The sequence below is a fragment of the Akebia trifoliata genome, chromosome 8, assembly GCF_017979445.1.
Source record: "Akebia trifoliata isolate Shusen 1 chromosome 8, ASM1797944v1, whole genome shotgun sequence".
Taxonomy (NCBI): domain Eukaryota; kingdom Viridiplantae; phylum Streptophyta; class Magnoliopsida; order Ranunculales; family Lardizabalaceae; genus Akebia; species Akebia trifoliata.
In genome coordinates this window covers 27,615,985-27,688,073 of record NC_141382.1, presented here as the reverse complement: position 1 = coordinate 27,688,073, position 72,089 = coordinate 27,615,985, and the positions used below count along the sequence as shown (strand labels likewise).

General features: G+C 35.5%; 1 non-coding gene and 1 pseudogene across 1 annotated transcript; one reads left to right on the top strand and one right to left on the bottom strand.

The window, feature by feature from the left end:
- The first annotated feature begins 17,081 nt into the window (after positions 1-17,081).
- Positions 17,082-17,157, top strand: LOC147396451 (small nucleolar RNA snoR122). The gene has a single exon (XR_015181230.1). It is a non-coding gene; the product is annotated as a small nucleolar RNA snoR122 (small nucleolar RNA).
- A 24,441-nt stretch (positions 17,158-41,598) lies between these two features.
- LOC147396450 (CAAX prenyl protease 1 homolog) lies at positions 41,599-49,865 on the bottom strand (annotated as a pseudogene).
- Between the last annotated feature and the right edge of the window lie 22,224 nt (positions 49,866-72,089).

The following is a 72,089-nucleotide window of genomic DNA, read 5'->3' as shown; positions in this document are numbered from 1 at the left end:
TGCTACTGTCTTGCCCTCTAGCCACGTATACAAATTTATACTTTGGCCTTATATATAAGTCAAGATTGTGAAGCATAGCTAACTAGAAAGTTTTCACTCGGTCAATACTCGGCTGACGTGTTACGGACACGGAACCATAGATCTATTTCTTTGGGAAACACAAACACAAATCCCCATAAAAGATATGTCTTTGTGTATCTTGAGGAAACATATCTATGGTTCCATGTTCATAACACATCAGCTGCGTATTGATCGAGTGAAGACTTTTTAGTTAGAATATCAAGACTCATCGTGCAATTTTGACACCACAAACGTGGTTGCTGGATTCTTCATGTTTAAATATGTTGATGATGAAGAGTGGACAATGGATCTCCTTGGCTAATTCCTCCCGCTATTCTAAAGAATAATGCTGAAGTGACCTCAGGCTGAAATCTCATATGACACTTTTTGACGTGAAAGTGTATAGTAACCATAGATGCATCGAGATACGAGTGAAAAGGGATCTATGGTTCCTATCCAATTTCACGTCAAGAAGTGCGATATGAGGTTCCAGCTTGAGGTCACTCCAGCACGACTCTATTCTAAATATACCATAACGAAATCCATTTAAGAAGATCGAGAATAATGGCTCAAAGTTTCACAAAGCCTCATTGCTTTGAAGGCTCAACTCAAAGGAAAAAACTTTGAAAAAGTAGGGATGTGTATTAAATACGAAAAGCAACGTGTCAAAGTGAGGAGAGGGTCGATCAAATTTGCTCGCTTCAACCTTCAAAGTTGGACTCCAACCCAAAAGAGGTGCCATTTTTTTTTTTACAACTCAAAAACCTCAACCCAAACCCAACTTGAGCTTTAATATTAGCCTAAATCCTACCAAAGGTTAGATGAACTTGTTGGGCTCGGATCGGTCCTGTCCAAATTGCACTCCTAACTATGAACATTCGTGATTGACCCACACATGGAAATTGAGTTTTAGAGATTATCCCTATGGAGGTAAAATCTTGGTTGCCGCCGATTTCTTGAGATTTACCCTTAACAATCAACCGTCATTGTTCTTAATGCAAACAAATGATCAAAAATCACATAGAAAAATAATCAAAGAAAAGGGAAAGAGGGAGAGAAAACAAGCACAAGATTTATTCTTGGGGTTCGTCCCAAAATCAGACTATGTCCCCAAGTTCTGAAGAGCCATTACACTATTCTTGAAACCAATACAAGATCTACAAAAACTAGCCCCCTTTTCCTTATTTATTCCTCCCAAGAGTCTCTTTCTATTTCTTGATAAGCTTATATTTTTAGTTGAATAAAATATAATTCAAAATATACAAATTGACTCTCAAGATACGTATTAAATTTATCATGGGACTAATATTTGTTTTATTTATGCCACATGTCTAATATCAATTTTACCCCTTTATAATTAGCCACCTCTCGTAGGTGGAGATTGGTGAGGTCGAGATCTACCTATGAGAATGTTATGTTACTCTTTTATTATCAATTTAATTTATGAAAATCTTGATCCCTTATTTTCTTCAGTTGAGATGGTGGTTACTCAGGATCGAGCTAAGCTGATTTTGGGCTCAATTGATATGGTTTCTAGTAGAGCTGAGCAAAACTTCTGGCAAAGCTAAGTAGACTTTGGGCAAAGCTGAGCTAGTTTGGGCCTAAACTAGTCTAGTTTCGGCCTAAACTAGTCTAGTTTCGAGTAGAGTTGAGCAAACTTCAGGTAGGGTTGAGCAGATTTTGAGTAGAGCTGAGCTGGTTTGGGCCTAAGCTGGTCTAGCTTCGAGTAGAGTTGAGAAAACTTCAAGCTAAATTGAGCATACTTTGGGCAGAGTTGAGCTGGTTTGGGCCCGAACTAGTCTGGTTTCAAGTAGAATTGAGCAAGCTTCGGGCAGAGCTGAGTAGACTTTGGGGTGAGTTGAGTTGTTTTTTTGGCCAAACTGTTCTGTTTCTTGGGACCTTAGGGCTTATCATCCATATGGTCATTTGGGACCATCTAATTCACTTAGGGTTGCACTGCCACTCAAGACAGCAAATGTCACTCGGGACCTTGAGCCACACAGGATTGAATTACATAATAGCCATTAGAACTGCACTACCACTCAGGATAGCAGAGCTCATTCAGGACCCTTTAATCACTTAGGATATCTTGGTTATTCATAACCTTTATCTACCCAGGATATCTTGGCTACTCATGACCCTTTTCCACTAAGGATATTTTGGTCACTCATGACCCTTATTCATTCGAGGTTGATTTGCCACTTCAGGTGTGTTCGCAACTCATAACCATTATCCATTCGAGACAGAAACTTAATCGCTTGGGATCCTTTTAGAATGTAGATCGAACTTCCTCAATGAGTTTATTTTACTAAGTGTTTTCCCTTCAACATGTAGCTCTTAAGCAAAACTAACAAAAAACAATAACATATGCACATAATATAACGTGGTCATTAGCCTCTAATTAAGTCATGTGATTCTATGTAGTCTCTTAACTTGATTGAATTCTTGAACTATAGACTTGACTCAGAGGAGTTTTGTGACTCGATGAAATTCATGACTTTAAATAAAAACATACTTTATTTTATGCCTCAATGTTGTGCACGAACCAATCATCCTAAGCAAAAAATCGAACAGAGCTGGGTAGACCGAGCAGGTCTGGGTTTCGAGTAGAGCTGGTAGGCTGAACACAATTGGTTTTTGAGTAGGGTTGGGTAGACCTAATGGAGTAGGATTCCAAGGGTTGATCCAATTTTCCGTAGTTAGTGAATAGAACAAGCAACTTGAGCAGCAAAATCGCCTTACTTGCACAAAGATAGTAAAAAATCATTATTTAACTCTTTCTTGCAACTTGATAAAAAAAAGATCCGATCACGATTACAATAAAGATTCACACACCATGATCAAAAGTTCCAATCGAGAAACTAGGATCTGTTCCTCGTTAAGATCAAATTGTAAACTTTAACTTGCAAGGGTTGACTTTGGGGGCATTCCCAATCATTTTACGCGGTGTCTTGACCTAAATCTCACAATTGTGATTTCCGTTGATTTCTTCAAAATCGATTCCCATGAATGGCACCAATTTGTAGAGGTAAAATCTTGGTTGCCGTTGATTTCTCGAGATTTATCCCTAACAATCAATTTTCATTGTTTTTAATGTAAATGAATGATAAAAAATCACATAAAAAATAATCAAAGAAAAGGGAAAAAGGGAGAGAAGACAAACACAAGATTTGTTCCCGGGGTTTGTCTCAATATTGAACTACGTACCCAGGCTCTGAAGAGCCATTCCACTATTTTTGAAGTCAATACAAGATCTACAAAAACTAGCATCCTCTTCCTTATTTTCTCCCTCTAAGAGCCCCTCTCTTTTACATAGTAGTTATCTTTATATCGATACAAAATATTGAACTAAACCTTAATGGAATGAGTCAATCTCCCTCCAATCAAGGGATTCTCCATTCAATATTCAAATCTATAATTCTCCTAAAATAGAGATTTCCTAGGAAACTTTCTACTTCTAGATAAACTTACATTTTTAACTAGGGCTGTAACTTGGGTGGGTTGGAGGGTCAACCCAAGTTGTGGAACCCTCAACTCGAACTCAACTTAACTTGACCATCAAGTTAGAGCTCATTAATCAAAGCTTAACCCAAGATTGAACTTCTAAAATCGGGTTGAGCTCGAGTTAGCCCATTTGGGTGGGTTGGGCTCAATGAGTAAATCTAATTTCATTTTGATCTACACATAAATTCTATTTTATATATATATATATATATATATATATATATATCACTAGTAAATAAATTTGCACATAACCTCCAAATCCATTCATTTTATATTATAATTTTGTCCCCATAATTTTACAAATATATTTAGGAAGAGACAATTAATATTTTTTTTTTAAAATAAGTAAAAAGATTTATATGTAAATATATAGCATCAGGTTCGGGTTGACCAAAGTTTCAACCCGAATTCAATTCGGGTTGAGATTTCCTAGCCTCAGCTCAACTCGTTTTCCATATAACCCAACCCAGGCTCACCCATTAAATCGGGTTGAGTTTGGGTTAGTTTGCCCAAGTTGCAGCCCTATTTTTAACTAAATAAAATATAATTCAAAATATACTAATTGGCCCTCGAGATGCGTATTAAATCTATCATATGACCAATATTCGCTTTATTTACACATGTATAATACCAATTTTACCTTCTACAATCCTTAAATATTGGATTTGAACATTTCTCATGCAGACTTCGATTCGATGGTTTTCACTTATGGGCCTTTACATGAAGCCTGTCACTAATTAACGCTCAATCAGGCTGATTTGGTGTGTAGGTTCACCAAGGGATTAGCCCAACATTGTTAGGTCAGTGGGCTTGATAATATTGCCACATGTCAGTATTTTTAACAACCAGATGTGGGGCATATTAATGTTAAAAAGGCATGGTTTGCATTTGACTCTTTTAATCAAAATTGGGCTTTGGAGGCTTCTCTCCCAATGGCTTTGTGGCTGTGAAATAAAAACACCCCCAGGGCCCGCCCACTCGTTGATCTCACGTGTAGTAAGTACTTGGTTCAGTCTTTGGTGAATCTATAAGTGAAAAATAATAATAATGAAAAAGGATCGAATCCAATGATATAACCCTATGACTGAATATATATATATATATATATATATATATATATATATATATATATATATATGGGGAGCATTGGGAGGCCCTAAAGAGAACCAAACATTGTGCCAAACGTTTTTTCAATGTATGGGTTAGTAGTTTTGAAATGGGCTGGACGGTCCACGATTCTTCAACTTGTAAACTAGGGTTAGAAGTTTCGGAATGAGCTAATTTTTGGTGAGGATGATCTCTTCACCATAGAGATTATCTTCACAAAACATCAGCCCATTATGAAACTTCCCCTATTTTGAAAAATGTTTGGCTCTAGTTAAGGCCTCCGAATGCTTCCCTATATATATATTGGATTTCATCAACTAGACATCATCGATCAAGGCAACAATATTTTGGAATCTAAGTCAACGAAGGGATGTGATAAATTAGTTGATGGGCCCAGAAGAACGTGGCACAACAATGAGATATGCTTTTTAAATAAACCATCTAGATGGGCCTCCCTATGACGATCAGAGTGTCTCTTTCTGTGTATGGACCTCATTGTCATTAATGTCATCATCATCTTCATTAGGTCACATGCATAAACCCTCTTTTTTCCATCCAACTTTATTTTCTTTCTTTCTTTCTTTATCAATTAAGGCTGCTAGAGGAGTTATGTTGTAATACAACGCAAGACATACACTAGCTTATCATTTGCATGTCTCTTCCTAATGATAAGTTTTTATTTACGATTCCCATTTCTAACAATTCTCCAAATCTTATAATTAAATAGATATCAGTGGTTGGATATAGCTGTTCATCTTGTTTTGGCTTTCACCATCAACCTATGACTTTTTCTTCAAGCGGAATATCAGTGAAAGGGGAAAAGTGGGGGACAATACAAAGAAGAAAAAATTAGAGTTTTTTCTTCTTCTTCTTTCATTTTTTATTTTTTATTTTAAATTTTAAGAAGAATAAACCTAGAAGAAGACTTTGGGAAAGAGAAAGAGAGGGATAGCTTGCATGGAGAATGGACCTTCTTCTTGGTAGAATAAATCTTAAGAGAGAGAAAGAAAGAGAGCATATAGACGATTTTCTTTAAAAAATAAAATAATAAACTCATTCAAGTGCTTTAAGAAGGATAAAAAGGGATGATTGAGAAATGCTCTCTGATTGGATTGAGGTGAATCGATTTTGTGAAAAAATCGCAATAGTAAAGATAACATAATTGCACAGAACACAAGGATTTACATGGTTCAACAATGTGCCTATGTCCACGAAACAAAACAAGAACAATCACTATTTTCTCTCTTCATTTTTTACAGCCCTAGAGATCTCTATTTATACAACCAAGAGTTACCAAAACAAGTAAAACTCCTGAAAACAGAAACCCCCTTCACCCCCACTAGTTGACTAGGCAAAGGGACCCTTTTAGTTCTGCGTAGCACAACAGAATACAAAACATTTACACAACAAATTCTAAATTATTGATTAAGAAGTGGCATTTATCTCATTTAAGATTTCTCTCATTTTTTTTCTCCATAATTCTTGAAGAAAAATAAAAGATATTCAAAATAAATAAATAAATCATAGAAGAAAAAGATTAGATAGAGTAAGAGAGATTTGATGTTCATTTATTCTTATTTCGTGTGCTATGATAATAAGCTAGTATGGCAACAAAAAATCTCCATTTCTACAATGATTTAAAATAATTAATATTTTATAAACTAATAAAGATATCTATTTTCAAATAAAATCTATTAATATTTTCTAAAGTAGAAAAGATCTAGCTAGGTTAAGAACGCTTTTCTTCTATAGTTTATAAATATGGAATGGTTGTGAACCGTTTAATATTGAGAACTTTGGAACGCCATAAAAAATTTACAAATTAAGAAATGACTATTGATGCAGGTGTCAACTAACTTAGTTAGTAAAGTCTTTGGGTGATAATATGAGAACTTGGGTTCATATCCCGTCAGCACCAAGTTACTGAACTCATTAAAAACAGGCTTATTGATAAATTAAAAAAGAAAAAGAAAAAGGAACGACTGTTGATTGTTTATGCCTCCATAATTTGAAAGGGTTTATGGCCCTTTCAACACTTTAGTGATGCTTCCATTAGAAATGGCTCAAAAGTTGTTTCAAACCTATTAAAGAATGGCTCAAAGCCATTTTTGGTGTAGTGTTAGTTCTTGTAATTTTGTTTATGAATCAGATAAGGTGCCTTCTCATTGAACCCCCCCCCCCCCCAACTCTCGATCTCTGTTCTTGTCATGGGGCCAAAACAAACTACTTGAAGAGAAAACTAGTTTTTATGTTTTAATTTAATGTTAATTTGCTGGACAATAATTCTTGCTATAGAGCCCAAACCATGGTTTCAAAACTCGAAGAGTTAGAACAAGATTGAAGGAGTACTTACGGCAAATCGACCACGTAAAACTAGAACTCCACTGTCCATGTAATCCCTGATTTGACTCGAACAATCTTTGATAAAACTTGATTGATTTACCTTATTCAGATTGGTTTCTAGATTTTTTTTAAATATATTTAATTTATTTAAATATAAATGTTTGTTATGTGAACTTTGAAGATAACAATAGTAATGTCTTAATTGACGTCAAGTAAGGTAAAGGATAAAGTTTAGTAGGTGGTAGATTGGGTAAGATGATTATGATTTTTTTCCTAAACTAAGGTATTGTTTGTTAAACTGAAAAAAATAAGTGCTGAATAACATTAAGCGCTGAAACTTATAAGCGTTGAATTTAAGTGTTGAAAAAGTTGTTTGTTTAGATGCTGAATCATATTTGTTACACATTGTTGAAGCTGGTAAATTGTCTTTGTTACCCTTACAATCATATTATACATTGTTTGCATGTTTCAAATGCCTATTTCTTATCAAACACAATAAAATATATTATTTCTTATAAAATTAAAATACAATTCATTTTTAAATAATAAATAATACTCAAATCTTCAATTTATAAATAATAATTTTTATTTATAAAAGTCTAAAAATTTCAAATTAAAAATAATAACGTCGTACAAGTCACCAAAATTTGAAATCAACATTAAAATAACTTAATTTTGGATGAAGAATTTTTGATGGAAATGAAGGATGTGTAATTATAAAAGCACCATATGAATTAATAAGGGCATCCCACACCATATGCAATTTTTTTGTTTTGTTTTATATGGGTTAAAGTTTTTGGAATGAGCAAAGTTTTTGTGAGGATGGTCTATATGGTCTAGAGATCATCCTCACCAAAAATCAGTCCATTTTAAAATTTCTAACTCATCAAAAATAGTTTTTTTTTATTTAAAAAAAGGGACGATTTACGGTTCTTGAACTTGTTTTGATAGGGTTAGAAGTTTCAGGATGTGCTGATATTTGGTGCGGATGATTTCCTTATTGTAGAGATCATTCTCATCAAAAACCAACTTATTCCAAAAATTTTAACCCATATAAGACAAAATAATTTAGCCATGGTGTGGATTTATTAATTTGTGGGGTGCTTATATATTAATGAGGAGATCATCCTCACCAAAAATCAACTCATTCCAAAACTTTTAACCCATATAAGACAAAATAATTAGTCATGGTGTGGGTTTATTAATTTATGGGGTGCTTATATACTTATCCATGGGATATAAGAGCTAATATCCTTTTAAGAATAAGGGCATACTTGTCCATGCTCAAAAAAATGAAGGGCATACTTGTCCGTATCGAAAAAAGCGAAGTGCTTACCGCTTCAGCACTTTTTTTCAGCATCAAAATAGTGCTGAATTTTTTTCACTTATTTTTAGTAATAAGCGCTAAAAATATAAAGTAAATAAACGCGCTGTTTTGACAAAAAGTGCTGAATTTAATTTTTTTCAACAATAAACGTTGAAAAATAGCGCAAATAAACACTGCCTAAGTTAATGACTATTTTACCGTCATTACAAGTAAAGTAAAAAAAAGAAAGAAATTATCCTACCTTGGTCTTCTTGTTCTTTGGATTGTCCAATGCTTAACTGTTAAAATACTTGAGATAGGAGTTGAATAAAATTTTGGGGTCTTAGAAGATCTTAAGAGGAGAATTAGACAGAATTGTGGAGAAGGAAAGAAGTTCTCTCTCTCTTAGCCTTATCTATTTATAGGCCTTTGGAGACCTTTGTGGATATAATAGTCCACACATCACAAGTTCAACTTTATTGCACTAAAAACATATAGAATGACCTTAAATACCCTTGAGAAAAGAGTCCTTGATGGTCATTTACACTGTAACGTGTCTTACTAATCATGATGATCAACTGTTAAGAATGTAAATATCCTCTAGGTCTCTAGAAAATTCGTTGATTGGTGAAGGGTCTAAGTCCTTTGAACTTGGTCAAATTATATTAAATTCTTGGTGTATGGTCTAAAATTATCTATAAGAGGAAAGTCTCAAGGGTTAATTATCCCTTCTTGGATCTCAACAAACTAAGGTTAGAGAGGTAATTGACTCTTAAGAGAGCCAAGGTTGCAAAAGAACCAAGTATAAAACCTTACTAGGGGTCAAGTGCGTAACTCACCTTGAGTGTCTCTTGGTAAGGGAGTGATTAGTGAGGGTTAAAGTGTAAAACCACCTTAATAAAATCTTTAACACATGAGAGTGAGAATCAAAAAAATTAGAGAAAATAGTCTAGTCCTTTTACCTAGGTAAGGACCTATGCAAATTTGCATTGGTTCTTGCCTAAGGTATGGACCAAGAAATGCTTGAGGCACCGACTTAGTCAATATTTAAGTCTTTTGGGCCAAGCCCCACTCCCATGGGCTTCTGGTGGGTTGGGTCAGACTAATTGAGGTGTCTACAAATACCATGTCTCGTTATGGTTATATTGTGATGATAATGTTATTGTGGCATGAAAATTCCATGATGTCCCTCAAGACCACTTTCAAGTATTCTGGTCAAATAAGTATATAGAAAATGGGAAAAAGAATGATACATTTTGAACAATACATGTTTTGTACATCAAATGTAACAATGAGGAACCTCATTAGTTTTGAATAACAGTTCCAAAGAAACATATTTCTATGTAGAAATTTCTTTAAAATTGTACTTGTATATTCATAGATATGTGCTTGCCTTCTTACAACTTGATGAAAAATTATTTTATTTTTAAAATAGGGATTAAATTATTAGTGGATCCTTGTTGTTGTGGATTAAAAAATGGACTCATGATCGAATTGATTAACAATTGGTGAATCATTTTACCCTAAAGATATGGTTTTAATTTCTATATATCTCACAAGATAGATAGGATGAAACAAAGAGATAAAAAAAATAACACAAAAAAAGATGGAATTCAACAATTATATGGGCATTGCATATGACTCCATCGAAGAAAGAAGAAAATCAAACATGTCATTTTGGCACCAACTACAGTTATTTGATATGAAAGTGAGATTTCGTGATTGTAGCATCTAAAAAGTCCAAGTTTTAACAAAAAAATCAATTATTTGCAATAGCAATGCTTGTAGGGGTAAGAAAAAAAACCCCTCTAATACGAACACGCGTGTGTCACCTCATTGTACAAGTTAAGTCCCAACTTAATTATTATAATCCAAACTGAGGTATCGAAGGTAGGATGGCCCATCCAATTTTGGAAACTTAGAGTCATCTCATTAATTGAGAGCTCCTCTACTATCGTGAACCTACTCTACAAATCGGCTCCACTCGTTCGAGTTGGGATGCTATATGCATTAATATGAGAAACAACACATATTCAAAATGGGCAAATATTTGAAAAGAAGATCATTCATACATGGAGTAGTTAAAAAAATTTAATAAGGAAAAAAGGAATAACTTGCAAAAAACAAAATAGGCCAACATGATTCAAAGAAGAAGAAAAATTACTTAATAGTCCCAGATGCTAACTTTTATGTCATTTTAGTCCTTGACCTTATAGGTTGTCAAAATCGTCAAATTTGTAAATCTCTCTTTTCAAAATAGTCCTTGAACCTCACTTTAGACATTTCAAAACAGTCCCTCACGCTAGGCCAACATGATTCAAAGAATATGAGAAAGAAAAAATGACATAACGTGCCATGCCTTATCAACGAAGCTATGGCTCTTAAAGGACTTAATAGCATGGGTTCCAGACAAAATGACAGGATGGAAAGTACCACCCCATTCGTCTTCCATGTTATAAATGATCAATCATTGAATGCCATGATATGTAATCTTCACAAATGAACCTTTAAACCCTGTCAAACTTTTCACTAACTTAATCGTTGGAGTGGAATCCTAAACTCAGCGCTAGTAATTAAAATAAAAGAGATTTACCTTATTATTCAACAATACAAATCTCGAGAAGTGGGCTAGAAAAATCTATATATTCACAATGCCAATAGACAATTTCGGACTAGCATTCAAAGGATTGACTTAGCCATTCCGAGATGGGATCAGAATCTGCTGAGTCCATCAAAAAAAAAAACAGGTTCTTTAAAGCAGGTGCAATTTCAAAATTGTTAAGATGTCATTCTGGCCTCATAGTAGGTACTTCCAAACAGACCCCAGAACGACAAGACCACACTGATAATTCCTTTATTAATTTTTTAGAATGACTAAACACCAAACAATCCTTATATCAAAAAGTTTAAGATCCATTTGTCGATCTTATTTTGGGAGCTCCATCACCTCTTTATATGCCTCCACCAACGATTAGATTCGTCTTGATGGATTGATGGATCATGAGTTTACTGTGTGGTGAAAGTAACTTCCATTCATGGCATGGGCCCTCTAGTCTTTTTTCTCATTTTCTAGTTGATATAAATGTGGAGTAAACCAAGAAATAAGAGACACATAGGATTGTCTTGTATTCTATATCCCATCAAATTATCCTTTTTTGGATTAGTTTTATTTTTTGGGCCAACAGTTTTTTATTCTAATTCCTTGAGATATGTGTATACACTATTTTTGGAGCTATAAGTCGCCACTTAGAATCTTAGAGAACCCATAGGATACAATCATGATTCAACATAATTGAGAAATCTTCAATATAGCAATACTCAATTTAGCTAAAAATCCAACAATTCAATTCATTTTTTTCCAATTGAATACTGTAGAAGATAATAATGGTACGTTATCTAGATCGTACACGTGTCTAAGCCGATTAAGTGGTACCTTGAGTGAGCCAATAAATCCCATCTTGCCAATCAGCAGGGTAAACCAAGATAGTGGTGTCTAGCCTGGTTGGTAAGGCAGGAAAACATAGATGGAAACTTGGTTTGCTCAGTAGGACAAGCTTGATCCAAAGATCTGCATAATTTTAGATTACGTAGAATTGAGTCCCGAGATCTCCCAAGGATCTTGGACTCAATCTCAGAGATTCAATTCCGTTTAGGATCCTTGGAATCAGGAGATTCACCATAATCAAATTTCGATTAAGGGGGAAACCCTGATTCGAAGGAAGGATCTACAAATAGGGAAATCATTGAAGGAAAAAAGGGTTAGAATTTTCTACTTCTTGACAATTATTTTCTCTACAACTCTAACTTGAGCATTAGAGGATTATTGGCAGGTATCACACTGGTGCTTATAGGAAGGACATGGGAGCTACTTTAGTTCAGTAGAGAAGAGTCAATCGAGGCATCACTAGATTTACCTCTACAAATTCAACGTCGTTTGTGGGAACGCTACTACAAATTGATTTATGTTAAAACAATGTTGAGAGCTACAAGATCAACTGAGGTAAACGCTCCTTTGCCCTGTTGCGCCTAATGCGGAGGCTAATCTCTTAACTCTATTAGAAGAGATGAGAAAGTAACAAGAAGATATGCAAAAAAAAAATGGATAACTTAGCCACATAGAATGAGAACTGAATCGGTACATGTAGAACCAACAAAAAAAAAGTCAAGATCTCCTACTTCCTGTTGGAGACGATCGCATTTCAAACGTAGAAGACAATTCTCAATCTTGAGACCCAACTGAGAAGGAAGATATTGAAGTCGTGATCACCACAACAACTCAAGTTGATGGGTTTGACCCAAGAAGAGGTTAAAAATATGATCCGGAAGGAGAAGGAGATAGTAAAAAATACAGATATTGGCTTGGTGGCTACTCAAGCCATAAGGAGAATTCATAAATCACCCTTTACTAGGTAGAGAGAATATGATGCTTAACACCTTCCCCATTCTCTAATCGAATCCCCTTACGTTATCCACAACTTAAGTTTGACTATTTTGAATAGTTAACAAAACAACAAAAATGCATGAGATGCATGAAATGGGTGTGTGCACATGGTGGGTATGTACCTCTTTGAAAAATAATATAATGTTAGTGTTGACATAGAAAATATCCTATGAAAAAGGATATCCTATGGAGTTATCACATTTTACATGAGTTGAAATGTTGGTTTATGATTTTAGAGAAATTTCATGGATGGAATTCCCTTAAATCCATAACCTTGATGCATACATACTTAATTAGAAACTTACTATTTTAACCCTATCAAGAGAGTTACACATTTTTTCATCATGGTCAAGCATGTGTGGTATGTATGCATAATGTACATTTTGATGTATTAGAGGAAAATGGGTTAAAAATGGACTTTAACCTCCATCCTTTCGACCAAACTACCTCAAGCATTCTTTACCCACGGTTGAGATTCAATCTACTTGGGATGAAGTAGGGTTCTATATTACATCCTAAAGGCTTCTAAAAAAAAGAGAAAAAAAAGAAGAATATGCAAACTTAAAAATAAATTAGATCCTAACCCATCTTGTATTTTGATAGTAATGAGCTTGAGCTTTGAGATGTGAACTTGAGGGTTGATTAATGTAGTTAAGGGTAAATAGTTAGAGAAGATGAGAGTTGTTGAGTTGAAGGTTGGGAGATGAGAGATGGCGTAGAGATTTTGATAGAGTTTTAGGTTGAGAGATGTGGGCTTGAGAGCATGAATTGCTCATAGAAAATGAAACTATTTATAGAGTTTTTTGAGAACTTTTGAGGATAAAGTGGTCTAACCCTAAAAATAAAGAGAATGTACATAAGGTTTAAGTTATTTCTTTTTGAATTTTTTATTTTTATTAGGGTGAAGGTGAAATTTGTGAGATGAAACCCTAAAAGCATATTTGATTTTTGATTTTTTAGAATATAGAGGTGAGAGAACAAAAGTACTTTTGGGAGGATGAGTAGGGGAGTGACATGTGTAAAGGTGAAGTAGTTGGTAAAAAGTAGACCTTGGTTCATTTGTAAATAACTCATAAAGGAATGGTGAATGTATGTATTTAAAGATTCTCAACTTGTAATACCCCGAATTTTTAATTCGTATCTCAAGGAAAATTAATAGTAAAATTTTAAAAAAAATTTAAAAGAAAAACTTAGGGTATAATACTCAGATTTTGTTATGTTCATTTTCAATGAGAACCGACTTTGCCATTGGGTTCAAAAAGGTCAAATTCGAGTTTGGATGAAAATGTTATAAAATCCTCGAATTTCGTGTTGAGTGGGACCTAAAAGAATAAATTTTTCTTTAGAGAGAGAATCAAGAACATTCAACCACAACATTAGGTCTGAAACAAAAAAATATTCAAAATAGAATACTCATTTGTCATTTTTCAAGTCTAAATAGTCAAGTTACCACTAAAAATAGAAACACAGGAAAAATTACAAAAGATGTCCTCAGTCCTTTTGTATATAAAAGAAATGTGACTTTTTTTTTTTTTTTTTCTTTTTCTTCTTCTCCAAAGAACTAAACACTAACTTATTCTCAACCCAAGGGTTTCGACCTATTCTCATCAAAATCTAACGCAAACGAGTTCGAGTTGATCGTCGACGAAGAAGAAAAAGTCGTCGGCATTGACGAGCTTCACATTTTCATCAGCTTGGATCTTCACTTTCTTTTCTTTCTCTCCATATCTCATCAAAATTAGTGAGTGAGTTTAGATATCACCAATTTGGAGTTTCATCTCGTTAGTAGAAGACTCATTGTCTATTGTAAAAAAAAGAGAGTGCCGTCGTCGAAAACTTTGCAAACCCTCGTTTGTTTTGCACTCAAGTCAACCCAACCTCGATTCTCGTGCCATCCAACTTTGATTTTTATACTAGCTCATCACCTTTGCCGATTATGAACTTTGGTAGGAGACTTGCAATTCCTAGTGGTAACCGTAGATTTTGAAGCATGCATTTAAGAATTTTTATCGAACATATGTCATATTTGTAAATCATAGAAATCCTTTGTTTGATTTTCATTTCAGGTTAGAATTAGAGATTTGATATGTTTTTATCAAGTGTTAACATCAAATTCATGGGTGAGTCAATTGATTCGAAGAACGGAAGAGAAACCCAAAAAATTGTTCAAAAAACCAAAAAGTTTGAGCAAGTTGGAGCTTGCTGACAGTGCCGCCGTTAGAAATGTTTTTGATAAAAAATGAATTCTGGCTTCTAGGTTGCTCACCTCATAGTTCCTAAGTAAATGTCCTCTTTAATTTTTTATTTTAAGTTCTTTTCATTTACTTTAAGCTCTTTAATGAAATTATGGTTTTACCCCCCATTTTGGAATACTGGGAATGATTTCAAAATCCAAATCTCAAAGGATCAAAATCCAAATTTTGATTTCAAGAATAAAACGTAAATTTCAACGTTTTTGTCAGATTTTCAAAAGTGAATATCTTTTGCGTTATTTCAATTAAGTTATAAAAATTACATGGTGTCGAATGTCGTGTTTAAGGCTTTCATTTTCAAAAACCTATTTTCAATTTCAAGAACTTTGAAAAATTGAGATTCCGATACTTAGCCAAATTTTCACCAGTTTTTACAATTTTGGCAGTTTGACTTTATACACTTATTGGGACCCCTTTTTAACTAAAATTTAGTAGTTTTTCGATTGAATGATCAACATGAAATTGAAAGCTTGAAAAAGAAAGATTGGACTTGAAAGGTTTAAAAATGAAAATATCGAAAAATGAGAAAATTGATAAAATGGTAAAATTCTAGAATCACACCCGAGGGGCGATGTCTGCATTTTACATTGATGTATTGTGTGTAGGTTGGTGGACGGATATCTAGTAATAATGATTATGGTTGCATGTTTATTTAATTTCTGTTAGTGCAAGGCACTGGTTTATGTTTCCGTTCAGTTATTTACTTTAAGCCGGTGGGCCACTGTTGCATGATAGGAACTGGATATCCATTCTCAACCTTGTATTGTTAATTTCTTTTTTGTTTTTAAATAAAAATGATATCTATCTATATATATATAGGGTGAGGTTCCTACGACCCCCATTATGACCCCCATCGCGATCCCCGATGTCAGCCGTTCGATTCTCACGGCATCTACGGTCCAGATCAACCATTCGATTGTAAAATAACAAAAATTCGTTATTTACAAACGCCTCCCCGTAAACAAAAACAAAATCAGAAACTCTCTTCCTCTTCGTCTTCTTCGTCCTCTTCAAACTCACATCTGCGACAACCCCCATTGCCGTCTTCCTCATCTATCTCTTTCTCTCCCTCTCTAACTCGTTGTGAAGAAACGAAGAGCTCGATCTTCGTCTTCTTCTTCACTCTCTTCCTCTTCGACAGATCTGAGATCTCCATCTTCGTCTTCTTCTTCACTCTCTTCCTCTTCGACAGATCGAGATCGATCTTTGTCTTCTTCGTCCTCTTCTTCGTTTCTCAATCTAAATTAAGCACGCGATTTCATAAAATCTGTATGATTTTCTCAATCTAAGTTGAACAAGTTTTACATGATGGAGATTTGGCTCAACATGTTGTATTCACAGTGGGTAATAGAGAAACCAACTTGATATTATTGAAAAATAAAAGGTAGAATCAAATCAAGATAATATTTAGATCAATCCTTTCTTCTTCCACCAACTCGGATTCGTCCTCATCTCTTTCCCTCTCTCTCTCTCTCTCCAACAGAAACCCTAAGGTAAACCCTTAAATTTTTTTTTTATTTCATATTTTTATTTCATTTGTTTTTTTTTATGTATCGATTATGACGAATCATCGACAAATTTTATTTTGAAGCTGCTTTGTTTCACTGATATTGAGTTATTGTTGTGTGTTTCATTTTTCATTAATTAATGGTCTATGGATATTGAGTTAATTGCATCGCTTCCTTTCCGATGGTATATTATACGTATGGATTTGTTTAGAATTAAAATATCCAAGTATCCACCAAATCAGAAACCCTTAATTACTTTTTATTTTAAATTTCTTCGGTTATTCTGAGTTTTATATATGTTTAACTGAAAATTTTACAGTCCTTATGCGTTTAATTTGAAGAAATGGATTCGAATGGAAATTCCTATGTGTGTTTTTATTTTTATTTTTTATGATTGTTCATGTTCGGATCGGACACCAATTCAACTAAGAAATTCTTGAACAAATAGTGTTGTTTTTAGCCATTGTTTTGCTTGGGTTATTTCTCAATCTTTGTTTTCCATTATTTATTATGTGGTTATGTTCATCCTATTAGGATTGCTTTTTTTCTTCTAAGATATCTGCCAATGATGTATAAAACTATACACGTATTATCAGATTAACATGATGATATGTTATTGTCACTACCACTGAGGCATATCTGCAATTAAATGGAGATTCACCCCTTAAAAAAATAAGTCATCATTGAGAATAAGTGAAAATTGAGGTGCCAATAGAAATACACTCTCAAATTTTTTGTTTTGTTTTAGATTTGTATTTGTTAGATTTAAGATTTTATATGGGCCTAATCCTAATTGTAAATAACTGTTGAAGTTGTTTCAATGTGTTATAACACTTTGTAATGTTGAGAATAGGTAAAAGTTGGGGTGCCAATAGAAACACACTCTTTCATTATTTATTAGATTTAGGATTTTATATAAGCCTAATCCTAATTGTAAACGACTACTAAAGTTGTTTCAATCTGTTATGATGCTTTGTATGTTGAAATAATTAGTTGAACCAAGCTTTTGTAATGTTTGGATTGTGTGTTTTAATATTTAACTAGGGTGTGATAAATTATTTATGAAATTGGGGATGTAATAAGTAAATGTAGATCACTTACTCATTCATTACAAGTGGCCTTAGAGATTTGGTCATATTTTCTAAGGCTTTTCGGGGTAAGTTAACTAGCTATTTGACACACATGCCACTAATCCTTTTGAGGATTTTAGAAATGGCTTTCCATTTATTCTTTTAGATAGCTTCGAGTATCATTGATTTGAATGTAAGAAATATGAGTTGGCAACTCCTTTTGTATTATTATTTAGATGTTGAATAAATATAAATTTCAATATATTTAGTTAACCTCAACTGGGACTTTGTTAATTTGTTTTAGATAATTCTTCATGGATATGATTGACTTTGACAAGTGTGGAAGTGTGCATGTGAATGAAAATGTGGAATCATCTTCGATTATGGAAGTAGATATTGGGGAACGTGTTGATTGCCTCAGTCCTAACAAAGATGTTCGAAAGTTTAATGCACCATATGCTGGGATGGTTTTTGATTCAAGTGAGGAAGTAAAAAAATGCTATGAAGAATACGGACGTCAGGAAGGGTTTTGCATTCGTGTACGAAGTAGTTTAAGGACAATAAAAGGTTCAAATACGGTGACTAGGATAAGATATGTTTGCATACATGAAGGCAAACATACATCGAGGATAAAAGAAGATGCGATAACAGATGAGAATGAAAAGGGGAAGAAGAGAATTGTAAGAAATTGTTCTACTTTTAAATGTGGATGTGAAGCAAACATGCGTATTGTATTCGATCAACATGTAGTAAAATGGAGAGTGTCGGTTTTCAATGATGATCATAATCACAAGGTTGTCACGCCATCGAGGAGAATGAAAATGAAGTCGAATCGAAATATGCCGAGCGTAGCTAAGGATCTAACAGAAACATTTCGTAATCAAAACATTCAAATTAATAAAGTTCCATCAATTCTTCGTGGAGATATGATCGGTTTTTATGATAGAGACTGTTACAATCACCTTTGAAATGTTAGGCGACAGGATTTGGAAAGAGGTGATACACAATGTATACTTGAGTACTTGATTGAAAAACAGAATGAAAATCCATAATTTTTCTATGGGATACAATGTGATGAAGATGGGAGAGCAGTTAATTTTTTTTGGGTGGATGCGAGGTCAAGATTGTCATATGAATATTTCGGTGATGTGGTTACATTTGATACAACTTATAGGACAAATAAGTACAAGATGCCGTTCGCCCCGTTTACTGGAGTCAATCATCATTTTCAATCTATCCAATTTGGATGCACTCTTCTAGGAGATGAGACAGAGACTACTTTTGTATGGTTGTTCGAGATGTGACTTAAAACTATGAGGGAAAAACATCCAATTTCAATAATCACAGACCAGGACTTGGCAATGAGAAATGCAATTGCCAAAGTTTTTCCCAACAGCCGTCATCATCTATGTATTTGGCACATTCGGAAGAAATTTGCGGAGAAATTATTTCATAAATACTTTGAAAATTCTACTTTCAGAAGTAAGATAGAAAAATGTATTTGGTCGACATATTCTGGGGAAGAGTTCGAAAAACAGTGGCATAATGTGATTTAGGAAAATGGATTAGAAGAAAATGAATGGTTGCAACACCTGTTTGAAATACGGGAATCTTGGGTGCCTACGTATAATCAAACAAATTTTTTTGCTGGTATGAATACCACTGGGCGTAGCGAAAGCATCAATGCATTTTTTGATGGATTTGTTAATTCGACAACAAGTCTCAGAGAAGTTGTTGTGAAGTATGAAGAAGCTTTGAAGAATATTTTGAAAAAGGAGAGTGATGAAGATTATGAGACAGAGCACAAGTTTCGATGTGTCAATGACAATGACTTGCTTTTGAAACATGTAGCAACAATTTATACGAGAAGTATATTTGAAAAATTAAAGGAAGAATGGGTCCAAGTTTTCCGATATAAAGTTGAAAGAAGGGAGATGGAAGAAGGAATTCAGACGTTTTTTGTGAAAACAAAGTTTGGCGAGCCTGATGACTTTATTTTGAAAATAAATGTGGATACCTACGAGGGTACATGTGGGTGTAAAAAATTTGAGTTTCTTGGAATTGTTTGTCAACATTTTTTAAAGGTGTTCACACATCTTGACATTGATGTTATACCATCACACTTTATTATTGAGAGATGGAGACAAGGGGCCTATAAATTTAGGGTGATGGATGTACAAGTAACAATCGATGGTTATGAACCTTCCGAAGCATTGAGATATGGTAATATGAGTAAACAGGCTACTACATTAGCCAGTTATGCATCATCTTCAATGAAAGCATACGCATTTTTCACGAATACCGTAAATGATTTGTCAAAATAAATTTATGCAATTAAAATGGAAGAAATTATAGAAATTGTTGCTCAAACGAATGAAGAGGTACTTGAAAAAGGAAAATGTAACCTATCTCAGTTACTTTTAGACCCGAATGTCACGCAAACAAAGGGTAGAAAGAAGGATGACAAGGGAAAAAAAAAGTTGATACTACGGGTAGGTTGAAAAGCAGTATTGAGTTGAGCCAACAAAAGAAGAAAAGAAAATGTGCATTCTGTCATAACCTTGGACACAATAAGCTAATATGTCCTGTGAATCCAAATAGAAAGAAAAAAGATTGTATTCAAGGTAATTATAAGTATCTTTATAAACTAATGACTTGATTTAATGCATTTAATTGAATAAATTTTAAGTAATGTCTTATTTATTTATTTATGAATTTTTCCTCAGAAATTGATGATATACAAGAATTGGGCAAAGACATGGAGAGCGATCATGAGGCCTTTCATTTGGAATGAGGGTATGTTATGTTTGAATATATTCTCACTTAATGATTTTCTTAGTCTGTTGGAATATAATATATTTTCACTTACTGATTTTCTTAAGTTGCTTTTTTTGGTAATTCCTGAAAGTATGGTTAGTATTTTTTGGTTGTTTATTGATTGATTTGATTACTAAATTTGCAGAATGTTATAATTGACCAAATACTAGAACCTGGAATACGGGTAACTGCTGCTATGGGTACCAAGATGCGTTATACCAAGATGTTGACATATATCTTTTCGATGATCCTTTTATTGCTGTGGATGCTCACACGGGAACGTATTTGTTTAAGGTAACTCTTCTTTTTTTGACTTCTAATTCCTTGTTGTTTCGTTGAATATGATTCTGAGTTGTTGTTCACTAGTAACTGAGATTTTGGTTTTCTCATTTTCTTTTGAAATCTATATAGGTTTAGCTCATTGGGTATCCTTTCAATGAGACTATAGCTTTTTATTTTACTTTTTTTCCCCACTGTTTTGGTTAAATAAACATTTAATCATCAAGGGATTCTTATTTGTGCAAAAGATATGTCTAGCTTGGAATGAGCATGAAGAAATGAATGATACTTCTTTAATTTTGGGTTTTTCTAATGAATGATTCTTATTTGTGCAAAAGATATTTCTTCATTTTTTTGTTTGCAAGTATAATTGAGGTCCATTTGATGAATTTAAAAAATACTAGTAACAAACCACAGAAGGTGCTTGTCTTGTTGAGTTTGCATTTAAGTGATGAGGTACAAAGTTCTCAAACAATGTTGCTGGGGTTTGTATTGTATCTTGAAATTAAAATGAGGAATAGTTGTTTCAGATCATCCTGTGTTGTATATCTGGCATAGGCTGGTGCTTTAAGCTTTGTTCATTGGTTTCTTTATGTATAGTTCCCCCCAAGGCCAAATCCCTCTCATTGTTACAAATGGTGTAGAACTACTAACATGAAGGCGCCACCCTGGTGAGGTGGTAAAGTATGTGTTAATACCATAGACCTAGGATCAAAAACCTGGCTGCATTCTTAAACCTGTCATCAATAAAAGAAAACTAACCACTTCTGTTTCATAAGATGACATTTGCACACGCAATGGATTGGGTTAGGATCGGGTCAGTTTCAATCTGGAATCAAATTGATAATAATTGCATTGGATCCAGAATGGCTCTGATACTTCGGATCAGATTCTTATACAATCTCCGTATTAGGACCCAAATCTGCTCTAATGACAATTTGTTAAGATCCAGGTCCAATCAATCCAATTTAATATATGAAATATGGATACACATCATATTTGGATATTGAAATCAAGGATATTAGTCATATAAAACTTAGTTTTCTTTCCTCATGGAAATGCCAACTTAACTAAGTTTGTAAGACACCTTTTTCCATATAATTTTTAGTTCTATAAATTTCTCTTTTTCCATATAATTCTATTAGAATTGGAGCATTTAAGATTTTAAAATATTGGATACAGGTTGGAAAAGCATATTTTGAGCTGGTAGATTACTTAGAAGCTGATCTGATTCAACCAAAAAGAAAAAGCGAATCGAATACTGTAGCTACAAGCATACGTGGGACTTCCTTGATTCGTTAGAGTCATGTGCACCTTCAACTGCTCCAGCACCCATTAATAACAATAGTGAAAAATGCTCGCTCTCACAGTGGGTTCTGCTTCTGCCCCACCAACAGGAACAAGGACGAAATGCAGATGTTTTAAGAGGTGTAGAGGGGTTGCAGTAGTTCATTGAGGTTAAATAACTAAATTTTCTTGAGTTTCAGGCATACTTGTCCCTTCTAGAGGGAACAACAATTGTAGTTGAACTAATAACAATGATGACTGATCACTACAATATCATGCACCAAATGCATCATTTTCTCTCGTTTTGCTTATTACCCATTTGATAGGAAGCTCGAATATCAATTACCCATTTTTTTATTTTCTCTTTTGTTGGAGTTTCATGTAGATTTTTGTTTGATTTTTGTTCGATTTTTGTTCCTACTTTGATACCCATATACCGAGTTATGTATAATCTTTCAAATTTTCATTTTTTTTTCTTTGATAGGTATAAGTGTGAAGGAATGGTAACATTTCTGCATGTTCAATACTACTTGACTTCAAATCCTTTTCATTCCTTTATTTGATGAAGTATCCATTTGATAGGTGTTATTGATTGTGCAAGTGTGCCAACATATATTAGTTTTGTAGAATCTTTGCAAATTTTCTATTTTTCACTCTCACATGAGGTCAAATACCTCTGTATCTATCATTTGGTGAAGTATCTGTATAATGGGAAGCTCAAATGTCACTTCTCTACAACTTTGTTACTCCATCTGCTGGTGTTTCATACAGTTTTGGGTGTGTTCCTGCATAGATAGGATAGCATATTTTTGTAAAATCTCTAAAAAGAAAAAAAGAAAAAAAAAACTTTCTCTTTAAATGGGTTCAAATTCATCTATTTCTATCCTTTGATGAGCTTCCCTTTTTCTGGGCAGCTCAAATGTCCCCTTATGTTTTCTGTTTTTATATTATCTCCCAAAATTTTCTGTTTTCAACCTTATATATCTCTTGATTTTGAGTGGTTATTGTCCCTGCTGTGATAAACAGTTCAGTGGATTCCAATCCATCTCTTTTCTATCCTTTTGTGAGGTTACCCATTTGATAGGAAGCTCATATATCACTTTTTATGTTTTTATGCTTTCATTTATTGCAATGGGTATCGCTGATTTTTGTGTTCATTGAGAAAATGTTTCTAGAATGACACTCCACACTTCTTTATATCTTCTCATGACACTCCACACCTCTTATATGTGGTGGCTGTTTTTTTCTCCCCTTGTGGAGGGATGGCATGGCCAATTAAGATTGTCCATCTAATAAACAACCATATGGTTTGGCCACGCAGATAGTAAACTTGTACACATCATGCCTGTGCCCTATACTTTGTCCTGTCCTTTTTCCCTGTGTGCAGCGTCCATTTAGTTTTTAGATTTTTTTTTTAATAAGTATATTTTTATTAAAAAAGAGAAGAGAAGAACATGAGGATGAGGTGGCCCCCTTATAGAGCAAAGATGAAAAAGAAAAGAAAAAAGAAGAACAAAGAAACCCCAAAAAAGAAAGAAACAACCACGTCCGACTCAATTTACAAAGAACAAAGCTCTTCTCACTTTAATTGTATTATACTTCTATGCTCATTGTTTTGTTGAAAAATTGTTAGTGGTTTCAATGAATTTACAACTATAGGTGGTTACTCAATACAATGGCCTTGATGAGTACTTGAAGGTTGTGGATGCTTTCTTGGATATTATTCTTCAATATCAGATGGTAAGTTTGAGCACTGTTGAACTTGGAATCTATTTTTGATTTTATGCTTACACATTCATCCTTGCCAATTTGAAGTTTATGTTCTTGCCTATTGTGTTACTTTGCTTTGGGTCTCATTTCCTCTCTTTTTGTTAAGAAAAATCACTTCTTTAAAAGGAAAACAACCATATACTCATACATTTTTCTCCAACATATTTCTCATTTAGTGTGTTGGTGAGTAACATTAATTCACCTGAATAAAATGGTGAAATCAGGTCGACATATATGGCAGTTATGCTGCATTGTCTTTCTACTTAAAAATTCAAGATTTGACTATAAACCTTGATTTTTTTATACGATAGTCTATAAAAGCATATCCACTAAGGGTTATTGAAAAAGTTTTGAGATTAGTTGGCTAATATATAAAGGTCTCAGGACTTGCATTCCATAACAAATAAATTCTTATGAAGTGGTGAATTACGATGACGAGCCAAACATTTTTATCATTTTCATTTTCCAATGCATGTATTGAATTTGTGCAAAGTTCATTTTCACACCCAGCTGTTAACATTCAATAACATCACTGTTACTTATCATGCTGTAGTGTCAACAAATGTCATTTTACTATTGATCCATTGTATTTTTTGTTGTTGTTCCTCAAATGTGCTAAAGGTTGAGCATAAAAATGGGTCTAGTCCGAGTACAAATGCAGTTGTTGCACTTTGAAACTAGTCCCTATTGCATTGTAGTTCTGTTAAAAAGCCCCTTAAGTTATGAATTTATGCTAGTTTGTTAGCACTTGCATTTCCTTTCACTAATGGGAAAAATGTTATTATGCTTTGTGATTAGCTTTTTCATGATTGATTTTGCTTATGTTTGGTTCATCGGTTTGCGAGGATTACAGTGTTCTTGATTACTAGGAAAAAGTGGCCGATGGTTTCTATGACATATACAAGCTCTCCATGGATTCTGCAAACCAAGGAAAAATGCCGTCACTTGCAGATCTCCAAAGAAACCTCGGGAACCCAGGCTTTGAAGTTGTTGTCAATCGAGCCATTGACCATGCTCTTGAAGAGTTGGAGCAATTGCACACTGTCTCACATTTGACTGTCCTGCCACTGAGTTCGGTCTTTTGGTCCAAAGGCTTGCTGACCTTGTTACAGAGCATATGGGTGGGCCAATTAGGGATGCTAATATATGATGGTGAGGTGGATGGAAAGAACTATCGAGTTACGGGCTTCTCTTCACACAAGTATATTGCCTATTGGGTCCGTAAAGATTAGTGTTGTACTTGTGTTTCACTTGAGGACAATTTTATAGTTATTAGGAATTTAGGAATTTTCATGGAATTTAATCTTTTCTGGAGAAGACAATGCTAATGTAAGTAATGAGGATGAAGATGTGAATCTAGAGGAGTTGGGTAGGGCATTCTTTGATCCATTTAGTTGACTAGTAGATTTGGATAGATGTGTTCCTTTTTCCATTGTAACTATCAAGTTTTGTTGATGTAAAGGAGATGGATGGATTTATTCACCAATAGCTATTAAGTTTTGTTGATATAATGAAAATGGTTTTAATGGGTCATTGGGTAAAGAAGATTCTATTACCATCTTACAATCCATTTAATTCTTCAATCTCCATTCTTCACCAAAATTTTTCCCATAGTGGTCAAAAGAACCAGAGAAAAAAATCCAAGTACTTGATTAAGCAACATTTCAAATCCCACAGTGGATCTCTTTTTAATTAGTGGTTAAACTCTTTTAAGACATTATCAAGTCTTGATTGACAACCTAGGCTACCTTAAAAATTAAAATGCATGAAACAGGGGAGGTGAATTGCAACTCTGATTCACCAGAAACCAAAAAATACATTTTACATTGAAATAGAATAATAAAAAATAATAAACAACAGAAGCAATTTATGAGAAATGCACATTTGATCCAGAGTGTACTTATTTTTCATAAAATAAATATTCAACTGTTCTATACAGATTTGAAAGACCAAGGATCAAACACCACAGTACCAAATGTAAGAAATTTCATAAGTATTTGGTTTAACATGATCTATGGATATAAGCTTTATCCTGTACAAATGTAGGAAATTTCCTGAATATTTTTCATCCCCTATGCACAATACGAAATCAGGCGGCTTTCCTCGATTCAACATGGTTTCTATGAGGCTTTTGACAGCTATACCTTTACTTATTTCCTGCAGGTTTCCCAGAAACAGATCACTCTTTATATATCTTTCACCATAATCATAAAATCAAAGTACAAGTTTAACATGGCAAGGGAAGACTTTGGAAAAAACGATGAAATATAAAAAATAAAAGATTTATTAAAAATTATGAAAAAGTACGTATATCTAAGGGTTACTTCATCCCCATATGCAAACAAGGGGTTACTCCATGTTTACAATTGCAAACTTAGTCAATCGAACATCATTTACATTGGCAGATGCAGATCGCAAGTTCTGATAACTGCTACCACCAACCCTCTTAATAAGAACATAAGAACCAAGTATTCCTTGTCCAAGAATAGTAGGTGAAGGTTGAGAACCAATAATGTCGTTAGATGCTTGAACTTTCGGACGAAATGAAGCAACAGTGTCATTACTATATCATCTCCATGGGCAGACAGAACCATTAGCAGAAATGTTTGGTACTTCATTAAATTAAGAATTATTGGAAAAAAGCAAGCAGACACATATGGCTCATACCTGTTGTTGTTGTTTATAATTTGCATATCCTGGATATGCTCTATAAGCATACATGTTAGGATCTTGGGATCAATAACTCCCTCTGGCACAGAGATCAAGAAAATTAAAGAGAAGGAAAATGTGATTAACAACATATCCAAGTGAAAGCATAGCCATTCCATTGCAACAGCAGCATTAAATTTGGGCCGGGAATAACCATCCATCAGCTTCAGGTTCGTGGCCATGAATCTTGATTCCTGGTCAAAGCTTCTGATTGTCGTTGATCCCGAGATAGATTCTGAAAAATGTTGTATGACTGGAGCATTACATACTCTAGTCAGCCGTGCTAGTTATCGCGCTGGAGGTAAGTAGTATTGCTGGGGAAAAAAACTAAGAACTGTAACAAATCCTATTACTTGGAGTACTCAAGTGATTGGATATGGAAAAATTTTACATTGATGTCACCCTCCAATCAGTCGTGCTATTTTATATGCATGTATACTTAATTAAGAGACCTATATTCTACACCTAGATAGACATTATGCAAGATGCAATCTAGAAAGGAAATACATAGAGATTTGAGAATCGAGACAAAGTGCTGAAGAAAACATGAATCTGTAGGCCGCCTTGTTACAGATTACAAATATAAAAAAAATTGCAAGAAAGTAGTCCCTTACATATGGGGTTGGACAGTTATACAAGACCTGTGGTTCAAATGGAAAATGCACAAAGACTGAACCATAAAAACCGTAGCAAGCACACATTTTCATTTAAAAAATAAAATTAACAAGAACATGAAAGCATAACTATCTTCCAAACGGACAAGTAGATATATGGTATGTATCGATCGGATGAATGACCATCAGATTCATATCTAATGATTCAAGTAAGAGGGATGTACTCTTTCAGGTTGAACACCAATGGTCCACATAGATAATTGCAATTTTTTCAACGATCAATGGTCAAATGTCGGGGGTTGCACCCGTCCATTATGAGCAATGATCAACTTAGTTAAACACCCAAGTCCAATGGTCAATCCGATCAAACCAATCGATAAGTACAAAATGTGCCTCATAAGCGCCAAGTACACTACGAATGTGCGCATGAATGTGTTGTTTCGCCGCTTTTAGTCCTTAAATTTGTTACACTAATGTTCAAAACTTATATTCTCCTCGACCATGTGAAATTATTATTCCAAGAAAAAATCGACCAATCTGACCTCACGTACTGAAGGCCACACTGAGAAATATATCTATCGAATGGTTCAAGAGTCCGCACTGGAATCAGGATTCCAACCAATTTGCTTCTCATGATAATAAACCATATTTAAAATCCCATAAACAATCAATGGACCATTAACTCAATGAGCAAAATATCAATTAAAAATTGTTCCAGAATAGAAAATTATCTATCACAGGATTTGATGCATAAACCACCACAATATAGAATATTTACCATGATTAGTGAACTGGAGATACTTCAAATTAGTATAATATTTACTATTATTCTATATAATAAGTACCATTTTATAGTTATCTGCAATTGCTAATGTAATATTTAGTATGATTAGTGAACTGGAGACACTTCAAATTAGTTTTATAAGTAAAATTTATAAACATTTTAGCTGATTTCTGTCGATTAGAACGAGTACGAATGTGATCAGAATAACATCAGAGATAATTTTGTTCCTTGTGATTCAAATGTAGCCTAAAAACGTGGTTTTTAACATAAATGCAAGCTGAACCAAACAGAAATGCCAATAGAACCAAACCAAACAAAGGACCGTTTGGGTTACCAATATTTTATAAACTTTTCCACATGCTGAGGCTTTGTGAACTCAACCCACAGACTCAACTGCACTTCCTTGCCCTTTGAGGTCTCATTCACTCCTGGTTTCCCTAACTTCTTTCTTGGCCAGAACATCAACCATGGATTTCCATCCTCTCCTTTAGGAATCAACAATGGAGACATCCAACCCTTATTGGAGACAATCAACAATGGCCCATGAGCCTTGACCAACAAAGCAGTGAAAAAAAAGCAGCTTTCAAAACAAAATTTGGCGATGATTCGTCATAATCGATACATAAAAAAAAACAAATGAAATAAAAATATGAAAAAATAAAATAAAATTTAAGGGTTACCTTAGGGTTTCTGTTGGAGAGAGAGAGAAAAAGGGAAAGAGATGAGGACGAAGCCGAGTTGGTGGAAGAAGAAAGGATTGATCTAAATATTATCTTGATTTGATTCTACCTTCTATTTTTCAATAATATCAAGTTGGTTTCTCTCTTACCCACTGTGAATACAACATGTTGAGCCAAATCTCCCTCATGTAAAACTTGTTCAACTTAGATTGAGAAAATCATACAGATTTTATGAAATCGCGTGCTTAATTTAGATTGAGAAACGAAGAAGAGGAAGAAGAAGACGAAGATCGATCTCGATCTGTCGAAGAGGAAGAGAATGAAGAAGAAGACGAAGATGGAGATCTCAGATCTGTCGAAGAGGAAGAGAGTGAAGAAGAAGACGAAGATTGAGCTCTTCGTTTCTTCGCAACGAGTTAGAGAGAGAGAGAGAGAGAGAGAGAGAGAGAGAGAGAGAGATGAGGAAGACGGTGATGGGGGTTGTCGCAGATGTGAGTTTGAAAAGGACGAAGAAGACGAAGAGGAAGAGAGTTTCTGATTTTTGTTTTTGTTTACGGGGAGGCGTTTATAAATAACGAATTTTTGTTATTTTACAATCGAATGGTTGATCTGGACCGTAGATGCCGTGCGAATCGAACGGCTGACATCGGGGGTCGCGATGGGGGTCGTCATGGGGGTCATAGGAACCTCACCCATATATATATATATATGGAAATGTTCAGCACCAAACATTTTGGCAAAACATTTTTCAAATCATGGGTTAGAAGTTTTGGAATAGGCTGATTGTTGGTGAGAATGATCTCTACGGTAAGGAGATCATCATCACCAAAAATCAGCCCATTCCAAAACTTCTAACCCCATCAAAAATGATTTACAAAAAATGGACGGTCCACAATTTTTCAACTCGTAAACATGGGGCTAGAAGTTTTGGAACAGACTGATTTTTGGTGAGGATGATCTCCTTACTGTAGAGATCATCCTCACCAAAAATCAGCCCATTCCATAACTTCTAACCCATGTAGGACAAAAATGGTTGGCTAAAATGTTGGCCAAAATTTTTGGTGCTGAATGGGACCCATATATATATATATATATATATATATATCTATCATCCGAAGTGTACTATCTTAGGATGTACAGTAGGGATAACCAAGCTCATACGTGGTATGAGACACGCATTAGAGTGGAGTCACAACTAGAATCCGGGTCCATTCATTTCTATCTTTATCAGTGAACTTGTATTGTAGAGGTGATCGTATATGAATGGAATTGTATATTTTGGAAATCACATGCACGTCTGATCGGTATAGACAAAGATGATTAGTCAGTGATCACTAATAATCTAGAGTAGTCGAACGTTCTTACACATTGAAAAGAGACCCATTGCTTACGGTCACATCAAACAGCCTACTTGAGCCGGATAAATGGTCATTCAATGTGGTAAGCGCAGTGACTGACCACAAAATTGAGAACTAAAAGCCAGTAAAATGTTATAACATAATGTTCCGACTGGGAACAATCCAATCGTGAATCCCAACTCTTTAATTCTACTACTTCACCATTTTGTAATATGTATCTGTTGTTTTATTTTGAAATATAAACTAAAAAGCATGTTTACTATTTCAAACTTGTCAGTTATATTTGTATAGGAATGAAAATGTGTAGTGAGTATTAATGACTGATGTTATGTGAACCTTTAAACTATTTAGTTGCTCATCCTTAGTTAAATGTACTAGTTCATCGTAGTTTAATTTGTAAAGTTTTGCATGTATTGAAATGATTCAGTATGATTACTCGATCACGTTAAGTGAGGTTCTTGGTAGGAATTGTTTGTGGACCTACTGGGTAACCATTGTTACTCACCATTTCCGTCTATCTTTTTTAGTTACAGAGTTTGCAGTTGGTGAGGCGAGTATAGAACCATTAATCAAGGAGCATCTGGGTGGTCGGATCGACGATCAGAGTCTGCTACTTGGTGAGCAATGAGACTACTTCCACTAGGAGTCATTTCGTCCAGGAGATGTATATAGTTTTTGAGCCAACTGATAAGTCTATGTTAGAAAACATAAATTTTTGTAATCCTGTATATTATTACCTTTTGCGCAACTCTGATCTAACTCTCATTGTTCGAAATTTACCATGGTATACTTTTTGTATATTTTTGGCACATGTTTGTGTACAAGATTTATTATATATTGGTTCAAACTTTGTCGATGATGGTATTTTTTTGTCAAATGTCGATGATACAAGTGTTAGCTAATCCTTAGCATCTTTAGAGTCATCTCCATGGCTTTAGAATTTTCTGAGGATTTTGACTAAGCTATTTTCATCTTACTTGTTGGGAAATTGAGAACTTCAAGATTTTTGTTGTTCATAGGTTATACTTTTGTGGACTAGGAATTATTTATTTATTTTTTGTTTTCATTTTTTCTCTTGGCACCAGGTACGATTTTCACCAGACCTGGTTTCCACATTTTTGCGTATCGACGTCCTTTCCAGGTTTTTATCATACCGGTGGTTTTGATTTTATCATAGACTGTTTCTTTTACTCACAATGCCTTTACGGGTTTTCACCATGCCCTTTTAGTCTATGCTCACTTTATAGATTTTCTCCTTGAATACCTTAATTATTTTTCTATGCCTCTCGTGGCTTGGTGACTCAAGTTGAACTACGAGATCGAACATTTTACTCTTCTACTGATGTTTTTAAGTAACAGACCTGGACTCCCCTCTCGAGTTCCTCTTATGATTTTTCATGGTGCGGTGACTCAAGTTGAGCTTCGAGATCAATAACTATATATTTCAAGTTGCTTTTTTTTTTTTCAAATATTCGACCCAACCTCCCCTCTTGGATCCTCCAACGACTTTGACGGATTGAAATCCGAATGGAATAGCAAGATCAAATGTACCTTAATGATATTTTTCATTATATGCTTCCCCCGTTACTCAGTTGCCTTAAGCCATTCCTTGATCTGAGAGGGCTTTAAGTAGGACGAAACGTAAGCTTAGGCTAGGATTGCTAAAGGATAAAAAAAAAATTAAATTTGGATTTATTGAGGGATAGAACGAGGTTTGTCTATTGTTGTTCCAAAAATATGATCTATGTTAAAAACGCCCTCAATCGGCGGGGTGTGCGGATTCGCTTTTGATTTTCAAGGTTTGGGAGTCGCCACCTAGTTATTACGGTCTAGGAACCGAACATTGACTCAATATGGATTAAAAAAACTAATTTATAAAAAGAAACTAAGTTTGGGGATCACGTTACGGGGTTGGAAGGTGTTAGACACCAACCCCGCCCGGCAAACGCTGGTCTCTACTAATTTCAAAGAATATTACATTACTAAAGACCTAAAATAAATAAAAAAGATAAAGAAATTATACCTGTGACGATTGCAACGACTTGTTCCCTCAGATAAAGTGAACATCTTCTCGTATAAATTCTCATCGCTTTGTTCTATTATCGGATCTGCTTCGGATATCCAAAATGAAGTATCTCCCCTTTAGATCTGAGTTTTTTCTAGTTTTGTGATGGGTTTCTTGATGGTTTTTAGAGAGTTTTGAGAGTCTTTTTGATAAAAGTTAGGGTTTGGATGATAGGTAAGGGATTAGGACTTCAAAATCAGGGTTTTGGGAAGGATAGGGTGACTTTTTGACCTACTTTTTCTAGGATTTTCTTTGACCTACGAAATTAGGGTGTGGATGCTCTCTATTTATAGAGTTTTTTGGGTAGAGTTAGTATTTAATTAGGTTTCTTTTAGGGTTTTAATTAGGGTTTTGACTTTAGTTTTATGAGATTGACTTGGTCTTTTTAGATTAGGATTTTAATTAGGATTTTGATATTAGTCTTATGAGATTTCTTGGTTCCTTTAGGGTTTTAATTAGGGTTTTGACTTAAGTCTTATAAGATTGACTTAGTTTAGATTTTTAAATTAATTTTATTAAGGTTTTATTTTATGTTAATTAATATTTTATTAATTAATTTTAAAATTAAAAATTTTAAAAATTAAAAAATTATCATTTTGCCCCCGAAGAGAACTTTTGTATTTCAAGTCAATTTTCGATGTTCCGGATGTTTTGAAATTGATTTTTTGTAAGAAATTCAATGGGATTATTGGTTTGTGTTATTTATGAATTTTTTTTGCGTGAAATGATTGTCAACCTTTATGAGGGGCATTTTCATAATTTTATCAATTTGGTGAAAATTGGTGAAATGATTTATTTGATTTCATTTGATTGTTTTTTGTATTCGAATGGATTTCCCTAAGTGTAGGGGGGTCCTAAGGATGTTTTGATGTTAGGATTATTTTGGTAATTTGGTCATTTTGAGTGATTTTTATCGTAAAGCTTCTTTTTGTCTATGAAATGATGATTTCTATGTTTTTGGGGTTATATTTTCCTAGCGTAGCGTGGTTTCTACAGTTTTGTTAGTTTGAGCTACCTAATCTAAATTTCTGAAACATATATGATAACAAATAAAACATTGAAATAAACATCCATCATTGGGAATTGTCACGATCGGGTTGACGAGTTGATTAATTAAGTAAGTGCGAAAATGGGATGTCTACAGATGCCTATTTTTGACTGAGGGTTGAAGCAAACTAGATAGCAAAATCTATTTTGATAGATAGTGTGATATCCGAATGCCAAAGGTAATGACAGTTCATTTTGCAGCCTGATTTAGCAATTCGTCGGGACGTTCGGATCCTTGAGGGTAAAACTCTCCCCGAACTAAAAAATGTCAGGTCCTTGAACGCGAGCTCTCACTGACAACATCAGATCCTTAAATTTTAGAAAATTCTCCTTGACTAATGTAAAAGTGCACGTGTGTGCATTGGTGTGATGCTAATTTTGAAAAAGTACGCTTCTATTTTGTGCATTCATGAAAAAAACTGAGTAAGGTAACTGAGCAAAACATGAAATCTGAGCAAAACCTGAGAAAAAATTTGAGTTTGAACAAAGAACAATAAGATCTGAGAAAAATTTGAGCAAAAGTTGAATGTCTTACTCTACCTGTCCAAGGTGAGACTAATAAACTAATTTTTTGGGGAGTCCTACTCTACCTACTCAGGGTGAAAAAGTAATGAACTAATTTTTTTAGGAGTCTTACTCTACCTACTCGGAGTGAAAGAGTAATGAACTAAGATTTTTTGGGAGTCCTACTCTACCTACTCAGGGTGAAAGAGTAATGAACTAAGTTTTTTTGGGAGTCCTATTGTACTTACTCAGGGTGAAAAAGTAATGAACTAATTTTTTGAGGAGTCCTACTCTACCTACTCGGAGTGAAAGAATAATGAACTAAGATTTTTTGGAAGTCCTACTCTACCTACTCAGGGTGAAAGAGTAATGAACTAAACTTTTTTGGGAGTCCTACTTTACTTACTCGAAATGAAAGAGTAATGAACTAAGCTTTTTTGGTAGTCCTACTCTACCTACTCAAGGTGAAAGAGTAATGAACTAATTTTTTGAGGGAAACAAATAGGGGATTAACACCGCATTTGATTTTTCTTTAAAAAACAAAGAGTTGGATTTTATGAAAGTCCGATCAACATTTTAACTTACTTTTGAACCTCAGGGATTTTCAATAAATTGCTATAAAGAGGGTAACCTTTTAATTCAATATTAACCTTATCCTTTGGAGTTGATTAAACTTCAGAACAAAATGTCCCTAGTTTGATAGAAAACATTGCACTAGGAATAGTTGAACTCAGTTTGAAAAAGACTGCCCCTAGTGTAAAGGGGAAAACTACATACGTTAGAAAAAGAAAATGCCCCTTGTTTTGAAGATTTGAAATATTTGATTACCGCAAGCGCAATAAAGATTTAATCTTTAACTTTAATTTTTTATATTGAAGATTCTGAGTCTGGCTCAAAGAAATTGAAACAAAATATTTCTTTCTGAAATTCATCATAGAATCTGTTCTTTCTCCCCGTTGGTTCACTTAGAGACATGAAGCTCTTCAGATCAATCATAGACGAGATACTTGTATCCACTGAGTCTATATTTGATTTAAATTGGATATTGATACTTGATCATTCGGATTTTTAATGTTTCGAATCGGACCGCCTTTTAGCTTTTCAACTCCCCGGATTTTTTCTGTTGCTATAATTTTTGCCTAAATTGCCCTTTCAAGTTTTTAATCTAGCGGACTTGCTCTAATTTTTTCCTAGACTGTATTTTCAGGTTTTCAATTTAGTGAGCTTATATTTTTTTATTTTTGCTCTGATTGTTGCCAAGGTCATCTTTTTGGATTTTCAACCTTGCAAGCTTGCCTTAATTTTTGCCTAAGTCGCCCTTCCGGGTTTTCAACCTAGCAGGCCCCATTTTCTTTTTCTTCCCTTTTGAATTTCTGGAGATACTATCTGATCATTCTTTGTTACCTTCCTTTACTTTTTCACACTGTACTCAGGAGGACTTTCATTGGTAAGCTTAGGGCTAGGCATGAAAAGAAATGAATTTTGAAGCTTAAAAAACCTGAGTGCCCCTTGTGTGGCATTTCTTTTAAATTATTTTCTTTTTCTTCCCCATTTTGACAATATTTCTTTTTCTTTTGAATTTGTTTCTTTGTGGGGGAATATATATTTTTTATTTTGATGTAGTCGAGCCTGAAGTAACTTCTCAAGTTGCCTATGTACCCAAAATTTTGGGATCAGACTAAAACGTAGTTTGAATTTTTCCCTCCCCTAGGTTAGGTGATCAGGCTGAGAAATAAAAATATTATTTTCTTTTTTTTAGAAAATGTTGCGAAGGGTTGAGAAAGAAGATATTGAACTGGGTAGCAAGAAAATTTATTTGGTCAAAAATGGCATCCGTAAATGTAGTACCGTTTGATTTTGTCAAGGTTGGTCAATTATGATAATTCAATTCCATCATGATCTTGAAGTCTGACAACTTTTCCCGGTAATATTTCTTTGATGATGAATGGACCTCCCCAATTTGGTTTGAACTTCCCTCTAGGATCAAAGATAGGTTCCCGATTTTCTTTGAGTACTAAATCCCCGACTTGTAAGTGACGGGCCTTGATCTTTTTGTCAAATGCACGGGCGACTCTTGTTTGATAGGCCTACACGTGGTATAAAGCTCTTAGTCGTTTTTCTTCGTTCAAATTTAATTCTTCATACCCAATTATGAGCCTAGTCTGTTTCTAGCAATTGACTTTGCATCAACACCTTGAGATATGGAATTTTCCTTTCAATTAGTAAGACTGCTTTCATACCATACACTAGGGAATAGGGAGTGGTCCTAGTGGAAGATCTAATTGAAATGTGATATGCCCATAGCATGAATGATAACTTCTCTAATCAATCTTGATGCGATTAACACATTTTCCTGATGATTATTTTAAGTTTTTTTTTGTTGGCTGCTTCAACCTCTTCGTTAGTCTAAAAACGTAGAGAGATGATTTGTGATGCTGGATCTTGAACTTTGAATACAGAGTAATCCTCGACTTTGAAATGTGACCCATCATCAGAGACTAATTCCAAAGGTACCCTGTATTGACTTATGGCATTTGTTTTGATAAACTTTGCAACTTGAGATGAAATGAGGAAAACATTTGACATGTTTTGTAACATCTTTTTTGATTTTATTGGTATTTCCATTCCATCGAGTGAGTATCTATTCTATGTCAGATAACACTCAAGCTTGCACCTAACATATCCTCATCGGATCACACGCACAAGTCTTTTGAAATTTCTGAGTAAATTCATTATCCCATTGTGTTCCTCTAGGGATATGATGGTTTCTATTTGAATTTCTTGGGAATTTTTTATTCTGAGGTCAATGACCTTAGGGTTGAGCCCAATCATTATTTTCTTGTTCATGAAACAAATCTATCCTTGAAGTTAGATTGTTAGTTAATTCGTTAATGCGCTCGAGGTATTCAGAAATTTCTTTTATTCAAACGGGGAGACAGACGCCGTTCTAGACTTGGCAAACTAACTCGACTCAACAGGAAAAGAGTAGGCTCGATTTAAAGAAGACATGACCTTGCTAAAAAAAAAGGGACTCGAGCTAGCCCAAATGACTCATGAAAACTCAAGACTACCCACAACAGGTTTGATTAGGACTGAGGATTGAGACATTGCTTACAACTGGTACGAGCGAGGCACTGTGATCTTCAGGGAATAATTGTGTAATTTTAAAAAGTTTTGGGGTCATTTCTGACGATTGACTTTGTGCTGACATTTGTTCTAACTGACCAGATTTACAACCCTAACTAGACGCTGAACAATTGAGCTTAGGTACAATGATAACCTTTTAAACCCATCAAATGTAGATTATCAATTTCAGTGTTACCCCTTTAATAACATTTTAAATGAACCCTGAGATTTTATTGAATTCTGTGTACCAATTCATTCATGTAATGATTATTTAGAAGGAAAATAATTTAATTGCAATCTGGAAAATTATTGACAAATAATGTTTTCATTGAATAAAAACTTTTACAAATCTAATTATTTTTTTGCAAGTCATTTTCTTTTTAGAAAAATACATTTTAGTATTTTTTCAAAGTCCATGCAAAAAATAATTTTTTTGTAAAAATCTCTTTTTTTTAGAAAAAACATATTTCAGAAATTTTCTAAAGTCCATGCAAAAAAATAGATATTTTGTAAATCATTTTTCTTTTCTTTTTTTCTTTGGAAAAATATTTTCTTCTGAAAAATATTTTTTCTCTGAAAAATATTTTCTTTTGGAGAATATTTTAAAAAAAAATGGATTGAAGCCCGAATTTAGCAAAAAGTTTGAATACCATTTTGATTTGAATGGTCCGACCCATTATGATTGTTGGACCGAGATGGACTGGGTCATTATGAAAATAGATTCTTTATTAGGTTGGTGCACCCAGTAATATGATAGCCTTGAGCTAAATTAAACAAAAGTTTGATCTTTTGGGGACAAAACTGTAACTTCCTGATCTCAACATTTGTAAAGTCCATTTCCAATAAACAACCCGGGAACACCCACGATAAGTTCGAGTCGTGACCTATAGGAAGGTTTTCTAGACTCTAGGTTTACTATGTGCAATGCAATTCATCTGGCCACCCTTGTCCAAGTGCACCTATATACCTCTCGAGCGTACTCAATCAGACGGTACGTGATGACTTGATTGGATATACCGTATAGGTGATAATATAAAACTCCAACTTACTTCTCTGAAGTCAAAAGCAGCCAGTTTAATTCCCAGTTGAGAGGTGACACACAATGCTGAGCAAGGGCCCTCTTAAATACCTCTCATCTAGAATAAATGTAGTCTATCCCCCTTGTACAGTAGGTACAACGGGGCAAGATCTTGCTTAGGTACTGATTTTGACCAAGAAGTGCAATTGGTGAACTTGGATTACCTTTGATATATCGTATAGGTACGAGTCCAGGGTTGTAGTTTTCATAAATGGTTTAGCATCCCACGAGGGGACCGACCACGTACTAGTACTACATTGGCAATTGGGACATGTGACTGTGTGACTTACAATAGGTCAAAGGCTTAGGTCGCTCCAGCCTGGGTGCATCGATATACCTTTCAGAGTCACTTGATCAGACGGTACTGATGTCTCAGTTTAATATACCCTAAGGTACATGACTGGAGTTATGATTTTCATGAATGACATCGTATCTCCGAAGAGACTGGGCCATGCACTAGTGCCACATTGGCTATAAGGGACATGCAAGCATGCAAAGTGATAAACGTGCTAGTGGTGTGTGCAAAACAGGGTGGGGTGTGCCCGGGTCATTTTCAAACAAATTGGCCCATAGGCTTGATCATATTATCATAACATGGGTACTATAGAAATATTAATCAGGATAATACAAAAACCCATCGTATCAAAATTAAGATCAAAATGAGTACAGCAAACATATATTCTAATTAAGATCATAACATATTAGATAGGCAATCATCACAAAGACTAATAATTAGATCTGATTATTGAAACAAGCGCACAATTTTTAATCCAAATCCAAAAGAAAGATTTTTTTATGGTCCAATCAATGATCACTTTTGGTGACTCCAAACAAATTGGAATTTCAATGAATATTGAATTGAGGGTAGAACGATAGTGGTGGAGATAGGGAGTGAAAACTCCCCCCTTTTTTTTAAAGAAAGGGAAAATTCTTTTTTTTTATTATTATATATATTTCCATATGGTGAGCTCATCGATAATCAAATACCATAGCCTTTTTAGATTTGATAGAAAAATTTGGATCCAAATGTGAAATTCACATTTTTTACTTTGATCCAATGTTTGAAAATGAGTGACTATGAAATCAAATTTTAAATCGAGATTCAAAATGAAAATCAATTTTTAAAAATTTTCTCAAAATTTTTTTTAGAAAAAAAAAAATTCTTAGAATTTCATCTGTCACAAGTACATGGCATTGGATCACACTCTTGGATGCTACTGTAGACACCCCATTTTTGCATCCGCCTGATTAATCAACTCGTCAACCCGATCGCAATGATTCCCAATGATGGATGTGTATTCCATTACTTTATTTTGTTACTAGATGTGTTTCAGAATCCGGATGAGGTATCTCAAACTAACAAAACCTTAGAAATCAGGCTACGCTAGGAAAATATGACTCCAGAAACATAGAAATCATCATTTTTTAGACAAAAAGAAGCTTCACGATAAAAATCACTAAAAAACTATCAAATTACCAAAATACCCCTAACATCAAAACAACCCTAGAGCCTACATTACGCTTAGGAAAACCTTTCAAACACATAAAACAACAAATTGAAATCAAATAAATCATTTTGTCAATTTTAACAGAATTTGACAAAATTACGAAAATGCCCCTCATTAAGTTCATGACTATTTCACACAAAAAATTTCATAAATGACACAAACTAATATTTCCATTTGATTCCTTACAAAAAATCGATTCTAAAACATCCTAAAACATTAAAAACCGACTTAAAACATGAAAAGTCCTCTCCGGGGACAAAACAGTAATTTCACAATTTTCATAATTAAAAATTTTGAAATTAATAAATAAAACATTAAATAATTAAAGTGAAACATTAAGGAAATTAATTTAAAATTTTGAACCTGAAAAAATGATCAATCGGACTTTCGGGTAAAATTGTTGAGGGTTCGTGGGATATTTCTTTAAGGACCCCTCCATTTGGGGGTCCAAAGAATTAAATATATTTTAGAGGGGGATCTCCAAAAATCAAAAGTCAATTAAGCAAGACTGGAGTTAAGGTATTAAAGTCAATCAAGTAAAACTGAAGTCAAAATTAAAGTCAATCAAGTAAGACTGAAGTCAATATATTAAAAGTCAATCAATTAAGACTAAAGTCAAAATATTAAAAGTCAATCAAATAAGACCAAAAGTCATAATAGAACTCTAATTAAATAATAACTCTATCTAATAGAGTTCTAACTTAAAAACAATTCTACTTAAAACAATTTAATTAAAACACAATTCTACCTAAAATAAGTCTAACTAAAACACAACTCTAATTAAAAGATCTCTAATTAAACACTAACTCTATGCAAATCAACCCCTAAAAACATCTATAAATAGAGGTGCTCACACCCTATTTTCGTATCAAATCATAAACCCTAGGAGAAGTAGGTCTAGAAGCTGCCCTAGCCCCCCCATAAACCCTAGTTTTGGAGTCCCAACTCCTTACCTAACATCGCTCCTTCAATTTTAGTCTAGAAAACACCTAAAATCCCTCCAAAAACATCCCCAAATCCGCAACAAACTTGAAGAGTTTAGATTCAAAAACAAGGAGATACCTTGATCTAGGAGATCCGAAGTCAAATCCGGAGATAGAACGAAGCAAGGGAGTACAGTACAAAGAGTTCTTTTTGTCAGATCTGAGGGAGCAAAATCCTTGCTATCGGAAAGGTATCAGTTTTTTTTTTATTATTTTTATTTCTATCTAGGTTTTTAGCAATGTGATTTACTTGGAAAGTTAGTAGAAACCGGCTTTGGCCGGGTGGGATTGGTGCCTAACACCTTCCAACCCCGTAACGTAATCCCCGGACTCTTTTTTCTTTCGTAGATTAGTTTGTCTTTTTTAGAGTCAGTTTGGTTCCTAGACCTTAACAACTAGGTGGCGACTCCCAAACCTCAAGGGTCAAAAGCGGATCCGCACACCCCACAGATCGAGGGCGCTTTCAGTGGCGACTCTGCTGGGGACTATTGAGGATCAAACTTGAAAAACTCCAAGTATGGAAGCATTGCCAAGATGACCTAGTTTTTTTTATTTAGTTGGATTTATTTTATTTATTTTTTCTCTTTATTTTTTTTTTATCTTGATTTTAGATGATTTTGGGTATTGCATTTTTTTTCCAATTAAGGATCACTTTTTGATGACTCCTAAATAATGAAAGATTCAAATTAACCTATGAAAATGATAGAATGATGGAGGTTGGACAGAAATATTAAAACGTTTTTAGAGAATATTCTAGCAAGAATTAAGTCTGGGAGCCTTTAATAAAATATAGATCTCGTCGAGTAGATTAATTTAGAATCTGATTTCACTCAATTTCGTTATCGGAAGCCTTAGATATCATCGATGCAAGTTCAATCTGTAAATCTGAAATTATTTCTGAATGAAAGTTGGGACAGCAACGTTAAAACTTTTTTATAGAATATTCTAGTGAGAACTAAGTCTAGGAAACTATTAATAAAACGTAGATCTCGTCGATTAGATTAATTTAGAATCTGAGTTCACTCAATTTCGTTATCGAAAGCCTTAGATATCATCGATGCAAGTTCAATCTGTAAATTTGGAATTATTTCTGAATGAAAGTTGGGACAGCAACGTTAAATTTTTTTTTACAGAATATTATAGTGAGAATTAAGTCTGGGAACCTCTTAGTAAAATGTAGATCTCGTCGAGTAGATTAATTTAGAATCTGAGTTCACTCAATTTCGTTATCGAAAGCCTTAGATATCATCGATGCAAGTTCAATCTGTAAATCTGGAATTATTTCTGAATGAAAGTTGGGACAGCAACGTTAAAACTTTTTTACAAAACATTCTGGTGAGAATTAAGTCTAGGCACCTATTAATAAAATGTAGATCTCATCGAGTAGATTAATTTAGAACTTGAGTTCACTCGATTTCGTTATCGGGAGCCTTAGATATCATCGATGCAAGTTCAGATTGTATTTTCCTAATTTACAGAAAATCTGAATTTATCTAATGTTGGCACAATTAATGTTCTTGAGAGTGAGCTCATCTCAACCATTGTCATTCTATCATCAATGTAACACCTATTGGAATCTCGATTTATTTTGGATCACCCAAAAGTGATCATTGATTGGACCTTAAAAATTATAAAAATTATGCCTATTGCAATGTTTGTTTGATCATTATCATATGCCATATTTATTTATTAATTTATCATGATTTTGCTTGAAATACATGATTGATGTTGATCGTAATGTTAATGTGCTTATGTGATGGGAATAATGTGATCTTAATTGAATATTCATATGATTTGAATGATTTTGGTTTTGATTAAATGTATGATTGGTTTGATTGGATCCATGGGCCCATTTGTTTGAAAAAGGTCCCGGGCACACCCCACCCTGTTTTGCACACCACATGCACGTTTACTATTTTACTCACTTACACGTCCCATTTAGCCAACGTGGCACTAGTGCGTGGCCCGGTCTCTTCGGAGATGCGACGTCATTCATGAAACCCACAACTCCAGTCACGTACCTTAGGGTATATCAAACTGGGGGCATCAATACCATCTGATCAGGTGATTTTGATAAGTATGTTGATGCACCCAGGCTGGAGCGACCTGAGCCTTTGACCTATTGTAAGCCACACAGTCACATGTCCCGATTGCCAACGTAGTACTAATACGTGGTCGGTCCCCTCGTGGGATGCCAAACCATTTATGAAAGCTACAACTCTTGACTCGTACCCGTAGGTATAAAAGATAGTCTAAGTATATCAATTGTACTTCTTGGTCAAAACCGGTGCCTGAGCAAGATCTTGCCCTGTTGTACCCTAATGTACGAGGGGGATAGACTACGTCTATTCTAGACGAGAGGTGTTTAAGTGGGCCCTTGCTCAGCATTGTGCGCCATCTCTTAACTTGAGATCGAACTGGCTGTTTTTGGCTTCAGAGAAGTGAATTGAGGTTTTAGATTATCACCTATACGGTATATCAAACCAAGTCACTACGTATCGAAAGGTATATAGGTGTGCTTGGGCAAGGGTGGCTAGATAAAAATGCATTGCACGTAGTAAACCTAGAGTCTAGAAGCCTTCCTATAGGTTACGACCCGAATTGACTATGGGTGTTCCTGGGTTGCTTTATTCAATCCACCAACAGGTAGGTGGGCAGACCGATCCAGAATAATCAAACAAAACCCGTAATATCGGTCCTATCCAACCGGTGAAATGTACTGATTAATTTGAACCACTTAAACCAGTTTACCCAATGGACAAATGGATCAAACTGATCAATACCAAATCAGTTGGACTAATTGGTTTCACTTTTAAAGATCCAGACCACTTTATCTAGAAAGATTCGATCTTAAGATCAAATTAATTTATCTGATTAAAGGTTCAATCCCAATCAGGGGTAGACCCGCATCTAACCTTTCTCACTTTCTTGGTCACTTTAGACTTATGGTGCATTTGATTTGATATTTTCATCGGACTTGGGCTATTTTATATCGAAACTTTGATCATGTGGATAAGAGTCAAACCTTCAGAATCGATGGTTAATCTTAGGTGTCCCTAAACGTTCTAAATCCTCATCTGTGTCATTTTGGGTCATTCAAAAGAATCGTCTAGTCCAAGTACCAATGTCAAGTCTAAGTAGTCCATCCACCCAGAAGGACCTTCTCCCTTTGTAGATAATTGTCCCTAAGTTTTCTTTGAGTTTCAATCCAGTTTTTGTCAGTCTTTAAATCCAGTTATTTGTCTCAGTTACGTTAGTCTTTCTTCAACTTTCAAATTTTAGTCGAGTTTGTCACTCTATGTTTTTTCAATTCCAATAAAATATAGAAGCTTATGATTATCATGCGTGTAATAATGATTTGAACATACAATCTAACATGAGAAATGACTTAAAGCTCACTAATCAAATTTGATAAATATTTGAATTAAAGAGTACACTCAAGAAGTGCAAATTGGTGATATATTATCCTCAGGAGAACATGAGAGAGTAGTAAACTTACTTGAGAAATTCAACAATGTTTGTTGCATGATCTCATAAGGATATATGGATGGATTGTATAAAAATATAGATCAAGACATAAAGTCGAGTGATTTCAAAGTCAAAGATTATTGGTCAAAAATGATATAGTTGAAAGCATCGACAAAGACACTAAGACTTACAAGTGGATCTACCAGGTTTCTCACTCAAAAGAGGAGAATTTTCATTCATAAGATAATAAAAGATTTTCTCGAAGTTTTAGAGTTAGAAAATTCAATCATACTCGATTTCACAAAAGAAGACTGAAGAATATTCATTCTCAAAAGAAGACCTTGCTCGACAGAGCAATTTAGATATCGAATTCCTGAAACTTTGACCAAGTCAAGCAGCATTCACCAAAGGAGGCCTTCTTTGGTCGAACCATTTTCCTGTCTTACCAAGAAAAAGAAAACCTTCTTTAGCCCCTTGCAGCCTCTAAAAAAATCAAATAGCCTATTTCTTTCTAAACCACACCAACCAACCTTGGGAGGGAATCTTATTATGAACTACGTTTTGACTTGATCCCAAAAGGTAAAAAAAAATATTTGGGGTACGTAGGCAACCTGAGAAGTTACTTCAGGCCCGGTCATTAAAAGAAAAATGTATTCTCTTAAGGAAAGTGTCATCGAAAAGAAAAATCTACTATTGAAATGTTCAAAAGAAAATAATGCCAAACTAAGGGCATTAGAAAAAAGAATCAAAAGAATTGATAAAAAGAAAAGAATGCCAAGCTAGGGGCATTTAGAAAAAAAATCAAAATAATTGATAGAAAAGAGAAAATATCAAACTAGGGGCATTTTGGGAAGTTGAGCCTTATATCTTTTCTTTCTAAACCATATCCTAAGCCCACCTATTAAGTCCTCCTGAAGGCTAATTGACTCGGTTAAGGTGCAGGGAACTGAGAAGTTGTCGAGTTGGTTATACAAGATCATCAAGAAAAAAAAAAGAAGCCCGCTAAGTTGAAAACCTGAAAAGGCGGCTTAGGCAAAATTTAGGGCATAACCATAAAAAAGAAAGCCTGCTAGGTTGAAAACCTGAAAAGGCGACCTAGGCAAAAATCAAGGCATCATCAGAAAAGAAAAACAAAGTCCGCTAGATTGAAAACCTAAACAGGCGATCTAGGCAAAAATTAGGGCATCATCAAATTGGAGGAAAGGTCCCGTCAAGAAGAAAAATTCAGAAGGAAGTTTGTGCAGAAACTGCAGAACCATTCAAGTCACGATATTTGTCTTTTAGCTAAGAGCTCACATCCGACAAAGACAATATTGAAGTCGAAAAAATCAGAAGTCATCTTGAACATTGTAGGATCTTCAAAAGTATGTTTACTTGTTCAAGTGTTCGCTAATGGAAGATGTAGAATCATCAACCACTTTGAAGAGGAAGATCTTTTATTCTAATATTTATCAATATTTTTTAAGTCTAGCTCAAGCATTTTTCAAAAGAAATTCGAAAGAAAATGATCAATTCTTTATTGCACATATGATAATCTTAAGAGTCTTAAATTTAAGAGAATGTCAGTTCTTCTATCTATCATACATCAGAGTTCATATTTTTCAAGCGTAATCCATTCCATCAGTCTCGTAGTCAAGTTCCAGTTAAAGCCAACCTTGAAACTAGGGGCATTTTTGAAGGTCATTTAATTCCAAAATTTTTGTTCTTAATTACATGATAAAAAGAAAATCATACAAAATTTTAAAAGTCTGGCGAAGCCCAATGATAATTACGAATCCATATACATGATAAGCCAATAAAGGCCTGATCTTTCAAACTTTGAGCTCGATTTTGAATCATAGAATGAATTAATAGGATTGTTTAAGTTCTTATAAATCTAAGCTCGAGAAACGTGGCTTAGTAAGTTCGAGTCCGAGAAACGAGACTCCAACTTTTTGAATCATAGAATGAATGGGCTTGTTGAAGTGCCTATAAACCTAAATTCGAGTACGAGAAACGAGACTCCAACTTTTTGAATCATAGAATGAGTGGGCTTGTTGAAGTGCTTATAAACATAAGTTCGAGTCCGAGAAATGAGACTCCAACTTTTTGAATCCTAGATGAATAGGCTTTTTGAAGTGCCTATAAACCTAAGTTTGAGTCCGAGAAACGAAACCCCAACTTTTTGAATCATAGAATGAATAGGCTTTTTGAAGTGCCTATAAACCTAAGTTTGAGTCCGAGAAACGAAACTCCAACTTTTTGAATCATAGAATGAATAGGCTTTTTGAAGTGCCTATAAACCCAAGTTCGAGTTCGAGAAACGAAACTCCAACTTTTTGAATCATAAAATGAATAGGCTTTTTGAAGTGCCTACAAACTTAAGTTCAAGTCCGAGAAATGAGACTCCAACTTTTTGAATCATAGAATGAATAGGCTTTTTGAAGTGCCTACAAACCTAAGTTCGAGTCTGAGAAACGAGACTCCAACTATTTGAATCATAGAATGAATAGGCTTTTCGAAGTGCCTATAAACCTAAGTTCGAGCCCGAGAAACGAAACGCCAACCTTTTGAATCATAGAATGAGTAGGCTTTTGGAAGTGCTTACAAACCTAAGTGCGAGTCCGAGAAACGAGACTCTAACTTTTTGCATCATAGAATGAGTAGGTTTTTTGAAGTGCCTACAAAACTAGGTTCGAGTGCGAGAAGCGAAACTACAATTTTAATAGGATTGTTTAAGTTCCTCTAAACCTTAGTCGGAGTTCGAGAAACGAGACTCCAGCTTTGTTTGAATCATATTGAATTAACAAGATTATTTAAGTCCTTTAGCCCGAGAAGCGTGGTTACAATAAGTTCGAATTCGATAAATGAAACTCATTTTTTCGAACTCTCAAAAAGAATTTCAAATGGGATTTAATGAAGTTCCTACAATGTTATGACTCCAATTACCACATTGTTAAACCTTGCCATGATTGTTTTCATTGCATAAGTGCATCTCAATTTTGAATCATTATTGTCAGTGAGAGAAGATCTCTAGGACCTGACACATTTTTACTCAGTAAGCATCACACCATTGCACAATGTGTACTTTTACATTAGTCAGGGAGAATTTTCTAAAATTCGAGGATCTGACACTGTTAGTGAGAGCTCACACTCAAGGACCTGACAATCTTTTAATTCGGGGAGAGCTTTACCCTCAAGGATCCGAACACCGACGAATTGCTAAATCAGGCTGCAAAATGAACTGTCATTAGCTTTGGCATTCGGATATCGCACTATCTACCAAAATAGATTTGCTATCTAGTTTGCTTCAACCCTCTGCCAAAGAGGGACATCTGTAGACACCCCATTTTTGCATCCGCCTGATTAATCAACTCGTCAACCCGATCGCAATGATTCCCAATGATGGATGTGTATTCCATTACTTTATTTTATTACTAGATGTGTTTCAGAAATCCGGATGAGGTATCTCAAACTAACAAAACTTTAGAAACCACGCTACGCTAGGAAAATACGACTCCAGAAACATAGAAATCATCATATTTCAGACAAAAAGAAGCTTCACGATAAAAATCACTAAAAAATTATCAAATTACCAAAATAGCCCTAACATCAAAACAACCCTAGAGCCTACATTATGCCTAGGAAAACCTTTCAAATACATAAAACAACAAATTAAAATCAAATAAATCATTTCGCCAATTTTAACAGAATTTGACAAAATTACGAAAATGCCCCTCATTAAGTTCATGACTATTTCACAGAAAAAATTTCATAAATGACACAAATTAATATTTCCATTTGATTCCTCACAAAAAATTGATTCTAAAACATACTAGAACATTAAAAATCGACTTAAAACATGAAAAGTCCTCTCCGGGGGCAAAATAGTAATTTCACAATTTTCATAATTGAAAATTTCGAAATTAATAAATAAAATATTAAATAATTAAAGTGAAACATTAATGAAATTAATTTAAAATTTTGAACCTGAAAAAATCGATCAATCGGACTTTCGGGTAAAATTGTTGAGGGTTCGTGGGATATTTCTTTAAGGACCCCTCCATTTGGGGGTCCAAAGAATTAAATATATTTTAGAGGGGGATCTCCAAAAATTAAAAGTCAATCAAGCAAGACTGAAGTCAAGGTATTAAAGTCAATCAAGTAAAACTGAAGTCAAAATTAAAGTCAATCAAGCAAGACTGAAGTCAAGATATTAAAAGTCAATCAATTAAGACTAAAGTCAAAATATTAAAAGTCAATCAAATAAGACCAAAAGTCATAATAGAACTCTAATTAAATAATAACTCTATCTAATAGAGTTCTAACTTAAAAACAATTCTACCTAAAACAATTTTAATTAAAACACAATTCTACCTAAAATAAGTCTAACTAAAACATAACTCTAATTAAAAGATCTCTAATTAAACACTAACTCTATCCAAATCAACTCCTAAAAACATCTATAAATAGAGGTGCTCACACCCTATTTTCGTATCAAATCATAAACCCTAGGAGAAGTAGTTGTAGAAGCTGCGCTAGCCCCCTAGTTTTGGAGCCCCAACTCCTTACCTAACATCGCTCCTTCAATTTTAGTCTAGAAAACACCTAAAATCCCTCCAAAAACATCCCCAAATCCGCAACAAACTTGAAGAGTTCAGATTCAAAAACAAGGAGATACCTTGATCTAGGAGATCCGAAGTCAAATCCGGAGACAGAACGAAGCACGGGAGTACAGTACAAAGAGTTCTTTTTGTCAGATCTGAGGGAGCAAAATCCTTGCTATCGGAAAGATATCAGTTTTTATTTTTATTTTTATTTTTATTTCTATCTAGGTTTTTAGCAATGTGATTTACTTGGAAAGTTAGTAGAGACCGGCTTTGGCCGGGCGGGGTTGGTGCCTAACACCTTCCAACCCCGTAACGTAATCCCCGGACTCTTTTTCTCTTTCGTAGATTAGTTTGCCCTTTTTTTAGAGTCAGTTTGGTTCCTAGACCTTAACAACTAGGTGGCGACTCCCAAACCTCAAGGGTCAAAAGCGGATCCGCGCACCCCGCGGATCGAGGGCGCTTTCAGCCACATGGCGAGATAAATGACTGTTAGTAAGAAAAGAACTTAGTAGGCTAGTAAGACTAGTCCATTCCCCTTTTTTTTTAAAAAAAAATTTGTAAAACGAAAAACAAAAAATAAAAAAATAAAAAAAAACAAATGTTGCTGAAAAATGATGAATCCAATAAGTACTGGCTGTGATTCGAAACCAAAACTTTTGAAACAGATCACTTGAGTTCCTTACTAGAGAATATAAATTGCAAAAATGATAGAATCTGTGCGGCAATGAATGAGTACATTGTATGATTAAGCTTCCAATGTCCCAATTCATGAGCAATAGTAGCAACAACTTCATCCTCGTTATTGCACTGTTGAATCAATGTGTCATAAAGGACTATACGCTTATTGTTGAAAAATCCATACATATAAGCCTTGTAGAGCCATTGACAACAAAAAGCTTCTTTAAAGGAAACTTTAAGGAGGAAGCAAGATTCTCAATTTTGTGTTTGAGTTGTCCTTCAGGAACAGGAGTGAACTTATTGAAAAGTGGAGCTATTAGAATCAGATATAGCGTCATCATTGTAATGGACAAAACAAATGTAAACGTCCATAAGTAGATGGGAAAGTAAGGACCTCCTTTCTATACTATTACAATGATTGCAGCCACAATTGGTGATCCAAATAAGATAGAGAGACAGACTCCTTTGAACATGTCCATAAAGAAAATCCATATTGTTTTTTTTTTTGTTGAAACCATGGCGGGCCTCAATCACAAAAGTTGAGTACAATGAGAATGGAAAGTCAATAATCTGCGACCAAATCATAGCTCTTGCTAAGTACACAAGGGTGTGAATTATTTCATTATCTGTTTCAAGGCCAATATACATCAGAAAGTCCCTTGATTTCTTCCAAAACCAAAGTAACACACCAAATAATAGAATTGTTGTGTTCGTCAGGACTATTATTGCTTCATGAATAAAGTATAAATGGCTTTTATCAAGGCTATAAGCTCGAGACCTCTCAAACTTTTCTTGACTAACTACTCCTTCTAAAGGCTTAGGTAGCTTTGGGTGTTTGAGAGCAAGATGTTTTTGAAAATCGAGATAAGTCTCGAAAATATACATCAAGATCATAATGCCCACTACAACTTCCATGTACAGAAATGCCATTGGAGATGACTCAAAGGTGCACAGAGAGAGAGAGAGAGAGATATGAATGAGGAAGGAGAAAGTTTTTTTTTCTTGCTGTTTTTTCGTCTTCTTTCTCATTGGAGAAGAAGATAGAAATAAGAAAATACGTTTTTGCTATGGCACCCCCCCAAAAAAATATATTTTTTATGATTTGTTTTTATGATATTTTTCTTAGAATCCTCTCCTCTTCACAAATAACATTAAAAAAGGCAATTTTTTTTATTTCTTAGCGCATCACTCACACATAATTTATTTGAGAAGAAGATGAAAAATAAAAAATCGTTTTCTACTAATGGCACACCACGCATAAAAATAATTTATTTTTTGAATTTTTTTCTTGGAATCCTTTCCACATCACGAACAACATTAAAAAAAAATAATTTTTTTTTTTAATTTCTTGCCACATCACTCACAAATAATTTATTTTCACAACTTACCACCCATGGATATTAACGTGCTAAAAAAATTCATCCATGAAAAAAATTCATAACTCTCATCCCAACCACGATCATTCCATCCTCAATTCATATGTCAATTTGAATATTTTAATATTTAGGGTCATCCCAAAATGACCCTAGATTGAATCATAAAAAAAATGTGCCAAAACAAAATATTCAAAAATCAAAACAAGTGATTAATAATTGAGCCAAGAAGAATGATAAAAAAAAAACAACTAAAAACTAAAGATAAAATAAAAAATAAATAAAAACTAGGTCGTCTTGGCAATGCTTTCCATACTTGGGGCTTTTCAAGTCTGATCCTCAATAATCCCAGTGGAGTCGCCACTGAAAGCGCCCTTGATCCACGGGGTGTGCGGATCCGATTTTGATTTTTGAGGTTTGGAAATCGCCACCTACTTATTATGGTCTAGAAACCGAACATTGACTTAAGATGGATAAAAATAACTAATCTACAAAAAGAAACTAAGTCCGGGGATCACGTTACATGGTTGGAAGGTGTTAGGAACTAACCTCGCCCGACAAACGTCGGTCTCTACTAATTTCCAATAATATTACATTGCTAAAGACCTAAAATAAATAAAAAAGACAAAGAAATTATACCTGTGACGATCGCAATAACGTGTTCCCTCAGATATGGTAGAACAACTTCTTGTATAAATTCTCATTATTTTGTTCTATCACCGGATCTGCTTCGGATCTCCAAAATGAAGTATCTCCTCCTTAGATCTAAGTTTTTCCTAATTTTGTGATGAATTTCTAGGTAGTTTTTAGCGAGTTTTGAGAGTCTTTTTGATAAAAATTAGGATTTGGATGATAGGTAAGGGATTAGGGCTTCAAAATCAGGATTTTGGAAAGGATAGAGTGACTTTTTAATCTATTTTTTCTAGGGTTTTATTTGACCTACGAAATTTGGTTGTGGAGGCTTTCTATTTATAGAGTTTTTTTGGGTAGACTTAGTGTTTGATTTGGTTTCTTTTAGGGTTTTAATTAGGGTTTTGACTTTAGTCTTATGAGATTGACTTGGTCTTTTTAGATTAGGGTTTTAATTAGGATTTTGACTTTAGTCTTATGAGATTGACTTGGTTCCTTTAGGGCTTTAATTAGGGTTTTGACTTAAGTCTTATGAGATTAACTTGGTTTCTTTAGATTAGGATTTTGACTTAAGTCTTATGAGATTGACTTGGTTTCCTTAGATTAGGATTTTGACTTAAGTCTTATGAGATTGACTTAGTTTAGATTTTTAAATTACTTTTGTTAAGATTTTATTTTATGTTAATTAATATTTTATTTATTAATTTCAAAATTAAAAATTTTAAAAATTGAAAAATTATCGTTTTACCCTCGAAGAGAATTTTTGCGTTTCAAGTCAGTTTTCGATGTTCTAGGATGTTTTGGAATCAATTTTTTGTAAGGAATTCAATGAGATTATTGGTTTGTGTTATTTATGAAATTTTGTTTGTGTGAAATGATTGTCAACCCTTATGAGGGGCATTTTCGTAATTTTGTCAAATTTGGTAAAATTGATGAAATGGTTTATTTGATTTTAGTTTGTTATTTTATGTCCCTAAGCGTAAGGGGGGCTCTAAGGATGTTTTGATGTTAGGGGTATTTTGGTAATTTGGTCATTTTTTAGTGATTTTATCGTAAAGCTTCTTTTTGTCTGTGCAATGATGATTTATATATTTTTGGAGTTATATTTTCCTAGTGTAGCGTGGTTTCTACAGTTTTGTTAGTTTGAGCTACCTCATCTGAATTTCTGAAACATATCTGATAGCAAATAAAGCATTGGAATAAACGTCCAACATTGGGAATCGTCGCGATCGGTTGACGAGTTGATTAATCAGGTAAGTGCAAAAATGGGGTGTCTACATATGTCTCCTCCCAGCATCTCACGAACTTGTTTAGACGGGAGATTTGGGTCGAGTTTAATATCAAATGTTTGAGATTTTTTGACTTGTTCAAATTTTTATATTTTTTAGTCATTCATAGTTTATACTCATGCGGGCCAGGACTATACTTTGGTATTTTCTTTGGACTGTAGATTGTTTTGCTACTTTTCTCGATAACGGTGACTTGTCCTGATCATAGGTTAAGAAATGAATGTGGTGACTTAAAAATGGTTAACTAAAAGTGGATAATTATTTAGAGAGTAGAAATATGGCCTCTCTTCATTTTGAAGTATGACTTTAGGCGTAGTATTTCTTGACAATGTCAGCATTAATCGATTATGGAAAGACTTCTCCAACCATCTTTGTGAAGATTAGTGCTCCTCCGGATAGTACCTTTTGGACGTCGAATGGCCCCTCATAATTTAGATGAAACTTTTCTTTTATGTCTTCTTTTATTGGTAATGTCTTCTTCAAAATTAGGTCTCCTAGTACAAATTCTCGAGGTCGAACCTTCTTGTTATAAGCACATGCTATTCTCTGCTGATAAGTTTGACCGTGAAAAATTGTTGAAAAACTTTTGTCCTTTATTAAGTTCAACTAATAGAATCAAGCTTGGACCTATTTTGTTTCATCTAGTTCAACATCTTTCAAGATTTGAAAGGAGGGAATCTCGACCTCAATAAGCAAGATTGCTTCTATTCCGTAGACTAGTAAATAAGGCGTTGTCCTAGTCGAAGTTCGGATTGACGTTCAATAAGAGTGTAGAGCGAAGGGTAACATCTCGTGCCAATCCTTGTAAGTGATAGCCATTATCTTGATGATCTTCTTGATATTTTTTTGTTGACTTCGACTATTCCATTCATCTTTGGTCTGTAAATGACTGAGTTGTGATGGGTGATTAGAAAATCTTTGCACATTGTGGATGATGAGTGTCTCCAAACACTCAATTATACGCACATTTTCCGGATATTTATCTTGATTTTTGTACCTATTTCTCTATATTAAGATAATAATCATGATAAGCCTCAAACCACCACGTTGCATGTTAATTAGGCTTAATTATATATAAATAAATTCATTTACTAGATAAATCTAATTACGTGTGTTTCTTGTGCAGAAAATCAACAATTTGGAATCAAAATCTCAAGGCAAAAGCATTTGGGCCCACTTTGGAATGCCCTAATCCTTAACTCATATTCTCCTCTTTTGTCTTTTTGTGCAAAGAAAAGTGGAGGCTACTTTTAGACTCTTCTACACACATTTTTCTCTATAAATAGAGCCTTCATTTCTAGAGAAAGGGTCCCATCTTGGTTCTCTTATCCAAGACTCCTTTAATCTAAGGCTCTTTGCCTATTCTCTTATTTTTTGTATTTTCATTTTCTAGTTATTTCCTTTTGGCTAATTAGTCTTGTAAGAAGTAGAAGAAGAAGAAGTTGTAATTTTCTCCATGAAATGAAGAAAAGTTCTTTCATCTCTTATCTTCCCTCTCTTGCAATGACATTAGGCTAAGTTCCCCTCCATTGGAGAGTGGAAAAGCCTAGAGCAAGTTCTTGTGTTATTTTTAATTTCATGCCTTTCTTTTATTTAAAATGCTTATGAATTCTCTTTAAGTTTCTTGCACCTTTTATTCTTAATATAGATACTTTATGCTTAGATTAGATCAAGATAAAGTATGCTTAAACTAGATAATTAGTAGTAGGAAGTTTTCAAAGAATTCTACTTTGTTTATGTTCCCTTATTTCATTTCATTTGCAAAACTTTCCGATCTAAGGAGCTAACACCAAGCCCTTACGATTGAGTTATAAAAAGGCTTGAAACTAAGAATTGCTCATCAACATGTTCTAGGTAGATCCACCTCTAATGGTGTTTTAATTTCATAAGTTTACTTGCTTTTAATTTCATTTACTTTAGTTTCTTTTCTAGTAATTTTACATTTTCTTATAAGTTCAAAAATACAAAGAAAAAACAGTTTTAATTCCTTTTAGTTAATTTGAATTTTATCTTCTTAGCTTAACTCTATTCCTCCTTTCTCTTGGGTTCGATCCTACTTGCCCCACAAGTAAGGTAAATGTAAGATTATTATTAACTCCGGTGAGAAGAACAACGATAGTCTCATCAGAATTTTGGCGCCGCTGCCGGGGAAAGGTAAAGGTAGTAGTGGTAAGTTTTGATTTAAAATTTATTTTTTTTCATTTTTATTTTATTTTATTTTTTTATTTTGGTTTCTTTCTATAAGTTCAAGTGTTCTTGAGATTTTAAGAGAGAAGAAAGAAGAAAAAAACATTGAAAAAAAAAAAGTCATTCTCGTTTTCTTTTTCACCCTTGACAGCAGAACTTAAACTGACTGTAACTTTCTACCCCGATCTCCGATTATCTATTAGTGTATATTGATTTGGGGTAGAATGAAAATTTCAATAAAATGTGACATAGTCAGCAAGATAGCGGTAAGTCAGATTCTGTTTTTGAGTCCATTTACTATCATTTCTGCTAACATTTCTGTTTTGCTTCTTGTAGGTGAACATTTTTTTTCATTTTTTCTTCTTTTTCTTTCAATTTCCTTTAATCTTTAGTTAGGTTTACTTTTCTGTTTTAGAAACTCTTGTATAGGATTTCTTGTAATTTTTATTAATTATCCAAGAAGGCTTGGATTGTAATAGACTAAGGAAGGACGACGGGTGGACAATACCGTCATGGCTCCTTAGGTTCGCACACCAAAATTGGAGTTGGTGGCCTAAGTCGACTCAAACCGTCTTCACCCCGTCTAGCACGGGAGGTAATCCCGAAACACCCACGCCTCTCTTTGCTAGTGGGTTACTCCTTGCCTTTGTATGTTATTTTTCCAATTTGCACACACTTGGAATAGTTAATTAGGTAGTAAAGAGCACCCCTCTCCTAGGGATGGCATGATAAGATAAGGATTGGAAGTCATTACCAATTCCTTGCTCTAATTAGGATAATCAATTCACTAGTCATCCAATCAAATTAATTAAAATCAATTAGACTTGACTATAGGGCCCACGAGCTCAATAGGAGAAATTCCGCTTCAAGTTGTGCCAATTGCGCTTCTTGGTCATTTTTGTATCTAGTAAGATCTTGCCCTTTGAGGGGATAGACTCAGTCTATTCAAGAAAGGAAGGTATTTAAGCGTGCTCTTGCTTATGCATTATGCGCCTCCTCCGATCTGGAGATCCGAATGATTCAAACTTGACTTCATAGAACGAGTTGGAAGGCTAGTTGCGTTATTTCTACCCAGTTAGGAGCTGTCTAGCTTTAGGCAACCTATCTAGGTCCAGTCTTTTCTTTTCGTGATTGTTTGATCGACTGTGTGATTTGTATGCTTGGTAGACGTTCACAAAATAACGTGTTAGAACCATTTGATCCTGAGATCGAACGTACCATCAGTAGGATACGCAAGACACCATCAGTAGTTATGATGGGTGATCGAGAGCGAACTCTCAATGAGCTCTTCGCTCCAGCTTCCGCATCTCCTCCCACATGCATTGTTTTACCGTTGAACAATGCACCTCAGTTTGAAATTAGGGCTGCCACCATCAATATGCTCCCTAAGTTCCACGGTTTAGAGCGTGAACAACCTTACACCCATCTTAATCGATTCTTGACTATATGTCAAACTTTTAGAAATCAGAATCTAGATGAGGAGAGTATCAAGCTTATTCTGTTCCCGTTATCCTTGGAAGACCATGCAGCTGCGTGGTTGAACTCCCTAACACCCAATTCCATATCTACCTGGGATGTTCTATCAAAAAAATTTATGGCCAAATTCTACCCCGTGGCCAAAACTGAGAAAATGAAGGACTCTATTAGAAATTTTAGAGCCCGTCCTGATGATGAATTTTCCCAAACTTGGGAAAGATTCAATGATTTATTGGTCAAGTGCCCACACCATGGCATTGACAAAGCACAGTTGGTGCAAAGTTTTTATAGAGGATTAACAATGAATCAACGTACCTTAGTCGAGTCAATGCATAAGGGTCAGTTCATGAACCAGACTCCCAACCAAGCGTACGATTTCCTCGTAGAGTTAGCTGAGAGTGCTCAAAAACTGGAGTACTAACCAAGAAGAATTTGATAGAGACGATCCGGTTAGGAAGACAGGCATGTATGAGATGAAGGCAGACCCTGATCTCAAAAATGTCATGTGTAGTCTAGTGAGTGGGATGAATAATCTCACGAAGAAGTTAGATGCCTTTACCATCTCAGCATCCAAACCTCACCTAGACCCTCGTACAATTTCGCAAGTGACTGTCGAACCGAGTTCTTTGTGTGTCATATGCGACGGCAATGACCATTTGGTCGAGTGTTGTCCCACCTTGCCTCAAATCAAACTGAACAAGCAAATGCGATTAATGGCTATAGTGCTTTTAAGAAGCCAACTCCAAACTCTTTTAGCCAAACGTATCACCCAGATAATAGGTTTCATCCTAATTTCTCATACAGACAGAACGAACCTATTCAATCTAGTGGTCCGTCAGGTTACAATAGGAGTTTTCCTAGGCAATCTGGTTCTTCCACAAACCAAGCCATTGTTCCTCAAGTCCCTTATCAACCCCAACAATCTACGATTGCAGAGCCATCATACCAGATCCCATGACCAATTACCAGCAGCCTGCCCAACAACAGTCGTCTTTAGAATCTATGATTGCCGAGTTGATGAGGCAGCAACAGCAGTTCATCCAAACTCAACAGCAAACCCATCAAAATCAAACTCAGATTAACCAGGTCACTGCGCAATCCATAGCTAAGATGGAAGTTCAGTTGGGGCAGTTAGCTCTTTCCTTGAGTGGGAGAGAGAAAGGTCAATTTCCTAGTCAGACTATCCCTAACCCTAGAGGTCAACCTTTGATTCCAAACGGATCAAAAGGTCAATACGAAGTAGGAAGCCATTCTGGAGCTCCACAAGACTCAGTCCAGGCTATCCACACCTTGCGTTCGGGAAAGAAGGTGGACAACAAGGTCCAACCTATTGACACGGGAGAAAAGGTCTTAGAAAAGGACAAAGTTCAAAAAGAAGTCCATAGAGTCTCCAACAGAGAAGAAGAAAGATTTGGAAAATCCTCCTATCATTTTGCCAATTCCAAAAGCTCCATTTCCCCATCGCCTTAGAGATTCTAAAAAAGGTAAGCAGTTTGAGGGTGTCTTAGAAGTCTTCCAAAATGTGCATATCAATATCCCATTCCTAGATGCCATTAAGCAGATACCTTCTTATGCGAAATTCTTAAAGGATTTGACCACAGCTAAAAGGAAAACACCATTTCCTCGGGAAGCTATTATGGCAGCCCAAGCTTCGTCACTCATCCAACAAACGATTGCACCAAAATTTAAGGATCCTGGATGTCCGACAATTTCTATTCATATTGGAAATCAAGTGGTCGAAAAATGTCTCTTAGACTTAGGGGCCAGTGTGAACCTTTTACCATATTCGGTTTATAAACAATTAGGTTTGGGGGTTTTGAAACCCACAGATATCACGTTGAGTCTAGCCGATAGGTCCATAAAAATTCCAAAGGGTATAGTTGAGGACGTGATAGTTAAAGTCAAAGATTTCTATTTTCCTGTTGACTTTGTTGTCTTAGACACAGAGCCAGTCATCAATTCGAACAGTCATATTCCTATCATCTTAGGACGTCCATTCTTAGCCACGTCTGACGCAGTCATTCGTTGTAGAAACGGAATTATGACTTTAGCATTTGGGGATATGAAAGTGAAACTGAACGTCTTCCACAATTTCCAAGGAATTGATGTAGATGATGGTATGGAGGAAGTGAACATGATAGATACGCTAGTCAATCAAACGTATCAAGAATTAGGGTACTCTGATCCCCTAACGAAATGTTTGGCTCATTTTGGCCTTGACTTGGACGTAGAAGAGTCTATAAGCGAAGTCAATGCTTTGCTTGAATCCGTTCCACTCTTAGATTCTGTGCGGTGGCACGCAAAAGCTGAAACTCTTCCTGTGCGCACATCCAATCTTGTTCCTTCTCATGTCGAGCCTCCAAAATTGGAACTCAAGTCTCTTCCAGAGACCTTGAGATATGCATTTCTTGGCAAGAATCAAATCTTGCCTGTGATCATTTCCTCTCACCTCAATGAAGTTCAAGAGGGAAAGTTGTTAGGAGTATTAAGGGAACATCAAGAAGCTATTGGTTGGAGCATAGCTGACATCAAGGGAATTAGTCCATCTGTGGTGATGCACCACATTCGTTTAGAGGATTTTGCTAAACCTTCCTTAGAACCTTAGAGACGACTAAATCCTGTCATGAAAGACGTGGTTCGGATGGAAGTGATGAAATTGCTAGATGCGGGTATTATCTATCCTATCTCTGACAGTCGTTGGGTGAGTCCTATACAAGTAGTTCCTAAGAAATCTGGTATCACTGTGGTAGTGAACCAAGACGACGAATTAATCCCCACTCGAGTCCAAAATGGATGGAGAGTGTGTATCGATTATAGGAAACTCAACTCGATGACTCCTAAGGATCATTTTTCCTTACCTTTCATTGATCAAATGTTAGAGCGTCTGGCAGGACATTCTTACTATTGCTTCTTAGATGGTTATTCCGGGTACAACCAGATACCCGTTGCTCCAATCGATCAAGAGAAAACAACTTTCACCTGCCTTTCGGAACTTTCGCGTATCGTCGCATGCCTTTTGGATTGTGCAATGCACCCGCTACTTTTCAACGGTGCATGATGAGTATATTTTCCGACATGCTAGAAAAATATCTCGAAGTATTCATGGACGATTTTTCAGTTTTTGGATCAAGTTTTGAGGAATGTCTTCATCACTTGACTTTGGTCCTTGTACGTTGCAAAGAGGTCAATCTAGTCCTCAATTGGGAAAAATGCCATTTCATGGTAACATCGGGGATTGTGCTAGGGCACATTGTTTCTACTAAGGGGATTGAGGTAGATAAGGCAAAGGTAGGTCTAATTGAAAAATTACCACCTCCTAGAACGGTCAAAGAAATTAGGTCATTCCTAGGCCATGCGGGTTTTTATCGTAGATTCATTAAAGATTTCAGGAAAATCTCGAAGCCTTTATGTGAGCTATTGGGAAAGGATGTTCTTTCGACTTTTCAGAGTCATGTCTCTCTGCGTTCAACAAGCTCAAGTCAGAGTTAACCTCGGCACCCATTATTCAACCTCCAAACTGGAGCATTCCATTCGAAGTTATGTGCGACGCTTCAGATTATGCAATAGGCGCTGTTTTGGGTCAGCGAATTGAAAAACAACCTCATGTTATCCAATATGCTAGTAAAACCCTAAACGATGCTCAGCTTAATTACTCTACAACAGAGAAGGAAATGCTAGCAGTGGTCTATGCCATTGAAAAATTCCACCCCTACCTCATAGGATCTAAAGTCGTGATCTACACAGACCACGCAGCATTGAAGTACCTTCTATCAAAGAAAGATGCTAAAGCAAGGTTAATCCGTTGGATTCTACTTCTACAAGAGTTTGATCTCGAGATCCGAGATAAAAAAGGGGTAGAAAATGTCGTAGCTGATCACTTGTCTAGGATAGTTAACAAGCCATCCAGGAATCCTTACCCATCTTGAATCCTTTCCCGATGAGCAACTTATGCAAATCTCTCAAGCCAATGTTCCATGGTATGCGGACATTGTCAACTACCTAGTTACAGGTCAATTCCCAGTCGAAATGACTAGTCAAGAGAAACTCCGTCTTCTGTCAAAAACAAAATGGTATTTCTGGGATGAGCCATACTTATTTAAGTATTGTCCTGATCAAATCATTAGACGTTGTATTCCAACCTGTGAGCAAGTCAGTATCCTAGAGTTTTGCCATAATCATGCTGCGGAGGGCACTTCAGTGGTAAAAAGACCGCCATGAAAATCCTACAATGCGGTTTTTTTTGGCCTAGTATTTTTCGTGATGCCCACGAGTTTAGCAAATCTTGTGATAGATGTCAAAGATTAGGAAAAATCTCTAAGAGAAATGAAATGCCTCAAAATCCTATACTGATCATCGAAATTTTTGACGTGTGGGGTATAGACTTCATGGGACCTTTCCTATCTCCCAGGGTTATCAATACATCCTAGTTGCCGTTGACTATGTGTCAAAATGGGTCGAAGCTGTGGCATGTAGAACTAACGATCACAAGGTTGTGATAAAATTCATCAAGGAAACAATTTTTTCAAGATTTGGTACTCCGCGAGCTATCATAAGTGATGGTGGCTCGCATTTTTGCAACAAGATCTTTGCTGCGTTGATGAAGAAATACCTCATAACGCATAAGGTTGCCACACCTTACCACCCACAAACAAGTGGACAAGTGGAGATTTCTAACAGGGAAATAAAGACTATCTTAGAAAAAACAGTCAATCCTTCAAGGAAAGATTGGTCTTTGAGATTGAGTGATTCACTCTGGGCTATAGGACTGCATTTAAGACACCCATAGGGATGTCTCCCTACCGGTTAGTTTTTGGCAAGGCCTGCCATCTCCCTGTAGAACTAGAACATCGTGCATATTGGGCGATCAAACGCCTCAACTTTGATTTTGATAAAGCCGGTGAGAAGCGAAAGTTACAACTAGACGAGTTAGAAGAGATTAGAAATGACTCGTATGATTGTGCCAAAAGGTACAAAGAGCATACCAAATTCTTTTACGATAGGCACATTCTTAGGAGGAATTTCATTCCTAATCAAAAAGTTTTGTTGTATGATAATAGACTCCACCTTTTTCCTGGAAACTTAAGTCTCGATGGACTGGCCCATATATTATCCAAACAGTTTACCCCCATGGTGCTGTTGAAGTCCTTAATCCTAAGGACGGATCCACTTTCAAAGTGAATGGCCAACGTCTCAAACCGTTTCTCGAGTATGTTCCGCAGGAGGAAGTTCTTTTTCTCGATGATCCCGTCTATCAAAATTAACTATGTTTTCGTCTAGCTAAAGACGTTAAACTTAGCGCTTCTGGGAGGCAATCCATGCACTTCAAGGGACATTGTGTTAAATATCAACAGGACTATAAGGTCTTTCTCAGGTGCTATCTAACCCACTTCATTTCATTTTGTCAATTTCAATTTTACCTTTGCATGTATATTTTGAAATATTGAGGACAATATAATGTTTAAGTTTGGGGGTGTATGGGTTGGATTTACCATATTATTTTCTTCTTTTATACAAAAAAAAAAAAAAAAAAATTTTGAAAAATATTTGGTTGCAACTTTGTTGTATTTTTCTCAAAGTCTTAGTTTATCTTTTAAGCACTTAGTGAAAATATTTAATCAGTCTTTCATTGGAAGCTATGATCTGGAGTCCCCATTTTTGTTTCTCTTAGGCAAAAATTAGAGCAAAGTTATCTTTTGGTTTATAGTCACTTCTAATAAGGTTACCAAGAGTCTAGATTGTATTAAAAGAGCTTGTTACCTTCTTTCTACCTAGAGTTTAAGGAAAAACTAGGTTTGATGAACTTTGACTTCCTTGTTCAATTGGTTGGTTGATTAGAAGAAAAACAGAACTGGATTGTATACACCTTGTACAGCAACCATTGAATTAGACTGGGTACCTTGAAAAGGGCTGCCTACTTTTCTTAGAAAAATAGTGAAGAAGTAATATAAAAAAAAAAAAAAAAAAAAAAGTCAAAGATCCAAAAGTTTATGTAAAGTTTTAGTAGGGTGAAAGCCATCAAGTGTAAAAATGTGAGTATACTGGAATATCACAGATAAAGCCCCTTAGAGGTATTAAAGTGAATATCCACACTTCTCACTACCCCAGACAGGATGCTAAGTTTAGAATTAAACCCTAAGTTACTCCAGTTATTCTTGAGTAGTTAGAAGGTTGAAACTCATTTTGGGAAATCGAATCTCTTAAATTTCTGAGTTAGAATCACTATCGCTTAAAGGTCAATTTAAGTCTAAGTTTTGTCGTAGAGAAATAAGGGTTGGGACTCTATACCAAGCAGTACTTCTAATTGATTGACAAAAAAAAAAAAAAAAGACTTGTGCTTTTCAATATAAGTTTTGATTTTGACTATTTTTACTTCAAAGTTGTTTTCAAATTTTGTGGGTATATTTTCTGCAAACCCTCACGAGTCAAACTCGTCCACTAGGGGTAACCTAGCGGTTCACGGGCTTGCTGCATTCGCTAAATGCAGTCGAGGTGCCTGCGAAAGTGGCAGTTTTATTTTCTAGGGACTAGAAAAAGGTAAGTTTGGGGGTGTGATGAGTGTCTCCAAACACTCAATTATACGCACATTTTCCAGATATTTATCTTGATTTTTGTACCTATTTCTCTATATTAAGATAATAATCATGATAAGCCTCAAACCACCACGTTGCATGTTAATTAGGCTTAATTATATATAAATAAATTCATTTACTAGATAAATCTAATTACGTGTGTTTCTTGTGCAGAAAATCAACAATTTGGAATCAAAATCTCAAGGCAAAAGCATTTGGGCCCACTTTGGAATGCCCTAACACTTTGGAATGCCCTAATCCTTTGGAATGCCCTAATCCTTAACTCATATTCTCCTCTTTTGTCTTTTTGTGCAAAGAAAAGTGGAGGCTACTTTTAGACTCTTCTACACACATTTTTCTTTATAAATAGAGCCTTCATTTCTAGAGAAAGGGTCCCATTTTGGTTCTCTTATCCAAGACTCCTTTAATCTAAGGCTCTTTGCCTATTCTCTTATTTTTTTGTATTTTCATTTTCTAGTTATTTCCTTTTGGCTAATTAGTCTTGTAAGAAGTAGTAGAGGAAGAAGTTGTAATTTTCTCCATGAAATGAAGAAAAGTTCTTTCATCTCTTATCTTCCCTCTCTTGCAATGACATTAGGCTAAGTTCCCCTCCATTGGAGAGTGGAAAAGCCTAGAGCAAGTTCTTGTGTTATTTCTAATTTTATGCCTTTCTTTTATTTAAAATGCTTATGAATTCTCTTTAAGTTTCTTGCACATTTTATTCTTAATATAGATACTTTATGCTTAGATTAGATCAAGATAAAGTATGCTTAAATTAGATAATTTGTAGTAAGAAGTTCTTAAGAAATTCTACTTTGTTTTTGTTCCTTTATTTCATTTTAATTGCAAAACTTTTCGATCTAAGGAGCTAACACCAAGCCCTTATGATTGAGTTATAAAAAAATGCTAGAGACTAGAAATTGCTCATTAATATGTTTTAGGTAGATCCACCTCCAATGGTGTTTTAATTAATAAGTTTACTTGCTTTTAATTTCATTTACTTTAGTTTATTTTCTAGCAATTTTACATCTTCTTATAAGTTCAAAAATACAAAGAAAAACAGTTTTAATTCCTTTTAGTTAATTTGAATTTTATCTTCTTAGCTTAGCTCTATTCCTCCTTTCTCTTGGGTTCGATCCCCTATTTGTCCCACAAGTAAGGTAAAACTAAGATTATTATTAACTCCGGTGAGAAGAACAACGATAGTCTCATCATTACCCTCTTAATAGCAATTTCGAAAACCCTTGAGATTCAAAGATAAGTTGGCCTGACCTTCATAAACTCCAACTCTTTGTGTTAAAAATAACAACAAAAAAAATCAATAAAAAAAATGATTCCAGTGTAGTGAGATTTTATTACAATATTTTACTCAGACCTGTCGAGATTCTTTCTTGGTTTATACTCAGACCCGCTCAGATTTTGCTTAGACCCATTGACATTTATCTCGAATTTTACTCAGACCTGCCTCAAATTTTGCTCAGACTCACTGAGATTCTTTCTCAGATTTTGCTCAGACCCTGCTGAGATTTTTTCTCAGACTATGCTGAATTTTTTTTCCAGATTATGCTCAGACCTTATGCATAGTTTTACTTAGATTATGCTCAGTTTATGCTCAGATTGTACTCAATTTTTTCTGAATTTTTTTCAAATGTTGCTCGAATTTTATGTTGACCTTACACAGTTTTTCATTGTTAAATTTGCTATCCTCCCAGCATGAATGTGCCGAATAGAGGTGCACATTTTCAAAATCATTATTACACAATGACACACACATGTACTTGCATTGCATTTAAATTAGTCAAAGAGAATTTTTCAAAATTCAAGGATTTAACAGTTTTAGTCCAAGGAGAGCTTATCCTTGAGGATCTAGACGCTTCAACAAACTACCGAATTGGACTAAAAAATGAGTTGTCGCTAACTTTGGCATTCAGATACCGTACTATCTACTACATTAGATTAGGCATCTAGTTTGTTTCCACCCTCTACCAAAAAGGGGCATCTGTAGACACTTCATTTTTGCATCTGCCTAATTCGACAATTCGTCACCCGATTGTTGTGGATAAGGTGAATTAGGATTTTGACTTAAGTTTTATTTAATTGACTAGGTTTCTTTATATTAGGTTTTTTAATCTTGCGTATAATGAAAGAATATATTTTTAAGTTTTGTGGAGAACCTCATAATTATATCTTTAATTATTTGAACTCCTAGATGGAAGGGTCTTTTAATAAATATCAAGGGGGCTCTACTTAAATAAGCGGACGACCATCAACAATTTTGCCTGAGGGCTTGATTGATTAATTTTCTTGGTTCAGATTTTTAAATTAATTTTATTAAAGTTTCACTTTACATTAATTATTTTTTTATTTATTAATTTCAAAATTTAAAATTTTAAAAATTATAAAATTACCGTTTTGCCCTTAAAGAGAACTTTTGCGTTTCAAGTCATTTTTCGATGTTTTGGGATGTTTCGGAATTGAGTTTTCGTAAAGAATTCAATGGGATTATGGGTTTGTATCATTTACCAATTTTTCGCATGAAACAATTGTGAACCCTATAAGGGGCATTTTCATAATTTTGCTAAATTTAGTGAAAATTGGTGAAATGATTTATTTGGTTTCACTTTGTTATTTTATGTGTTCGAAACAGTTTTCCTAAGCATAATGTAGGCTCTAAGGATGCTTTGATGCTAGGGGTATTTTGATAATTTTATCATTTTTTAGTGATTTTTATTGTAAAGCTTCTTTTTATCTGCAAAATGATGATTTCTATATTTTTGGGATTATATTTTCCTAGCGTAGCGTGGTTTCTACAGTTTTGTTAGTTTGAGATACCTCATCCGAATTTTTGAAATATATCTAGTGACAAATAAAGCATTGAAATAATCATCTATCATTGGGAATCGTCACAATCGGGTTGACGAGTTGATTAATCAGGCGAGTGCGAAAATGGGGTGTCTACAACAAGGAGTGGTTGTTATTCCCAATAGAGCTAATTGATCGGTGGGAGAACACACCAGGTGACAAGCTTCCTTCTCTAGTCTACAATTCCTTTAATCGCCAGGGTGAGTTTTTATCATTATTCTCCTTTCAGTTTTGCTAAATGGTTTTGCTAGGTTTTAACTTATCTCCTTCACTTACAAGTTTGAGCAAAGATAAAAGTGTCGGGGACTCGATGATCATCACCCACCTACTCTCCAATTTGGTGTTATACCACTATGCCATTGAGTCCTTCCTCCCAATCGACCTACTGAGGCCTCCACCCTCTAAGATAGAACACTTGGATGACGAAGACATGGCTCTTCGATCAAATTACCTGGCCTCCACCTTCAATTCCAACTCTAAGGACGAGGTGATGGAAATACTTCCGTCCCTCCCTGGGGACAAGGATGACGAAGACGACCAACCTTTGCTTAAAAGGCTTAGAAAGGGGACCAACCCACAACCTCTAAAGGCTGTCCCAACTTCGACCCTTTCTCCTCCTCTTCTAGTGGCTGCTGTTGCGCTTCTGCCCCCTACTGAACCATCCCAAGCTTCGGCTTCTACCGCTAGGTCAGGACATAGGGATAATGACCCCCACCTTCTTTATGGGTGGGCAACCCCATTGTAGGCGGATAATCAGTTACTGACCAAGATTCTGTGCTAACTAATTCTTGAATTGCGTGTGTTTTCTTCAAATTGTCAATCCTCCCAAAGGACTTGACGATTACTAACAAAAGCTTTGCCGAGGATCCGACGAGGTTTTTCAATGATACTTTTTGGGCTTTAACCACTGTGAATCTTTTAACTTTCTTTTCTCTTTTCTTTATTTCTTTACACCGAGCTTTAACACTTAATAATTTTTCAGGTGCAACATGCATGGAAAAGCTTGGTCAATCATAGGATACAGCTTTGACCGACTGTGACAAGGCTGAAGGGCAAGCGAAAAAGCTTCAAATTGAAAGGGATACTGCTGCAGTCCATTCTCTAAGGATCTAATCCAGTTTGGATGACACAAGGTCCAAGCTGGAATTGGTGAAGAAACGTTTAGCCCTGGTGGAGGGTGAAGTTACTTCTTTAAATGGGCAGCTTGAGGACAAAGAACTTGGAAAGGAAAAAGTGCTTAAAGAGCAGCTCACTTCCCTTCAATCCCAACTTGATGCCTCTGAAACGACATGGGGGAAAGCGTACAACAAACTCAAGGCCAAGTTGAAGAGGGCCGAGATGTTCGAGATGAATAATGCTACCCCTCCCAAGCATATCGTTGAGCAAGCTCCCGATGATGCCAACCCTTCTGTCGATGCTTAGTTTTTTTGTTTTCATTCCAATTTTGTAATCTTTGAATTTGAATAGACATTTTCATTTTATGTAATGATGACTTTTTTCAATGGAATGGACATTTTCATTATATGTAATAACAACTTAATGCGTAATCTTTGTTTTCGAAGCAAGCAACCTAAAGACCTCTTCTAAAATTTGATTGAATCGACTTAATGACTTGGTAACATTATAAGTATGTGAGTGAGCACCGAATCTTCACAAGGTCAAGTTCCACTCGTGAAGGGCCTTGCTAAACCAACTCCTCAATCAGGCTCGACACTAGTAAAGGGCCAAGGCTTTTCACTAAACCAACTCCACAGTTGGGCTCGATGCTAGTGAAGGGCCAAGGTGTTTTGATAAACCAGCCCCTCGGTTGGGCTTGGCGCTAGTGAAGGGCTAAGGCTTTTCTCTAATCCAACCATTCGGTTGGGCTAGGCGCCAGTAAAGGGCCAAGGCTTTTCTCTATACCAACCCCTCAAACTGGCTCGATGCCAATGAAGGGCCAAGGCTTTGTCTAAATAGAAGGTCATAGTAGAGTTACGAGATAAATGCTTTATTGATAGTATTTTTTGAGATTTAAGGCATTCCAGGGTGTTGTGATTGCATCTCCTATTATCGTTTGTAGATAATACACCCCCACTTCCCCGACTTTATATATGACATATGGTACCTCCTAATTAGCTCCTAGCTTTCCGCTATTAAGTTCCTTTGTGTTGGCGAACACCTTCCTCAATACCATATCTCTGACCTTGAAATATTTCCTCCATACCTTCCTATCGTAAGATATCTTTAGCTATTGTTAATATCGTACGAGCCTTTCCACCACTCTCTCCCGAGTTTCATCCAACCAATCCAAGTTCCATGCTATCATTTCTTTGTTCATGTTTGTTTCAATGACTTGCATCCTGGTGGTGGGGACTTGTACCTCGATAGGGATAACAACTTCCATCCTGTATGCCAATGCAAATGATGTCAACCCCGTGGCCCTTTTGGGTGTTGTTCGATATGTCCACAGTATGTTATGTAGTTCTTTCACCCATCTCCCTTTATGCTAGGCTAACCTTTTCTTCAAGTTTTTTAGGATAGTCTTGTTGGAAGCCTCTGCCTACCCTTTTCCCTATAGATACCTCGAAGATGACTGGAGTGGACGGATCCCATATTCCCTGTAATATGACTGTACTCGACTTCCCTTTAATTGTGTGCCGTTGTTTGAAATTAATGCGTAAGGGATTCTGAAATGAGTTATGATATGTTCCTACATGAACTTAATAACATCTTCCTCCCTGATTCGAGTGAAGGGGTAGCTTCTACCCACTTGGTAAAGTAGTCCATTGCTACCAAGATAAATAGTTTACCCCCCTTTCCTCGAGGCAGGGGTCCGACAATATCCATTTTCTAGATGGAGAATGGCCAGGGAACCTTCATTGGATAAAGCTCGTTAGCAAGTTAGATATTCAAATGCGCATACTTCCGATACTTGTCACACATCTTGACATACCTCTTACAATCCTCTTGCATCATCGCCCAGAAGTAGCCTTAAGTTACTTTTAGTTCGTGAGTGACTGCGGTCCAAAATGATTTTTGCATATTCCTTTGTGTATTTCGGCCATCACAAGCTTGGATTCTTTAGTATCCAAGCATTTCAAGAAGGGTCCTCTAAAAGACATTTTGTATAACTCTCCTTCGACGAGTGTGTACCTTTCGATCTTGTAAAGGATGTTTCTAGCTTCTCTCTTATGCTAGGAGAGAATTTTCATTTAGAGGTATTCCACGTACTTCTGCATCCACCCTAGCATCCGACTGATCTACATACATTCCTTCTCCTGGCAGTCAATGTACGCCTTTCTCTTGTACTCCAAGGGTATGGCTCGTGTTTTCAAATCTCCGAGCATTGAGGCAATGAACGCTAATGACTCTGCATGCCTATTTTAATCCTTCAAGATTCTGTTTATTTTTACCTCGATAAACCAGCTAAACTACCTTTTTACCATTGCTAAGTACTTCGTTATTCGCTCATCATTAGCCTCATATTGTTCGTTGCACTAATTTGCAACTAACTGAGAAGTTGTAAACATCGTAAGTCTTTTGTTATTGAGGTCTTTCACCATTTTGAACCCGTTTATGACAGCTTCATATTTTGTTTCATTGTTTGAAGCCCTATACCCGAGCTTCAATACTTTCTTGAGCCTATCGTTGCTCAGAGTTTGGAGTTACTAGTAGTATTATGATGCCTAACCCAGTATAATTTGATGATCCATCTACAAACATCTTCCATCATGCCTATTTGCTCCAGGCATCAGCCTCCTTAACTGTTTCATCCTCCTCTTCGTCTTCTTTTCAGTTAGGGTCCTCGACTAGGAAATCTGCCAACACTTGTCCCTTTAAAGCTATTCAACTTTCGAACAATAGATCATATTCCCCAAGAGTTAGTATCCATCTTGCCATTCGCTTGAACTTATTCGACTTGTACATCATATCCTTCAATGGGTGAAACAAAAAGTAGGGTCGAAGCTGTTGGGCCTAGTAAACCAATAATAAGCCGACTTTCTCTGTCTTCGTATACTTGACTTCTGATGGGCCCAGTATTTTGCTAACGTAATAGAGAAGACACTCTCTTATGAGGTCTTCCTTAAAAAGCCCTGAGCTTATTGACAATATCGTGACTACTAAGTAGATCCCCAACTCTTCCCTTTCTTTTGGAATGTTGAGTATAGACGACCGTCCCAAGTACCTCCTTAGATTGTGAAAGGCTGCCTTGCTTTCTTTGCTCCACGTGAATCCTTTTCCCTTTATCAATAGGCCAAACAATAGACGGGATCTGTTTGAGATCCAAGAAATGAATATGTTCAGGACTGCTATCTTCCCAACTAAAGTATATACCTGCTTCAAGTTCTTTGGGTACGGCATCTCAATTAAGAATCTGATCTAATCGGGGTTTGCTTCAATACTCCTCTTGGTGACGATATGCTTGAGGAACTTGTCGCAAGACATCCCGAACACACACTTCTTATGGTTTAACTTCATTTGATATCCCCTCAGGCGATCGAATGTCTCCTCGAGATCTTTCAGGCGATCTTTCACTTTCTTGCTCTTTACTACCGGTCATCGATGTACACTTCGACCGTTTTTCCAATCATATCCTCGAATATTTTGGTTACCAACTACTAATAGGTCGCCTCTACTTTCTTTTATCCAAAAGCCACAGCTTTAAAGTAGAAAACCCTTGCTTGATCATGAAAGATGTTCTCTCTTGGTCTTGCCAACAAAGGGATCTGCTTATAACCCAAGTACCCTTCCATGAATGACATTCTTTCGTATCCCGAGGTGGTGTCAACTAGTCTATCGATTATCCACAATGGGAAGTTATCTTTAGGACAAGCTTTGTTGAGGTTAGTGAAGTCAATACATACTTTGACCCTCCTGTCCTTCTTTGGTACTACGACTATATTTGTTATCTACTCCAGGTACTTGACTTCTCTGATAAACCCTGCCCTTAAGAGTTTGCTGATTTTCTCATTCACCTCTTACCTCAGGCTCAGTGACAATCTCCTTGGCTTTTGTCGGACTGGTCAGAATGTCTTGTCGACATCCAAATGGTGGCATGCGATGAGGGAGTCTATTTCGGGCATATCTTCAAAAGACGAAGTGAATACATCCTTGTTAGCCTTTAATAACTACACTAGCATATCTTGTTATTATTGCAGTAGTGTTATCCCAACGTTAACTAGTTGTTCTCCAATAGTACCGAGGTCTACTTGTTCCATTTTGTCGAGTACTGTTGTCCATTCGACCCGTTGTTCATTCTAGAACTACTATAATTGATTGTCTTCCACGGGTGGCTCATTTCTCTTCTTCTAGGACTTGGTTCCATCACACTTTTTGGGCTTTAGTGACAAGTTGAAATACCTCTGTGCCATTTCTTGGTCTCCCCTAATTTTCAACATCCTATTTTTGCTCAAGAATTGGATTATCTAATGGTAGGTCGACAGAACAACCTTCAACTCGTGTATCCACCTCCTTTCCAAAATGGCATTGTACACCGAGTCCGCATCGATTACTATGAACCTTGTCATAACCACCTTTGTTCCCGTTATGACAAAGAGTGTGACCTCTCCTTCTAAGTTGGTGGGGTCCCCATTGAATCCGAACATAATGGACTGAGTTGGTAGCAAACTCTCCGAGATTCTCATCTTCTTCGTTGCTCCTAGGAAAAGGATATCCATCACGCTTTAGGTGTCTACCAGAACTCTCCTAAGGTTCACATTCTCGATTGAAAGTACTTTGACGAGTGCATCCTGATGAGGCATAATTGTTCCTCGTAGATCGTCCTCTGTGAATACTATCACCTGTTTTCCCATAACATGGCTTGATCTCCTCACCCCATTGACCCTTGAGGATACCTTATTTACACCAACCTCATGACGTATCTTTATCATCCTTGCTCTTGTTTGATGCCTTGATGACCTTTCTGACTCATGTACCCTTAAGATAGTGTGCACTACTCTATCTTCTTCATGTTCATGCTATCTTTCCTCACTGGGCAGTTGAAGGTGCGATTTTCAATTTTCTTCCCCCTAGGCCTCTCGTCTACGTCTTACTGTGGGGACCACATACCTCTTGAGTTTCCCGTCCTCGACCATATTTTATATGATATGTCGCAGCCTGTAACAATCCTCGATCAGGTGGTCTTCTATTTCGTGGTACTTACAGTATGGTTTCCTCAACTTTTTTCGATAGTATTTAGGTGGGTGCACGAAGCCGGCGTTACTGCGTATGTGCCTCAGTATCACTGACAACTTCTTGTTAAGTAACGTGTATACCCATCCACTCTTCCATCTTGACTGCCCTTTTAGATCCTATCGTCTCTTTTTGTTATCCCCATCTCTTTGGTCAATGGTCACTTTCGATGTCTCTCGACCTCCTGAACTATTAGCGATAGTCTATGTTCCCCGTCCTTTATCTTTCAACAACTCTTCCACTAGGATGTACTTTCCCACTTTTGCATAGAAATCCTCCAGCAACGTGTGGTCGAATTTTATAAGTGATGCAGATGCATGATTTTTATTACGAATACTACTTCTACGAAGGTTTGGAATCGCCACCATTCATTTTGTAAAAGTGTGTGAATGGTCACCCAAAATGTATTTTTTCAAAATAGTGTTGTTTTGACGTTTAGTGACTCTCGTTTGGATAAGGTACAAATCAACCTAAGATGGGATAAGTAGCTCGATTAGAGAAAAGGAAAGGTGTTAGGCACCCCTTTCTCTCCATCAAGTGGTGATTATCTCAAAATAACTCGATCATTTTTTAATAAAAATGCAAGCAAAATAAGAG